The following is a 60,948-nucleotide window of genomic DNA, read 5'->3' on the forward strand; positions in this document are numbered from 1 at the left end:
GTGGTGACCAACCAAGGTCCCTGGGCTCCAGCAAGAAGCCAGGACTCCAAAGCCGGTGGGCTCTTCCCACCACTGCACCCGGCCCTGAGCAGGGACGCTATGGGGAGGGGCTGCCTTCCTCCTCCGGCAGGGCAGCCGCCGCTGGGCTCTTTCTAGGACTCTAGTCTCCTCACCTTCGGGCAACATGGGCCATGCCTTCCCCATGTGGCCAGCGACCCTTGCCTGTCCCAGCAGTCACACTCATCTCCCTCCTAGAGGCCCCGCCTGCCTCCTCCAAGGTGCCTTCCCTGATACGCGCCCCCAAGACAGAGGCAGGTGCAGGCCCGTGTCCACCTGGGGCAGAGCGGGTCTGAGCCCCACCCAGGCGCCCCAGTGGAGTCGGGGCCTGGCTCACAGTCGGCGCTCAGGAAAGGCGGAGGCAACGAACAGTTCATGGAAACCATTAACCAGAGCTCAGTGAAGAACTCTGGTGTCCTCACAGCCCCGTCGCATCTCCGTAGTGCCCCGGTCACGCAGAGCTGTGCGCCCCCCGCCACGGAGCAGGAACATGGTCTCCCGGGCACCGACGTGTGCCTCCCCACCCGTGAAAACAAGCGTGTAGGGCCCTCCTTGCCTGGGCACCGCTGAGCTCGCTGCCCGCCGTCAGTGCACGGTGAGCAGGGCCTGGGGGTGGTCTTCCCAGAGGCTCGCTAAGAAAGGGCCGCCGCTTCCTGACTACTTGAACGCTACCCAGGGGAGGCTGCTTCCTGACCTGGGAAACCACGTGAGACACAATGTGTCTGTGTCCAGCAGTGTTCTGGCCCCGGCCCCACCTGTCCGCCATGGGCCGTGAGGCATGGGCTACAGCAGCAGAGCCGACTGGTTGTGGCAGTGACCCGGTGGCCTGGGAGACCCCAGCCACTGGCCAGCTTGGTCCCCAGGCCCACAACAGGCACTCCCCCTCCACACATCCTGGATCATCATGGAGAAGCGAGGCGTGACCCGACACAGGGCCGACCAAGCTCCCCCCAGGCCCCCCCCAGCTCTCCAGTGCCGGGAATCAGGGCCCCAGCCCCACACGGCCACCAGCCACATCACAGCAGAGCTCAACCCTCTGCCTGGGCAAGCGGCGGGCTGCGCGGACGGGTGCCCACACCCCGGGGCAGCCGACCCTGCCGACCCGGGCCACACCTGGGCCCACACCTGCCCCACACGACGCTCCGCCTGCCGCCACACCGCAGAGAAGCCGAGAGCCGGGCGGCAACTCTCAAAAGCTATGTTTAATCGTAAGATTCAAACAGAAGCGAGGCAAAGACTGCATACAGAAACTTCCGGAACAAACATCCGCCTTCAAATCCCCTGACGTTTGTCAAACACAGAAAACAGAGATTCTGGGTCCTACACAGACGAGTGACACGGCCTAGAGGGACGTGCCGGCTGCGGTGGGGACCGTGTGCGCGGACCCTGCAGCCCGCTCTGGCCTTACCCACTGGGCAGCTCTCAGGGCCAGCAGGGCCAGCCGGTCTCCCTCCCGGGTCACCTGTCCTCTAAAGAGACACGGGGACAGGTGGAAAACGTCTTTTTGTTTTTTTGAATCAACATCCTTTCTCCTCGGAGCAGCAGGGCTGGCAAAGGCTGTGTGTGAGTCTGTCTGGCGCTGGTATTTTTTGGAATGGTTCACGGTTGACCCCATGCCTGCCATCTGCGGCAGAGCAGCGGACGGACAGGGGACAGAGCTGGGACCGCGTGGCTGGGGGTCTGTGCCTTCACGTCACGTCGGTGCAAACAGCTTTCGGGCTTGAGTCTGGAGGCTGTATGGACGGCGCGTGCCATGGCATGGGGGCCGCCGCCCCGCGGCCAGTCCTACGGCGGCATTTCCGTCGTGACGTTCGGAGAACCCTGTCAGTGAGGTAGAAGACAAAATGCCAATTCCAGAATATTCTCCACATTCCAGAAGCTCCCGGGTGGTTTAAATAGAAAGTGCGCTCGCCTGGCCGGTGGTGTTCCTAGAGGCCGGGCTGGGGGGGGGGGGGGGGAGGGCGTGCAGGTGCTGTGCGGAGGCTGGGGGGCCCGAGTCCAGCTAAGCCGCAGGGACAGAGCCGAGCGGACACACGCAGCCCCGTGGATGGCGCGCCTGGGGCCCGGCTGCCCCGACGGGGCCCGGCCGAGACTCAGACCCAAGAGGCAACGCCACTCGAGTTCAACACGTCGTGGCCGTTTATTCACAGGCGGAGAAGCTGGAGCGCAGGCGCCCAGGCTGATGGAGGCAGGGCAGGGTCCACCGGGCGCCCCTGCCGACCCCGAGGTATCCGACCCGGCGCCGGCACGACGGGGCTCTGCGGGCCAGAACCTGAGGAGCGGCAGCACGGGAAGCACCAGATGTGGGTGGACCGGCAGCCGCGGCCGAGCGCTTCCTGCTCTTGCCGAGGAAACCCCGGGCGGACAGGCAAGAGCGCGGAGCTGGGAATCACTCCTGTCACGGCGACGGCGACGTGACCTCGTGGGCCGGAGCAGGGGAGGGGCTCGCGGCAGCCACGGGAGCGGGGAGCAGGGCTGAAGAGGGTCCGGGGCGCAGCTGGGCTCGGCTCGAGGAGGAGGAAGAGCGGGGGCATCGGCCAGACCGGAGCACCAATTTGGGGTGGGGGGGCCGGGCAGGTCAAGTCTCGGGGTCTCTCGGCGCGGCAGGTAGCGACGAGGGCCTGAGAGTCTGTGCCACCTCCTAGGCTGAGGCGCCCACCAGGCTTGCGGGCTCGGGGGTGCAGCCCGCGGGGCTCACGGGCTCCTGTGGGTGCGCCCCGGCCCCGGTCTCCTCAGGTGTGGACACCTCTGGGGGCTGCTCTGGGGACACGGGGCACTTGGCCAGTCCTTCGCCTGGAGGCGGCTGCGAGAGGCTGGTGTCGGAGTCCTTCCCGGGCTGCGGGCCGGTGGCGGAAGACGGCGCCCAAGGAGATGGAGGTAAGTCCTTCTGCAAGAGAAGAGGCCGCGTCAGGCCTGGGTGCGGCTGGAAGAGCCCGGGGCAGCAGGGGCGGGGCGGGCAGGCTGGCTGGGGTCCCTGGAGGGTCTGGCTCCAGGCTCAGGAGCCACCTTCCCTCCAGACCACGTAGGACCAGCAGCACCGGGACCCCAGGACGGCCACCCGACAGAAACCTTGACTCTGACATCTCTGGCTTGTTCCCCACCACCTGAACCTTCCAGAACTAAGCACTCACTGGGCCTGAGACCCCTCGAGGATGGTGGGCAGTGAAGCCAGCGTGCTTCTCCGAGGGTCCAGGGAAGGGCTAAAGGCCCCAGCATCGGGCTACAGCGTCTGGGTAATTAGTCGGGGTGCCCGGCAGCCCCCCTCCCTCCGCCATGTCTAGGCCAGGACGAGACAAGTGTTCTGACTTGCAGGACACGTGACATGGTAACTCGGGGCCGCAGACCGCGCTCGGGAGACACTGAGAGCCCTTCGAAGCTCCCATCACGGAGGGGCCAGGCCCTGTTATTCACTGACAGGGCGGCAGGAGGAGGTCAGCTCCGTCCCCGGGACACAGGCACATGAAACCTCATGCTCTCACATCGAAGGTGCTCCAGTAAGAGGGGCCTCCTGCCCTGAAACCAGCAGCAGCAAGACAATCGCCATGGGCCCGCCGTGGGAGGCCGGGGCAGGGCCAGTGCCCACTCTGGAGAGGAGCCCCGGGCCCCCCAGAGCTCGGCGCTGCATTCCTGATGGTGGAAATGCCTGGAAACCAATGTCCGATCCAATGGCGTGTCACCACCCCTGGGACTGGCACTTCAGAGCAAGGGCCGTGTCCACAAGCCACACCCGGAGGGACAGAGCCACACAGACTGACGGCAAAGCAAGGGCCTCTGGGAACGGGAAGAGCTGACCAGGGACACAGGCTGTGGGGCTCGGTCGTCCAACTGGGAGGTTTTACGCAACTGGAAGTCTGGTTGGGGCTTATTGGGCTCTTACTGCTCGCAGACACTCAGAGCAAACTGGTATTCACCGCAAAGCCACTGCCCGTCCAGAACGTGCCCAGCTCCCCGCGCCAGAGTGCCAAGGCGCAGCTTGTCACCAGCGTGCAGGGCACCAGGTAGAGGAGGGCGGGCTGGCCGCGCTGCATCAGGGCCAGGGCCATGAACGTCACCAGGAGCCCGATGCCGTAGGCTGTGGGGAGAGACGGGCGACGTGTTACCTGGCGGGCGGCCCCACAGCCCAGCCCCTGCCTGTCGCGGGCACGTGGAGCAGGACAGACAGACAGATGGACAGACGGGAGCGCACGGGGCGGGCAGGAGACGGGAGGGAGCGACACCGCGGTGGCGGCGAGGCCCAGCTCTGGGCTGAGAGGCCGCCAGACAAAGGCTCGTGACGGCGCCGGAGGGTCCCGTTCCTGTGCCTCAGTCAGAGGGAAGCCTGGACACGAGCAACGCAGGCACGCGGTCAGAAGCCCCAGGGGCCAGGCGGACCGCGATGGCACAGCCGGAGACAGGCGGGGAGGCGGCACGGGTCGCGGGACCGGCTCTCCCACCGCACGGGGCACAGCGGCTCCTCATCCTGACCGCGACCTGGGGGACTTCAGGAAGGAGTGACGAGGAAACAACCCTTTACGGCCCGGTCTTGGGCCCCTCGTCCTGCCCGTGGCTCTGGCCTGACCCTCGCCTGGCGCCCCGGGGCTCTGCTCATCACTTCCCCCGCATCCTAAAGCAGCGGCCCAACAGCAGCCAACCTCAGGGGAACAGCGGCGTCTGCTGCCCATCGCGGGGCGCAGGTCCAGCGACAAGGAGCCCGACGTCCCCGACAGCCAGCGGTCTGACAACCACCGCCGGGATGCAAGGCCTGGGGGCAGGTTCAGGGACAGTGAGCAGACGAGCGGCTGCGCCCGCGGCTACATGAGCTGGGCCAGGAAGGGGCAGACGGGGACAGCCCCGAGCGCGCCCGCAAGGTCAGCCTGGGCCGTGCCGGGGCCTCCCCCACGGGGCTGTGCTCCGTCCCGTGCCCGTGGCCTCTGCGCACCAGGAGGGGCCGCAGCGCCTCCCACCTGGCGGGGGGTGGGGACGCACGCGCACTGACGAGTGCTACCGGCGAGGCCTCCGGAGGGAGGACCAGAGGCCGGCGAGCCGGCTGGTCTGGAAAACGTTAGGAGCCACCGGGGCTCCCCAGAAAAGGTCGCCTCCGCGTCAATGGCTTTGGTAACCGAAGAAACAAGCAGGGCACGAGCACAAGAGGGTACAACGAAGGAAGCGCGGCCTCGAGAGTCGCGGGCACGTGAGAGGCCGGGCGCGAGAGCACTTACCCACGGTGCAGGCCACGAAGTAGACCCGGGACGACTGCACCTGGATGTCGAACCTGTGGCAGTACGCCACGAGCAGCCCTGCGGGGACAAGGCGCGTGGGCTGGGCCGCGCCACCCCCGCCACGAGTGCAGCCACAAGCCGCATCCGTGCCACGTCCACCTGCCACGTGCAGCACGGGAGCCCGAGGGGCCGCCCGCCCCCGCCCGCTCCTCACCATCCACACCCGCCCCCGCCCGCCCATGGCCCGACACTCCCGAGGACGCCCACCACGGCGTGGCGCGCCCCAGTACCTGGCACCAGGATGTCCCCGAAGCCCAGCAGGGAGAAGGGCCGGTCACACAGGGCCAGCGGCGAGGCGTTCAGTCTGGGCACCTTCAGGACCATGGGGAGCTGGGGGGGCAAGGAAGCGGCCGTCGCCAGGACCCGCCCAGGCCCGCCTCTCCCCTCTGGGCAGCGCCGCGGGCCCGCTACGCACCTTCTCGTGGGTGGCCGAGTCCGAGGGCCCGGTGGCCACCTCCACCATGATGCTGTTCCCGCTCTAACAAAGAGGGGCCCGCGTCAGAGGGGGGAGCGCGGGGGGGGGCGCGCGGCAGCAGGGCTCGGGCGGGGGCGCACCTTGGTCAGGAAGGGCGTGACGAACACGAAGAAGACGTCGTAGACAAACAGCACCAGCAGCAGCAGCGTGCAGGCCTGGGGGCGACGTCCTGATGGGCGCGCAGCGTGGCGGCGGGCGCACGGACCCCCGGGATGCGCCCCCCCAATCCCCCCGGACACGCCCCCCCCCACTGCGAGGCTCAGAAGCGCCCCCGGGACAAAGCCACGAGAGGACCGTCTGAGCAAACCCAGGCCTGTCCCCGGCACCACGAGGTCAGGCGGACAAGGCTTCTGAGGGACGGAAAAGCCGGGAGGCGTGAGGCTCAAGGGGCTGGCCGTGTGGTTGGTCACCGAGGGGGTGGGGTGCCGAGCCTCCCTCACAGCGTGCCGCGGGCTCCCCTCGGGGATGACGGCCCGGGGCCCCGTGCAAGGCCGCCGACCACGCTTGCTTGTCGCATGTGCGCCTCCGCCGGAGCAAGCTCCCCCCGGCACAGCGGCCACCCCTGGAGGAGCCCCGGCCTGCAGCCCTGCCCGGGGCAGGGTTCCAGGGGTCCTCATGGCTCTGTGGTCACCGCCACGGCTGTCACACCGGGACGCGGGGGCTGCGGCGGGTCCCGGAGTCCTGTCACTGGGGCGGCGGCAGGAGGGCCGAGGCCCGAAGACCACGCTGCCCACGGAGGGCCAGGGACGCCCGAGCACAGGCGGGTGAGGGCAGGCCTGGGGCCGCTCGAGGTCCGCGGTGGGCACGGAGGCTCTCAGGACACCGCCGTCCCGCCGCACCCACCCAGAGGCCCCACGTCCTCGGGCTCTCACCTTAAAAGTGGGGAGGCGGATAGTTTTCAACATGTAGAGGCAGAAGGCGACGCCCAGCGCGTCCTGAAGGATCCAGGCCCACCTGGAAGGCAGAGCGGCGTCACCGCTGCGGCAGGGGCTGTGCCAGAGGCGTCACCCGCCCGTCGCTCCTTCCTCAGCTGCTGAGACGGCGAGTTTCCCGAGCTGTCCGTGCTCAGCCGGCCCGTCACGCTGCGACAACTCGGCCGCCGGCCCCAGGGGGACAGGCAGGGCCAGGGGCTGTGCTGGGCTTGGGTGGGGAGCGGCCCTCTGACACCACACACGCCCTGGGATGTGTCCTCCTCTGGGGACAGCGTCCACACTCACATCAGGGGCGGGCACAGGGATAGTGCAGCAACTCGAATCTCTCTTCAAAAGTACTTTTCCCACAACTTAGAAAAGTCGAACTCGCGCTCAGCCACGTTCCACACCAGCCTCTCGGCCTGGGAAACGGGGGCTCGGGGACCGGGAGGCGGAGGGGACACAGAGGTGCGCGTGTGGCCCCAGCACCGACAGGGAGCTGCCACCGTGGGGCCACGCCGGCCACGTGCTGGCTCGCCCCCACTGCCCTGTCTGTGCCGAGGTCGTCCTGGAGCCGGATGGCGGATGGAAGCCTCTCCCGGCTAGGGCGACCAGGGCAGCGGCGAAGAATAAAGAGAAGGTTCGCCGGTGACCAGTGGGTGCCCAGACGCGGTGGCAACAGGGCCTGTTCTGACTTTCTAAAACGAAGCAAGTCTGGCTTCGATCTAACTGAGAGCTCGTGTTCTCTTTGTGTACAAAGGACTCAAAATATTTTCACATTTTCCTTCTGCCAATTACATCTGTCACGGCTCCAAGTGGCAGCGCCGCCAAGAGCGGTTCACCGCCTCTCGGAGCTCAGAGCAGCGCCAGACGGTGTCGGAGGCAGCGGGGAGGGGGGCCCGCAGGCTCCAGGCCTCCCTACACCCGCCGGTGCCCTGGAGAACACGCGCTCGGGGCGCCCAGGGCCAGGAGGGCTGGCGGCATCTCGGACCCAGATCTCAATCGCTGCCGTGCCCGCGGCAGCAGGACAGACGCAGTGACACCGGATGCGGCCGCCACGCTGGCTGCCACACGGCCCTCGCTCGTGGCTCGGGGAGGTGAGGCCCAGGGGCGTCTGAGGACAGGCGGCAGACGGGGTGGCACTCACTGGTCCTCGTTCCGGAAGACTCCCCACACCACGCTGACGGCCAGGCAGAGCAGCGCCAGGAGCAGCAGGCTGACCGGAGGACGCTTGTGGAAGTAGGGCAGGCTGTTGTCGGGGACCCTGGGGGCGGGCAGGCCGTCAAGGGCAGCTGGGTCCACACCCCCGGCCAGCGCCCGGGGGCCCCGCGCGCCCCGCCTCACCCCTCGCCCGGCGCCCGGGGGCCCCGCGCGCCCCGCCTCACCCCTCGCCCGGCGCCCGGGAGCCCCGCGCGCCCTGCCGCACCCCTCGCCCGGCGCCCGGGGGCTCCGCGCACCCCCGCCTCACCCCTCGGCCAGTGCCCGGGGGCTCCGCGCGCCCCGCCGCACCCCCCGGCCACCGCGTGTTCCCTACGAACATCCCTCTTCACGCCTTGTGGCAGCTCCAGGAGGGAGGTCCCCAAGGGTAGAGCAGGACGCAGCAGGGTAGGGGACAGACCTCGGCCCGCGCCCTGCCACCCAGGAGCCCACGGCCCCACCGCTGCAGGCCCCTGGCCTCTGACCTTGGGACAGCAGCCCGGAAAGGCCTCACCCCACAAGCTGAGCTTTCTGAGCACCTTTTGGCAATGGCCGCCGGGCCCATCAGAACCAGACCGGACCCCCTTCCAGGTCTGGAACAGCAGCGCTTGTGCCCCTACGGTCCAACATGCATCCACGCTGTCCCCACGGGGTCTGAGCTGCAACGGGGTGGCAGGGAGGGGGCAGGCCGGAGAACCCCCCCCTTCCACTCTGCCCTGCTCTGAGGCCAGGAGCCCCAGCCGGCACGGGGTGGGCGCGGGAGGCCTGCCCACGGCCGCGGGGGAGGGAGGGGGTCCTCCGCATGGTCCAAGTAGGGCTTGGAGCTTCAGGGGCCAGGAGGCGGGCCAACGGGGCTAGGCCCAGGCACCGGGGCGGGGGCGCAGGGCCCTGCGGGGGGTGCCCCCTGGGCTTACCTGCACCTGCCGAAGGGCAGCCTCTGGACGAGCGGTGACAGACAGCTGTAGAGACCAGTGGACGAGGACAGGCAGAAGATGCCGATGATCACATAGACTGTGGGCGGGGCCGCCAGTGAGGGACGGGGTGGGGTGGGGTGGGTGTGGCGGGGGGCGGGCACACCCACCGCTGGAAGGGCCCGGCGGGGTCCTGAATTCACAGGGTGAATGGGAGGCACAGCTCCTGCCCCAAGGCCCCCTCCTCCGGGCTCCATCCACCCCACAACCAAGCAGCGGGGCTCCTCCCGGTGGGCTGGGGGCCTGGGCCTCGGTCTCGGGCAGCAGGGGCGGGGGCGCACCGAGCTGGTCGTAGAAGTGATACAGCAGCACCAGCATGGAGCAGCACATGACCACGAAGACACAAATCATCACAGGGGTCACGTCCACGGCCTCGTCCTCCTGCTTCTCAGGCCCGTCGTCCCGCTTGTGTTTCATGTACCTTCTGGGGGAGGCACAGACGCGTCCAGGGGACGCCCCCCGGCTGGCACAGCACCCAGATGCCGAGGGGCTCCCTCTCCACACCCACTGTGTGTCCCTGCCGTGCCCTCCATGGGGGCGCCACACCGGCGCCAGGGACCTCGGGAGCCATGCTGTGACAGCCACTTTGATGGCGAGTGACAGGATCCCCTCCTACGGCGCTGGGACCACCCACAGACCCGCCCAGCGCGCCCCATCACTGGCCTCCCCGGGCACTCACTTCTTCACATCCCGGCTCCCAGCCCAGTAGCCCCCGAGGGCCACAGTGCCCACAGCCATGACGAAGATGATGACCATGTTGTAGTCCAGCATGGGCTCATTGGGGGCGTACAGCGCTGCCCTCACCGCTCGGCCGAAGCTCTGCCTCGGAGAACGCACCAGCTCAAGGCTGCAGCCGCTGTCCCTGTCCCTCACCCACCCCAGGGGGCCTGTCCCGGAGGGCCCCGAGCCCCATGCCTTCACCCGCCACTCCCACCCCAAGAAAATCAGCTTCCCACAAGGTCAGGGGAAGGGACCCGTGTGCGTGTGGGGACACGAGCCCTGAACGGGGACGCGCATGTGCACAGGAGGGGCACGTTGCATGGGGAGCGTCTAGCAGGCTTGGGGGGACGTGCAGATGCTTCCGCAAAGACAGAATGTTCCTGTTCTTGTGCCTGGAAGCTCGCCGGTTCTTGAAGGCACCCCGCAAACTGCGGGAGAACACGGGCCCCTGGTCAGACGGGGCCGGGCGGGGGCAGGGCGGCCTGGGGACCCGGGCACTCTGACCTCGGGGCGGTTCTCCACTCCTGCCCTCTCCGGGGGAGCTGGTGATGTGTGCGGCGCGAACCACCCACCCAGCAGGCACGCACGCGCCCGGCCAGCGCGGACGGAAGGAGACAGGAGGCCCCACCTTGAAGATGTCCAGCATGTCTTTGTGGCTGAGCAGGGCCACGGGAATGCCGATCTCGTCATACTGCGTCTTGTTGCCTCCTGGGGGGACCTGGGGGCCAAGGCGGGGAATGCGGCAGGGACAGGCCAGCTTACCAAGGCCCACCCGGGACGAGGCGCTGCCCCCAACCGTGGGGTGCGCCGAGCCCGCCCTCTTGGAGGGTGCAGGGGCGGACTGTGTGTGTGACTGTCCCTCCCTGCAGGGGGAGAAGAAGCTCGGGCTTCACTTTCCGGGCCTCAAGGTCAAGTCGCTTAGGGGCCGCCCTGCCCTGGGATGCCACCCGCCCTCCGAGGGCGCCCCCACGCTCTGCCCTGAGGCCTTGCAGGACAGCCCTACAGGACCCCAGGGCCGCTCTGGGCCGCGGCCCTCCGAGACGTCCCATCCGGCACGGCCCGGGGCCCTACCAGCGCCTCCTTGCTGACGATGAGCAGCCCGCGCGCCCCGCCGCCCTGCGCCAGCCGCACTTTCTCGTAGAAGGTGCAGTTGCCGCGCGCCACCAGCGGGATCTGATTGCTGAAGCCCCTGGCGGGGACGTCGGACGGGGAGCAGAGCACGGAGGCCGTCCAGTCCCGCAGCTGCAGGAGAGACTGGGGAGCGGGGCGCGTTTACACCGGCCGCCCCAGGAATGGGGGGGCAGACACCCACGTTCACACGGACCTGTGTGTTCACACACACACACGCCCACACGCGCGCACACGCACACACACCCAAGCGCGAGGCACTCGGAGGAACAGGTGAGTGCTCAGGGGACACTGCGGCAAACCCTCCGTGCCTGCCCGGCAGGCGGGAGCAGCGGCCTCGGGCTGAGAATCACGCACCCACAGCAGGGCTGCCGGTCCCGCCCTCACTGCTCTGGGGACCCCTCTGCCAGCCGGCCCCCCGCCAGCGTGTGGGGACGTGGCCAGTGCCCCTAGTGGGAGCACCTGGACATCTTTTGTTTCTGACCAAGGGCACTGAGGCCCAGAAAGGTTATGGGGCTGCTCCGGGGCCACCTGAGATCCCAGCAGCCCCGGGAGTGTGCCCAGACCCCCCGCAGGGGTTTCACAGCTGAGGCCCTTCCTCTGTCCTCCTACAGGACAGACCCGACCCCAAGTCTGGAGGGGGCGTCCCACAGCACCTCCGGGCCTGCCAGGCCCACCAGGAAAGACCCCAGTGGGAAGACCATCCTGAGGAAGGGCCTCAGTGGGCACTCACCGCTTTGCCAAGGTCATGTGGCAGGTGGGCCCACTGTGGGTTGTAGAGTATGCAGTAGTCTTTGCCTTTGGGACCCCCTGTCTCGGAGACCACGTGCACCATGCCGTACTCACAGGCCGCCTGGAGCGACAAGGCAGGGGTCAGAGCGCTTGGCAGACGCGGCAGGGTCTGAGCCAAACAAGGAAAGCCCCGCACCCAGGGCTCGGGCTGGTTTCCTCCTCCTACAGGACAGACGGGACACCGCCGGGCGTCTGATGCTGGAGAAAACCAGGCAGGGCAGCAAGGGTGGGGACGGGTGTCCCCAGGGAGACGCGGGTGCTGACTGTGGCCCTGTCAGGTCCTCTCCCTGTGGCTCCTGCGGAAGGCACAGCACCACCCCACCGGGCCTCGCGCAGGATCCGTGGGACAGGAAGAAGACAAAGCCGTGCCTCTGTCACGAGAGGGACACAGCGGGGGGACACAGACCCATCCCCAGGCCCTGGGTGGCGGCTCGAGGCCGGGAGACAGGGCAAGGCCGGGAGGAGCTTCCAGCACACCCGGCGGTGGCGGCGGGGCACCCCTCACCCGCAGGCTCCTGGAAGAACTACCTGCTGGCCACAGACTGGGAAGGCCAGCCGGCTCCGGACCCTCGTCCCACACCTTACTTTCCGGGGGGACCTCGCAGCCTCGGTCACATGACTGGCCCCTGCCAGGAACAGGCCAGCGGAAGCCCGGTCGGGCCTGGCCGCCCAGCTCGGAGGCACGGCAGGAAGCAGGCGGTCTGCAGGCCGGCCGCCCTGGGGCTGGGAGCCGGGGGACTCTGCGGCCCAGGAGTCATGCGGACGCCACGGGGCACGCCGGCTCTCCGCGCAGGCCCGGAGCCAGCAGAGCGGGTCTCCCCACCCTGCCGCAGCTTCCCAGGAGGAGGGGTAGGGGGAGGGGCCGCCGGCGCCACGGTCCTCCTTCCAAGTCCACGGGACAGCTGGCTGCTCGGGGAGGGCCGCGCCAAAGGGTCCTGATGACCCAACAAGCGAGGCGTGGGGCACACCCGGAGTCCTCGGACACCGGACGCCCCTCAAGGACAGCGGCGAGGCGGGGGGCCTGGGCCAGAGGGGCTGACTCTCTTTTTTTCGGTCGAACACCAGCTTACTCTCCAGGAAAACCTGCCATTTCATACAAAGGGGTCCCCACGTGCCGCCCACCCACATCTCCTGCCTGGACACCGCAGCCCTCCCCGGACTGCGGCCGGCTGGCTGGCAGGCCTTTCCCACCTCCTCCCTGGGCTCTGGCCGGGACACAGAGCCCCCCGCAAGCACAGGCTCCATCTCTTGGGAGCACTTCGTCAGCAGAGACTCCCACAGCACTCGGGGCCCAGGTCTCGGCGGCTCTGCCCCAGGCAGGCTCACCCCGAGTGCGAGCAGGTCCCAGGGGCGTGCTGAGGGAGGAGGGGTCTTAGGAGAGAAGCCGGTGCTAGAAGCCGAGGGGGTCAGTCCGGCCACTGCACCTCGGGGGGCCCCGCCCGCCTGGCCCAGAAGCCTGCTCTGGGCACCTTGGGCTCGCAGGGCCCACACTTCTGGAGCTTGTGCTCCCTGTAGGCTGCGATCACCCAAGACTGAGATGGAAAACTCCCTCCTTGGACCCCCAAGAATGTGCCAAGGAGCCAAACACCTAGAGCCGCTCGTCTGGACGCGGACACTTGATAGGGTCTGGCCGACACCGCCAGCCACACGCCCCGCCGTCGGGGCAGAGTGCGCAGTGGACTGGGCCGCAGTCCCACGGGATCACAGCTCCCGAGACCAAGCCTGGGCCACTGACGGGATTCCGTGCAGCCAGACCCATGGTGGAAGCCCAGCGAGGCCCCGGCCACTCCAGGGGCTTCTCACCCTGGCCCTGGTTACGCTGAGCTGATGGCAGCGTGGAGACCCCGCAGCTGGCAGGGTCCGCTCCAGGGACCCCGACTACTGGCTCTTCCAGCCGGCACCTCTGACCTGACCCCGCTGCCTGCTGCCTCGTGCACTGCCGGGGGTGTGCGGAGAGGCCATGCTGGCGGGGCGCTGAGCTCCCCGAACCCAGGCTCGTGAGGGGAGGAGCTGGGGGCTGCCTGAGGCCAACCAGGGGTCTCAGAGCACCTGCAGGCCGCACCCTTCCCTCCTCTGCCCTGGCAACCTCCGCACACCTCTCGTGGCCCCTCATTCCCTCCACTGGACGCAGAGCCAGAAGCCTCCCCTCCACGCTGCCCACCAGACCACACCCGCCAAGGGCACCTGTCCGCCCGGCCGTAAGTGCTCTACCTGTCCGTACTCGGCTTCCAGAGGGTCACCCCAGGCTCAGAACTGCGGGCTCAGAACAGAGGACCCCGGCGCCCCTCCTTCTGCACTTCTAAGTGGGGTCGTATTGGAGCACACCTGCCCCATTCCCGCACGCAAGGCCTCTGGCTGCTCTCCGTGACCCCCGCAGAGCTGCGAGGTTGCGCCCGAGACCACGTGGCTCACGAAGCCAGAAACAGTCGCTGTCTGGCCCTTTTCAGGACACGTCTGTTGACCCCCGTTCTGTGGGATCCAGACTGTGGGGAAAAGTGTTGTTTGTGTAAAACGGGGACGCGCAGAAGCCGCTTCTCTTTACAAAGGCCACCTGCGCGCACAGAGGCGCACCTCACGGACCTCGCCCCCCACAGCCCGCACGGCTGGCTGCCCGTTAGGAAGTGACGCCACGTGCACATCAGATGCCAGCGTGCGGAGTGAGCGGACCCAGACGTTCTCCAGAAGGACCACCCCAATCCGGAGAGCCGGAGACCGCTGGGACCACCAGACAGACCACCTTCTGACATCACAGTCTCTAAGCGGGCTCGGGAGCCTCTAGGGAAACCACGCTCCGGGAGACCACGAAGGCACCCGCAGGCGTCTGAGAAAAGCTCGAGTCCAGGCCGGAAGCAGTCGTGCTTCTAAGACTCGGTCAGTTCCAGGACAGGGTGGGGGCGTAAGAGCCCAGGAAGCGTGGGAAGAGACGCTGAGGCAGAGGAGGAGCGGGGACAGGTGCGGGGGGGGGGGGGGAGGGTGCGGGTGGTAGAGGGGACAGGCTGAGGAGGGCCGAGGGGACAGGACGGAGAAGGGAGGGAAGGGGCGGGGAGAGCCCGACCTGACTTCAGATCTGCCGAGTACCAGACCCCACCACCATCCTTATGTGCACAGCTCGTCGCCACTGGGGGACACACGTCTATTTGGGGACTCCCTCGCCCAGGGACACACAGTGGTGGCAGATGAATTCGGGGCTGCCCCAAGCAGCGTCCCAGCCGGTGGAAAGCTGGCCTCATCCTCAGGCTCCAGGACCCAAACTTGCACAAAGAACCACACCCACCCACCACAGTGCCATCGGTCCTGTCCCGGGGCAGACAGACGGACAGACCCGGGCTCTGCCCGGAACAACCAGCACAAGTGCTCATCACACGCGGCGACACCGGCCTCTGCTCGCACACAGGACAAAGTCCAAAACCCTCAGCCTGCCCAGGAGCGCCAGGAGCCTTCGCCACCTGCCGGGCACCTGCCCTTTACCTTCGGCCTGGGAGCCACTCCTGCTGCCCCTCCCCCACGCCCTTCAGCTGCCGGGGCAACCCCAGCTCCCCTCAAGGGCACCCGAGGGCCTCCTCGGGGGTGTCACCTTTCTCGGGGTGTGAGCACGTTACCAACCAGGGTGGACTCCTCACCTGCTCGAAATGAGTCGTCAGCTCTCACACCTTCACCCCTGTTCCAGCCGCTCAGCCCCCGCGGCCCCTCCTTCTGCCTTCGAGACCTGGCAAACTCCTGTTCATCCTTCAGAACACACCCCCGGGGTCCCCGCTTCCACAAAGCCTCCCCAAGCAAACCGGGTCACTCCCTCCATGGGGCCGCCATGGCCCTGTGTCCACTTCTCCTCCGGCTCCCATTCAAAATGTCCCTGCCCCCGACGGACTTAGACTGCTGAGGGACGTGAGGGCGTTGGGGCAGGGCCGGGGGGGCTCAGCCCAGAGCTGGGGAGGGGGCAGCCCAGAAAGCTCCTCGGGGGTGGGGAGAGGGAAGAACAACTCAGCTGAGACCAGAAGCACAACCAGGGCCATTCCAGGGACTCGGGGAAGACCAGAGAGCAGAGTGCCCTCCGCGAACTAGGAAAGGACGGGAAGTGGCCCAGGCAGCCAAGGCACACACGCTGGCCGCCTCGGAAGGCGCTCTTTGGGACGCAGGACCTGACACACTTTCAAAGACCTCGCTCCTGCTGGGTCTAGTCTGGGAGGGGACTGGGGATGCGGGAGCGCACCGGCCACCTGAGGCCGCCGTGGACGGGCAGTGGGCTGGGGTGCACCGGTCAAGGGGAATGGCTGCGTTCCCAGGGCAGTTAGGGAGACCGCGCCCTGAGCTGCATGACCCAGGGGAGAGCGGGTGAGGACTTGGGCTCCCGATGAAGTCCATTAGCCCGCGGGCGGCAAGACCCCGGCAGCCCGAGACCCTTAACGAGCCGGGGAAGGAGCACATACAGCACCCCGCGGGCACCACCGGGCGCGTCCTCACTGCACTCCTCCTCCGGCCGCAGGTGAGCCGCTGACGCCCAAAGCGGGTTCCTCCCTTGCCCAAGGTCAGCGGGCAGAGTCCGGGGCGGCGACGCGACCCCACTTCCAGGGAGGGTCTCCCGGCCGCTCCGCGACACGGCCAGGCACCGCGCCCCGTGCTTACCGCAACACACCGCGCGACAGGGGAAACTGAGGCTCGGAGACCGGCAGCCGCCCGGCCAAGGCCACGCAGCCAGGCAGGGGCGTCCCCGGCGGCGGCTGGACACCTCGAACCGGAGCGGGGCCCGGCGAGGTAGGGGACTCCCCAACTCCAGACCCAGACGCGCTGAGCGACGCTACAGCGGGGGAGGGCTCCGAGGCGGAGACAGGGCCGGGGACAGGCCCGCAAGGTCACGGCCCGGCTCCCGGCTCCCGGGCCGCTCGCGAGGGGGGCGCGCGAACGCGAGGCCGACCCCCAGGCCGGGTCGGGCGGGGCCCGCGCGCGGTCCGGGGCCCGGGGCCCGGGCGTCACAGCCGGCGGGGCCGGCGGGGCCGGCGCAGTCTCACCTGGGCCACGAGGAGGAGGAGGAAGGCCACCGCGAGCCGCGCCAGCGCCGCCGCCGCCGCCGCCGCCATGTCGGCCGGTTCCAGCCGCAGGCGTCGCCAGATGTTTCCCAGCAACGCCCCGGCGCGCCCGGCGCGCTTGCGCCGTCTGTGCTCCGCGCCTGCGCGCGGGGGCAGGGTCAAAGGGCGCGCGGCGGCGCCTGCGCAGAGGGGCGCCGTGCGGCAAGATGGCGGTGAGCGCGCGGCGGGGCCGGCGGGGCGGGACGGGACCCGGCCGCGCTCCCCGCCTCACGCGCTCTGCTTTCCCCGCAGGACAAAGAGAAGAAGAAGAAAGAGAGCATCTTGGACTTGTCTAAGTACATCGACAAGACGATTCGGGTGAAGTTCCAGGGCGGCCGCGAAGGTGAGGCCCCGCCGCCCGCACCCCGTGAGCCGCCTGGGGCGCGCGCCGGCGGAGGGGGCGGAGGGGGCGGAGGAGGGCCGAGGGGGGCGGAGGGGGGCGGAGGGGGCGGGGGGGGGCGGAGGGGGCGGAGGGGGCGGAGGGGGCGGAGGGGGGCGGGAGGGGGCGGAGGGCGGCCCCGCCTCGAGCGCCGGCCCCGGAGAAGTCGGCGGGACTCCGAACCCCGCCGGCGTCGGCGCTGCGCCTTGCGTTCCGCGCGCGGGGAAGCCGAGGCCCGGGCGGCGGCCGGACAGCCCGAGCCGCGGACGTGCCGCCGGGACGGGCATCCCCGGCCTGCGCGCTGCGCGCCCGCCTCTCGCTGTGAGTCCCTCCCGGGAGCTGCCCCAGCCGGGCCGTGATGCCCCTGCACCCCGCGCTGCCCGGGCTCCGGGCTCGTGTCGTTCTCGCTGGCGGGGCCTGCCCGGGGCCCTCGGGCACGTTGAGCGGCAAGCCTGGGTGCCTCTGGGGCCGTGTGACAGCCCAGCCGGGCGTCTCCCCGCGGAGACCACCTGCCCCTGCGGTCAGCCTGCAGCGCGGGCCCCGCTCGGGCGCCGTCCGCCGCCGCGGTCCCGGGGAGAGGGCAGCCTCGCGGCTCCCAGGAGCCCTGCGCTACCACGGGGCTGCCAAGGGCGCGCAGCGCAGTGGGCCGCCAGCTCGGGCTGTTGCGGGTGGAGATGGAAACCTGTGAGCTTCGTGGCTCTTGCCGGCTTCCTGCCGCAGCACGCGGTGTGGACCCGAGGGAGCCCCGCCGCGGGCGGAAGGGGAGGTCTTCGGGCGCAGGAGGCTGCGGGAGCGGACGGAGCGGCCCTGCTCGCCCTCCTTCCAGGGCTGGTGGGATCGCTCAGGACGACCAGCTCCCCGGAGCCGCCCGGGAGTCCCAGAGTGACTGGGGGAGGCTGCAGTGAGGTTAGGGGCGTGGGCTGGGCGCAGGTCGCTCCTTTTGGGGGTCTCTCATTTCTTTTTTAACCCCGGGGTAACGCCAGAGTCATTTTCCTGCTCTCAGCGCGAGGTTCTTGCTGTGGGAAGCATCCCTGACCACTCGGGGCTACGCCCCTTTGGTGTAAGCGCCGGGTACCACCTGTCCAGGTTCCCCGACACACTGCCCTGTGTATCTTCCCCTGAAACGCAGTGCGGCGAGGGCAGGAAGGCGGCCTGGTGCTGCGCGTGCATGTGGGCAGCGCGGCCTGGGTATACCCGCAGCCCGGCCTCTGGGGTCGCAGCCCTAGCGCTTCGGCACACCACCCGGGGGACCTGGGACAGCTCACCTTCCCTGAGGCGCCGCTCCTTTCTCCCCTCCGCCGACCTGACGGGCCTCGGTGAGGACTGCAGGGCTGGAGGCAGGCGTAGCTCAGTTCCTGACACCAGCAAGCACTGGAGCGACGTCCTGTCGCTCCAGCTGCCTCTGACCTCCGGGGTGTGCCCTGAGGCGTGGGTGCCTGGGTGGCGCCGTCGTGGTTCACGGCGCGGTGCCTTCAGGTGGGGGCAGCTGGCAGCGGTGAGACAGCTCTCGCTTCCCAGGGTGCTCGCGTGGGCTTTCCACCCTGCGTAGCACATCGCCAGCCCTCGAGCAGCTCAGACAGCACGGACTTCCTGTCCCGCAGCGTCTGTTAGGAAGGAGTCGGGGTGCTGGGGCTCTTGGTCTCACGGGTTGCAGTAAAGGAGTATCGAGGGGCCTGTTCTCTCCGGCCCGGGCTCTTCCCCCTGCCCTGCGGGTTGTTGGCGGAATTCAGGTCCCTGTGGCTGTAGGACGGGGTCTCCATGTCCTGCTCAGCTGTCTGGGGACATGTGGCTCCCCGAGGTGGCCTGCCAGCCCTTGCCACAGGACGCTGTCCTCAGCATGGCAGTTTGTTCCCTCGGGCCCCGCAGGAAAATCCTTCCCGTGCTTCCCGGTTCTTCTTTTACGAAACCCTGTTCCCTTCACAGCGCATCTGATCGGGTCAGGCGGAGCAGAGTCTCCAGGAGCTGAAAGTGCACTGGTTTGGGGACCTCAGTCACTTCTGCAGACTCGTTGGTCTTCCTAGTCCTATAACACCCTTACAGGAATGACATCCCATCGTATTCGTGGGTGCCCTCCCCCACTTGACGGGAGGGGTGACGCAGGGTCGTCACCGGGGTGGGAGACATGGGCTCGCGCCCCACTGAGGCAGACCCACAGGAGTGGGCGCAGTGCCCGCTGCTCATAGTCCCGTCGGGCAGGTGTCCTCGTGACCTTTGTTTTGCAGGGTGGGGATTGGGGGCCAGCAGGGAGAGGAAGCCACAGAGCCAGGGGATCCAACCCAGGAAGTCGGAGGCTGGCAGACATGTTCCATAAAGGGCCCGAGTGTCTCTGTCACAGCGGTCACTCCTGCCCCTGGAGCAGGAAAGCAGCCACGGACCGTTCGTCAGCAAGTGGGCGCGGCTGTGAGCCAGCCTGGCTACTTTGGGAAGCACAGTGGCCGGCTTTGGCCCGCGGGCTGTACTTTGCAGACCCGGCCCTACTCCTGTGTGGCTGCAGGTCACACCAGCCGTGCTCATGGCACAGACTCCACAGCTCTGCCCCCGTACTGACATGGGGGCACGCCCGCTTCTCCCACTGTGCCTGGGAAGGGGAGGCCTGTGCGGCGGGGTGGGGGGGCTTTCAGACCAGACAGCTGGTCCCCTCGTCTCCTACGCCTCACATGGCGGCGCCGGTCGTCACTCCACGGGGGCCGTGGTTGGTGAGGTGGGAACAGTCTTTAACAACCCCGAGCATTTGAAGACAATGAGACGGTTGTCACACGTTTCTGTATCCGTAAGGGGAGTCTCCGCGTGGCGCAGCCACTCCCGAGCGTCTGCGTGTCCCGGGGCTACTTCGCCCCGGAAGGCCAAGCGGGCGGTTGCTTTGGAGACCGCAGGCCCAAACCACGGGCCCGCACTGCTGAAACTGCCCCCGCAGGCCCTTGCGAAGACGTTTGCCGCCCCGTTCCGTGGGGGGGGTTGGGCTCGACCTCCTGGCTCCCGGCCTGGAGCCTGCCCTCACCCTCACCCCCGAGCCGGTGTCCCGTCTCTCCCGTCCCTGGAGAGGCTGCCCCCCACATCGGCACGTGGGGTAGCCCGACTGCACCGGTCCCAGAACAGCCACTTCCCTGACGCCTCTCTGTTTCTCTTCTCGGTGGTTCCTACAAGCCAGTGGCATCCTGAAGGGGTTCGACCCGCTGCTCAACCTCGTGCTGGACGGCACCGTGGAGTACATGAGAGGTGGGCATGGCCGCGGGGCGCGGGGGCTCCTTGCCGGGCTCGTCCTGCCCCAGACCCCCCCAGCGGACCCCCCACCGCAGACACGGAGCTTGTGAACCACATGGCCGGTGTCCCCCGTCTCCTGCCGCCCCTGGTGGACGCTCCACTGCTGGCAGAGGGTCCTGCTCCCTGTCCCCGCAAGTCTCCAGATCCCATGCAGCAGCATAGGGCGTTGGCCGGCGTCTGCCCACCTCCCAACACGAAGTGCAGGTCAGCCTGCCTGAGGTCCAGGAGGGCGGCGGTCCTGCCCCTCGGGGACGGCCTGTCTTTCTCTGGTGACAGAGTCACAGGGCCTCCTCTTTGTGGGGAAAGCGCAGTTGTGGCTGCACAGCCGGTGCCCCAGGCCTCTTGCTTAGCCCTCAGTTTCTCCGCTCCCCTCTGGGGCCACCCCCGTGGGGATCCTGGCCCGGCCTCCGTGGTTAGACGGTGTCTTTCTCTGTGAGAGCTGCACCGCGTGGGCCTGGCAGGAAAACAGGCCGGTGCTGGGGTGCACGCCAGGCCGTGAGGCCCTGGGAGCCTGCTCCTCCGGGGCGGCCTCCCCGTGGTGGGGCCGGTGCTGTCTTGACTCAGCCCCAGAGCAGCCCCCGACGTGGGTTCCTGGAGGGATCAGGCCTAGCACAGAGGTTACTCCTGCACGATCTGGTCAGGGAGAGCTGTGCCCCAGAGACCTGGTCTCCGGCACGTGGGACCGCCTGGCCCTCCCCCAGCATCCTGCAGAGGAGACCACGGTTTTCAGCTGCTGTCACTCCCATGAGGCCTTTCATCCCAGCCCTACCTGCCTGTGAACCTCGGGCGAGCGGTACCCGCACGGGCCTTCCAGGATTTTCCAGGAGCCGGGAGCCCCAGCCTGGTTGTTTTCCCAGCAGCTCCTATCATGGTACCTGCTGGCTTAGCCGCCAGGGTCCCCACTTAGCGGCCTGCCCCGGAATTCCCCCCCCCCCCGTGCCGTGTTTGCAGAAAGAGGGCCGGCGTGGACCGCTGTCGCCAGCGCTGTCACCCTCGTGGTCCAGGCCATCTCCAGACGAGGGCAGCGTGCCTGGGCTTTGGGGTGGGGGGGGAGGCACTCGGCCTGTCGCTCAACCCAGCCTCTTCCCTTGATTTGGCTCCTTCGGGCCACACCCCCCACCCTGTCTGTCCCGCAGTTCTCCCCCATGCCCGTCCCTCGGGTCTAGAAGCCACGCGGGGGCCGTCTCACTGCCACTGTCCCTCTCTCTCCACAGACCCCGACGACCAGTACAAGCTCACAGAGGACACCCGCCAGCTGGGCCTGGTGGTGTGCAGGGGCACCTCCGTGGTGCTCATCTGCCCGCAGGACGGCATGGAGGCCATCCCCAATCCCTTCATCCAGCAGCAGGACGCCTAGCGGGCGCCATCAGCCGCCCGAGGACTCGGAGCTGCCCTCCCCTGCCGCGTATGCCCCCGCAGGACGGAGCTCTTCTTTTTATATAGGTTATGTTTCTGTTTTCGTAATAAAACTGCAGACCCCAAGTGTCCCGGAGCCCCAGAACCTTGCTCTCAGCCTGGGCTTTCTGGCAGGCCCTTCCTCCGGGGGTTGGGTACAGCCCACGGGTTTGCTGGGTGCTGGGTCCAGGCCGCGCGCGCCGGGGGAGGGGCCGTGTGAGGCTGGAGGCCCCGAGCCCCGTGGCAGGTGTGGACCCCCAGGGCCAGCCTGTGGGTTGGGCCGCACGCGTCCATGGGAAGGCCCCGGTGGCCCATCCCTGCTGTGTGCTTTCAGTGCGCCCCGATGCCGGCCAGCAGGGTCCCCGGAAACCAGGGCCTCCTAGGTCCACACAAGAGCAAAGCAGGGAGATGTTCGTCTCGGCTGGGCCCTGCGGCTTCTGTCTTCCCTTGGGTCCCGCCCCAGCAGCCCCCTGAGGGCCTCTCTAGACCACCACCCTCCCCGGACGGCTCCAGACCACCCTCGGGAGTGCCCGTCTGTGTCCTGTCCTCCAAGTGGTGCGTTTCCCTGAGCCTTGTTTTCTCAACTCCGTGTGCGTGTTAGGACTCCCCAGGGCACCGCCCCTGCTCGAGCTTCCTTTGCCCGATTTGTCACCCAGGAGGGCTGGGAGGATCTGTGGCCCCATAACCCCTTCACGGCCAGCGAGGCACGCTCCAGAGGCCGGCGGCAGTTGGGACCGGGGGCCGGAGGGGCTCCGAACGGGGGGTCAGACGGGCTCAGAACGGGGCTGGCTGGACGCACGAGCTACCGTGGCGCGTCACCAGCAAAGAAACCGAAGCCGGCCGGCTCCCAGCTTATCGCGGGGACCTGGGTTCCGTGGCTGTGGGCAGCGTCCGCTGCTGCTGCTGAGAATTCGTTGTCCGCCACGAGGCCGAGCCCCGTGCTCGCTCCTCATCCCTCCCGCCGGCTTCCCTGCCGCCTCCACCAGCTCCCTTATCAGCGGCCTCATCCCAGAGCCAGACCCTCAGCAGCTGGGCGGGTGGGGGGGTGACGGGGACAGATGCCGGGCTCCCGCGGGCGGCAGGCTGTGACCTAGAATCGGCGTCCGGCCTGCCCACCCTCGGCACCGGGGAGCCACTCCCCGGTGCCTGTTTGACAGGGTCGGTGAGGCCATGTGGGGGAGGGGCCGAGCCCCCAGGCACGGGGGCGTCCGCTGTCCGCTTACTCACACACCGAGCCCGCCCAGCGGGCCGAGTCCTTGGGGTCACTACTGAGTCGGCCCAGAAGCCTTGACCCCAAGGTGGGGGGGTGCACAGCAAGGTCGTGGAGGTCAGCGAGACATTAGAGCCCCGGGGGCAGCCTGGCTTCCTGTCCCACCGCTGTACGCCCCGTGCCCCGGACCGCGCCCCACCCTCCGTCCCCGCGGCAGAAGCCGCCCTCTGTGGCCGCAGAGCGCGGGGCTCCAGTCCCCTCCCTCCGTGGCTGTGTGGTTTAGAGGCTGGGTCCCACCTCTCTGAGGCCCCACTCCTCAAGTTCAAGGAAAGGCATCACGCCGTGACTGAGGCCAGGTGCCGGGCCACGGCTGTGTGGGGAGGGGGAAGAGCGCCAGGCTTTGTGTCAAGCCTGAGAACGAGAACACGATGCTCTGGGGCCCTGGAAAGAGGGAGACTTCACCCCCGGGGCTCGGGCAGAATTCCCCAGCAGGGGGTAAAGTGGGCCTGTCCCGCGGGACCGCATGTGCCCGAGAGCGTCCGCCTGACCTGGTTTGTGGAAGACCCGAAATAGCCTCGCTGCCCGTCACCGGGGGTCTGCGGCGTAGACTCTGCTTCCTCCGACCAACTGGGAAGTGACTGTGCAAAGAGGAAGCTCTCAGCACGCGGGGGCCGATGAGATAGAGCCTCTCGCTCTCCGCAGCTGTCCCCAGCGAAAGGGGGCGTCTGCACCCCCCAGAACCCGGGCACCTGCTTGGACCATCAGGACGTGGTGGAAAGAGCCTTGCGGCGCCCACCTTCCCCGGCGACGTGCGCCACGGTGGAACGAAGCTGGGCCCGCTGCCTGCAGCCCTGAGAGGGTCTCCCACCCCCAGCCCAGGTGCCCCCGCCGCGGGAATCGCAGCCAGCGCGCAGCGTCCCGGGGAAACCAGTCGGAGGCCGCTGAGCCCGGCGGTGTTTGTGACCCAGTGACGCGCTCCCCAGACTCAGGGACAGTGTGACACAGCGGGGCTCACCGCCGACTCCGTGGCTCTGACCCCGTTTTCCTCCGGACGAGAGTGGCTGAGAAGGCCTCGTGCTTCTGTGCTTTTGAAGGTCTAGAGCAGATCTGGAAGGGTTGTGCGGACCTGGAAGCGAGGACAGCGCCCGAGGGGGTGTGGGCCTCCTGTGGGTGTTCGGACGTCTCACGAGAGAGTGGATGTTGAATGTCACGTTGAAATCTTAATAGTTCACGAGGAGCCAGGGTAGGAGGAGACCAGAAGCGGGGAGATGCAGGGGTGGACGTGGGGGGACAGCGCAGGCGGAGCAGGGAGTGGGGAGACATGAGGGCAAGGCGGCCCGGCAGGTGAGCCCGGGTCCCGTCCGCCCGCCTTCCCTGCGGGGCTATAAACCCCCGGCCGCCCCACCAGCCGGCCAGCCTGTGGCCATGCCCCGGGGAGGCGCCCCCTCACTCCTGCCCAGATCCGGCCCTTCGAGCTCCCGGGCTGCGGCCCACACCGGCCTCGGCACACGGGGCGGATGCTGCGGCCGCCGGACCAGGGGCCGGCCCTGCTGCACGTGCACACGGTTGCCACGGCCCGCGGCTTCCCGGTGCTGGCCGAGAGGCCTCGGGTGTTGTCGGCCGAGGCCCCGCTCTGGGAGACGGTGCCAGCAGCCCCCGGCCACGCGGAGGGAGGGGCGGGCCCCAGCTGGAGGCCGGAGCAGCCGGAGAGCCCTGGGACCCCACCGCACGGCAGATTCTGGAGGCTTCCGAAGGTGGACGCGATCCTGAGGTTGCGGCCGGTCAGCCCTGCCCCTCCGCGCCCCGGACGCCCCGTGCAACGGCTCACGCGCCCCGGGCTGGCACATGCCTCCCCAGACCCTGTCGCCCCCCCGCTTCCAGATGAGGACGCTGAGGCTCCGCAGCTGGGCGGCCCCCAGCATCCTCTCCCCGACCCGCCGCCGAGGCGGACCGCCTGTCACCGCAGCCCAAAGCCGGGTGGGTGACACGCGAGTCGGGGGCGAGCGCACGGGGAAAGGAGGTAGCCCCCCGCCCGGCCCGCCCTGGCCCCAGCAGCCCTGGCCCCAGCAGCTCGCGGGGAGCCATCTCCTCCCTCTAGCGCTGCGGGTGCCTTCCCGACCCCAACGGCCAAGGAAGGACCTGCCTTTGACAGCCACAGCCCCGCGGAAGCACCCCGAGGCAGCCGAGCGGCGTGGGGCCATCCGCTGCAGAGCCCGGAAGCCCCGCGGCATCCGGGTGTCCCTGTGAGTGTCCAGGCCTCCTGCCTGTGAACCCGCACAGGGCTCAGCCGGGGGCCCAGGTATAAGGGGCTTCGGCCCACAGGACGAGTCTGGGGGGCTCTCACATCCACGGGGTTGTGGCTTGAGCTCGGGGCTGGCCCCCCCCCGGCACGGCTGCTCCCGGCGCCGAGCCCCCCCCACTCCCGGAGCCTCACCGTCTGCAAGAACAGCTGCCGCACCGCCTCCCCGTTCGACCGGGAGCTGTGGCCTGGCGCCCTGGGGAGACCCCGGCCCTGAGGCCTCCACCTGGCCCATCCCAGAGGTGTCCCTGGAGGCTCCCGGTCTGTCCCCTCCAGTCATGTTCAAGGACGAACGCAGAGTTTGAGCTGAGCAGGGGGGGTTCATGGAAGCGCGTGTGCTCCCAGACGTGAGTGGGGGTCTCCAGGGACAGTGGGGGTGTGGGTCTGTCTGTGGCCAGACCCCCAACGAGGGGGGAGCATTTGTTACTCGGGGGGACTTTGGGGGCAGGTTTTGCATCTTTCCTCTCTCAGTGGGTCAGGGCCTCTGCCTTCTTGGTCTCGGGCCTGTCTGGTTTGACCCGGCTTCCTGGGGCTTTGTGGGGGGGGCCATCGGGACCAGCCTCCGGCCCCCGCTTTGCTGGCCTCCAGACGTCCTCTTCGAACCTGCCTGGCCGCCGCCTCTGATGTTCCCCTCAAGGACTGGGCGACAGTCCCTCTTCTGTGATAACATCAGAGCGAGCAGGACGCTGACCTGCCTGGGACCCCAGAGGTCCCCGCACTGTCCGGGTTTTCGGAGCCCTGGAGGTCCAGAAGGGAGCAGCCGACATCTCGGCTCCCCGTGTTTGGGGGTCCCCTTCGGGGTTGTCATCCTCTGGCAGCTAGAGGTTTACCTGGCCCAGGCACAAGGAGATGCGTTTCGTGCGGGACTTGAGGCTCTGGGGAGCGGACATCAGGACGGGGTGCGTGGTCAGGCGGAGGCCGGGGAGAGGCGGTGGGTGCAGCGAGAGAGGCCCGGGAACCCGGCAACACGGCGCCCCCCGGGAGAGGCGGTGGGGCTGGGTTCGGCGGCCGCCCCATGGACCTGGAGGCCTCCCTCGACCTCCTCCACGGGCCGCGGCGACAATGACGGGTCCGCTACGCCTGCTGGTTCCGCTCGCAGGAGATGGCGGTCTTTGGGGGGGCGCGCAGAGGGCGCTCTTGGCCATTGAAGTCCCCTTGCCTTTCGGACGGCAGCGAGGGGCAGAGGAAAGGGGGCACCGGCTGCGAGGCTGGGGGACGTCCACTCTTCAGAGCCTCCCTGGTCCCAAGGCTCGGTCCAGGGACAGGCCTGGCATCCGGGCGGACGGGCTGGTGCGGGGCGCCCGCTGCTAGAGGCTGGCGGAGGTCCTGCTTCTGTGAGACCACAGCGGTGGGTCGGCCCCGCACCGTCCTGGTCCTCGGCCAACTACCCCTCGGCCACCGCTTGCCCTTGGGATAGGAGTGAGGCAAGGGGTTCTTCAAGGTCAGGCGTCCCCCATGGGGACTGTGGCCCCAGGCACTTCATCGTCTGCTCTTTTGTCCAAGCGGGTCGGGGTCTGGGCCTCTTAAAACCTCCTACGGGGCTTTGGCTAGTGCCCGGACCCCGGAGTCCAGACTCTAGAAAAGCCTCCCAGCCCGAGGAACCGCCGAAGTGCTGGTCTTCCCAGGCTCGGGACGTTGTCCAGGCGGGCCCTTGTTGGGGACTCTGGGCTTGTGTCGGGGCAGCTCCCCGCCCTGGTTCCGGGGGACGTCGGTTCTCCCTGGGCGGGGGGGGGACGGCGGAGTGGGTCACCCACAGGCTGTGGGGGGCTCCCTGAGTTCTCTGGTGAGAGCACGGCCTGGCGGGTGGGGCCTGTCCCTGGAGCTCTGTGGTCCTGTGGCAGGACCGTGAGGTCACTGCTGAGCCACGCTGCCACGGGGACCACCTGAGCCGCCGGCAGACGTACCGAGACTCCGGGTGTCTGGGCTGAGAGCGCCGGGGTGGAGGGGCGGCCCCGCGGGGCCCACGGGGGTGCCGAATCCCCTGGTCCTCCCCGTCGGCTTCCAGAACGGGCAGGATGGGGTCCTGAGGGAGACCGAGCGGCCCCGGAGGCCACGCTTCAGGAACGGGTCTGTTACGGGCGGGGTTCAGGCTTCACGGGTGCTGGCCTTTGCCGGGCCCGGACGTTCCAGCACCACCCGGGGTCTGGGAGCCGCAAGGTGGTTTCTCCACCAACGAGACAGAGGTTGGGCGAGGTAATTCGGTTCTGCTCCCCCCTCCCCCGAGGATGCGGCAGGCCAGGGTGGAAGTCAGGGAAGGGGCCCCGGCTTGAAGACACGCCCCTTCGTGTCCTCCCAGAGACCCCATGCCCTGTGGTCCCCGAAGGCCAGGCCTTGCTGCCCAGGCTGGCGGGCCCAACCGGGGCCCGTCTGAGGTCCTGCTGCCGTCCCCAGCGGGTGCACATGTGCAGAACGCGGTGGACGGCGCCTGCCCGGGTCTGCGCCCCCGTCCAGATGCAGAGGTCCCCGGGTTCCAACAGAGGGTGACAGCCACGACCCAGGGATCCCTGCCGGTGAGATCGAACCTGGGTCAGGGCCACGACGTCCTCCCGGAACGACCCAGGCCCTCGGGACGCTGCTCTGACACAGAAGAGGGGACGTACTCTGGTTGTTCCCGGAGGACCCCGTCGGGAGGCAGGCAAGGGGCTCCTTCTGGCTGGGCTGCAGGGACATGGACCGATGGGCTGGTCGGGACTCGCGGCTCCAGCTAGGGCTGCAGGCGAGGGGGAGTCCCCTTCAGTCTTGGGCTGTCCCCCGAGGGGGCGGGAGAGGAGTCCCTCTCTGGGAACTTGCATCTGTGGGACTGTCCGGGGGGGCATGGAGGCCAGGACGTAGGGGGTCTCCGTATGCAGTGTGGGGTTCTAAGGAAGGCCTCCCTGTTCTGGCCAGACCTCCCCGCCCTCCAGCTTCCATGGGGGCCAAGCAGGGCTACGAACGCGGATACACTTCTTCCTTTCCAAGGTGTCCCACCGGAGCTGGTTGCTTCCAGGTACGACCTGGGCTGAGTCTTGGACGGACGCAGTCCTGGGGGACGGACACAGAGCCTCCTACGGCCTTCGGGCAGTGGCTTCCAGATCAGCGAGGGTCCCTGTCACCTTCAGGAGGGCCAGCTCTGTCCCGGGAGGTGCCCCGCTGAGCCATCGCGGCGGGAGCCGGCACAGCCGGCCCTGAGGACGCGGGTCCCATCCTGGCTCCCGGGAGCGCAGGCTTCCTGCGGACCCCACAGGAGTGACGTCCAGTCCTGCCCGGGTGGACATCCTCGTGACTCCAGGATCTCTGGATATCCCGTTCCCCTCGCGCTAGGATGCCTCCACCTGTCAGTCAGGGACAAGCGGCGGCCTCCTGGGAAACGGGGTCCCCTGGACTGGTCACGTGGTTCTCATCTGACAAGCTTCTACCTGGAGCCCAGACCACGTGGAACCGACCCCACCCCCCACTTTCCCCGGAGCCCTCGCGTGTCCAGGCCGAGCGGCCTTCGGTGACGGAGGCGAACCCACAGGGCAAGCTCTTGTTGCAGGAGGGCCCTCGCTGGGGAGCTCTGCGGGGACCCCCACGGCAGGGGACCCGCACTGCCGCGAAGTGTTTCCGGATCAGGCCTCTGACTTTCCGCCTCGCGGGGCCAGCTCCGGCTCTCGGGGAGGCCGTGCAGCCGGGCCTCTGCCTGCCTGTCTCCCTCCACCAGGACCCGTCGGCACTCTGGGGCCCCATCCGCCCCTGCCAGTGCCCGCCCACTCTGCGCTGGCTGCGGGGGTCAGGCCTCACCGGGGCCAGTCGACCCAGAGGCAGAAAACACTCCTGGCATCCTGGGAAGCCCCCACCCTGTTGCTGAGAATCTGAGCCCCCAGCCCTCCCGCCAACAGCAGGGCCACACCCACTCGGGGATCCGCGTGGCCTCCCAAAGTCGCGCACCCCAAGCTGGCACTGCACCTTCTCTCTCCCCTGCTGCCACCTCCCCAGCCGTCCTGGCCCCGGGCTCTAGCCCCACAGTCCCCCCTCTTGCTCAGGCCGCACACCTCAGGGTCGCCCTTGATCCCATCAGCAAGCGTCGAGAGGTCTCCCTTCCGAACCTACCCTGAGTTCCTTAAGGAACCGGTAACACCAACCCCACCGCTCAGGACACAGAGGCATAGGGAACACTGCCCGTGTCCCCTCGGCCCCGCTCCCTCCACTGCGCTGGGGTCACCGCAGCCTCCATGCTGACTCTCCAGTGCGTTGCTCTCGCTCCTGCCTCAGGACCTTTGTGTGTGCTGTTTGAGCTCCTGAGCATGCTTCCTCCCACACGCTCACAAACCTCACCCCCCACTTCCTTCAGGCTGCGGCTCCACGGGAGATGCTGCCCGTCCTCCCAAAACGGCCCCCTTGATGCTCAGCCACCTTGGGCGCCTACAGAGCGGGTCCCACTGACCCGGAGGCTCTGCGAGGCAGGGACTGCATCTGTCTCTGAACGCTGCGACGCGGGGGTAAGACGCCAGGTTCTCTGGGGGCCGCGGTGAGAGCGGGGTGAATGGGCCACAGACTCCGGGGGGACCGGTTTCCTCAACAACGAGGCCGCCCCCGGGGAGCCGGAAACAGGGAAGGTCAGACGCGGAGAGACCCTGTCCCTTAATAGAGATGCATCGACCGACGGCACCGAACCGACCGACTTTGGACCCAACTTGGACAAAGTAAAAGCGTCTCACAAGTCAGGGGATCTGGGCGCCGGCCGGACGTTGGAGAACATTCAACAATGACTGTGAATTTTTTAAAGGATGATAATGGAGTTGTCGGATTTGGTTTCGTGTTTTTAAGTCCTTATATTTCAGATACGGACGGAATCACACACGTCCGGGACTCCCGCCACGTCTGCCTGGGAGAACTGAGGGTCTCCACGAAGCCCGAGGGCCGCGGCCCGTGACGGGGGCACAGGGGCTCGCTGCAGGACGCCCTCAGCCTTCGCTCGTGTTCGAAAATTTCCAGGGCCTCTGGCCGGCTCAGTCCGTGGAGCCTGCGGCTTGATCGCCAGGTCACAAGCAGGAGCCCCACACGGGGGGCGGAGCCTGCTTATAAAAGAAAAACATAAAATTTCGGTAACAAACTGTTACCTGCTCTGTGTATCAGAGCAGATGTGTTTTTAGTGGTGGAGGCTGAGTTTGATTCTCGCTCGGTGGAAGGTGTTGCCTGCTCAGGGGACACTTGTCAAAGCTTGCGGCTTCTGTGCTTAGACGCCTCCCATGTGGCCACACAAAGCCAATCCTTATGTTCCCTGCCTAGAACCTTCTACGGCTCCCAGCGTCCCCTCAGAAAAAATCTGGATGCCTCTTTTTTTTTTTTTTAGGATTTTATTTCTTTAAGGAATCACCACATCCAACGTGGGGATTGAACTCAGCCCCGAGATCCAGAGCCGCACGTTCTACCGACTGAGCCAGCTGGGCGCCCCTAGGCCCTCTTCATACTCATCTTTTGTTGCAATCGATCTGTCCCCTCCTTGTGACTTTGTTAAATCTACGGTTCTTAAACAGAGCCCCGGGGTCCTGGCTGGCGAGCCTGCCTGACCAGGGCCCCAGAGGCTCGAGACCGAGGAGTTTCTTGCTCACAGGATCCGTGGGAGGGAGGCCCGGGCAGGCCTGGAGGCCCCCAGGGAGCAGGACCGGGCCCCGGCCTTTAGTAGGGTCCCTGCGTGGAGTGTTTTGGGGGTCCCTGGACCCAAGCAGGGTTGGTCAGCTCCTTGGGGGCACAGCTAAGGGGAGGCCCCCGAGGCAGGGAGACCGCTGACCGCAGGGCTGTCATGGGCGTCACAGCACCCGCCTACACTGGCTGCGCCCAGCTGCTGCTGTCCAGGGCGCACTCCTCTGACCGACCAGTGCGGGTTCAAGGGCCCCGCAGGACACATGGGGACACAAAGCGGATGCCGGCGAGAGGTTCGGTCCCACGGCAGGGACCCCAGGGATGGTCTCCGTTGCTGTGCGTCTGCCCCTCGGAGCCGATGACTCCCCTCCCTGTCACACGGGGAGGCCGCTGTGCGGGGCCACACCCGCGGTTCCCCGGCCACCTGCCCCCGAGGCCTCCCTCCGCCGGCACGCAGCAGAGAGAGGCCAGAGGAGAAGGGCTTTTAATTTTAGAGATAATTGCTGCTCCCTAAGGGCTCCTGCTGCCTTTCTCGGGGGCAAGAGCACAAGACGGCAGAGCCCGAGACCCAGGCACAGCCCCTCATGGGGCGCACCAGGGCTCTGAACCCCCCGGGCAGGCGGCCACCTCCCTGCCCCCCACCGCCTTCCTCGGCCTCTGCATCCGGAGCTGGGCTCTCCTCCTGGGTGCTGCATCTCTGTGACAACATCCCCAGCACAGGTGGTCGTAACCTTGGCAACCAGGTACTACGCCCCCTCCCCGGCTCCACCCAACTCAGCCACACCCCCTTTCCAGGTCCCCTCATCCCCCCCCCCCCCCCCCCCCCGTCGCCCGCCCCCGCGGCATCCTGCTGGGGATGCTGGCCGGCCTCCCTCACCCTGCTGGACGCAAGGGAGCAGCACTGGCCAAGGGGCTCGCGCTAGCTGTTTGCTGAGCACCCACTGTGTGCTCCAGGGGCTCCCTGGGGACAGGGAGTGGGAAGATGCTGGCCAAGGACAGAAAGGAGAAGACAAGCCGTGGTTTTGGGGTGGGGTAGATGCGCAGAGGAACATCAGGGTACCACTTCCCGGCTCAGAAACCGCACCTCTGGGAGCAAACACTCTCTAGGGGACGCCTCCTGTGTGTGTCCTCCTGTGAGCCACAGCAGTAAAGAAGGAACACAGGCCAAAGAGACTAAGTCAGTAAATCACACAGTGTCCCAACGGGGGAGACACCCGGAGCGGGGGTGGGGGGCGGGAGTCAGGAGGGACCGAGGAGGGGGCGTCCAGGGAAGGGCACCGTCCACGGAGGGAACAGCCCTGCGCGGGTCCCGAGCTGCGCTGGTAGGAGGCCTCCCCCTGCCCTTCCGCCGGCTTCGGAGCCTCGACCACAAGCTGGGCAGAGCGGCCATTCCCCCGGTGTCCCCTCTGTCATCGGCAGCGGAGTCTGCAGGCCGAGCAGAGGGGTCGCGTCTGACCCCTGCATCGCGGATGTGCTCACGGAAGCTGCAGGGGAGCAGCCCGCAGACCCAGCACCAGGGAGCGGCGGCTGCATCTGGATCGGAACCCGGGCCACAGCTCCGGGCTGCCTCTCGGCCTGTAGGACTCACCCCCAGGGCCCCTCCTCAGGGAAGCCTCCCCGGGTTGGGCCCTGCCCGTCTCTGCTGAGCTTTCTGCCCGCTTCATGATTATTTCATGTGCCTGCTGCCCCCGCCCGCCGCAAGGAGCCCCTCCTTTCCCCGAGTCTCCTCCATCCGGCACCTGGCCTGGTACACAGCAGGCGCTCACTGACGCTTTCCTCCAAGGGCCCCGAGGAGCAGGTATCGGCAGGAGCCGGTATCAAAGGAGAGACACAGAAGCTCAGAGAGGGGAAGTGACCACCCTGAGGTCATACAGCAGGTCCCTTGGGACAACGTCTCTGCACAGCGTTCCGGGCTGCGCCCAGGGCCGGGAGCCACGAGGGAGGGCCGCCCGCATCCCCCCTCTGGACCTCTCTGCGGCCAGGGAGGGGCCACCCCCCACCCCTGGCCTGTGGGGGGCCTGGCCTGCAGCTTCCTGAGATGCAGTTTCTGGGCCTCCAGCCAACGCGACAGTCTGGGAACAGAGCCTGCTTGAGTCACAGGTGGCTGAGCGGAGCGGACGCCGAGCCGCCGGGAAGATGCGGCAGGCCTGGAAGTCGGGGGTGGGAGAGTACAAGGTTACACTCGGCGCCGAGGCAGCTCTGCCGGCCCCTCCCTGGGGGCAAGGGCATCTCGCAGCCTCGGTGTGCTCCTCTGAGGAATGGCAAGGGGATCACGAGCACAGCAAGCCGCCAAGGGCCCGAGTTTCAAGCGAGCTGAGCACTGGTGGTGTTAGCACAATGGGGGAGGGGGTGCCCCACCCCATCCTCGTCCCCGGGCCCCCAGCTGTAGTAACATCCCCCTGCCCTGCCGGACTCCACAGTGTGCGTCCCCTCCGTGGGTCCGGGCTCACCCCTGGCCGGTGCGGGGCAGGCCCGTCTTGCAGGTTAGGGGACCCACTCCTAGTCCCACTGCTGCCCGGTCCTGCTTCCGTGCAGGAGCCGGGGCATCCCAGCCTGGGGCTCGGAAGTCAGTCGGTCGGGAGCCTGCACGCTGCACGGGGACATTCTGGGATTCTCAGCAGATGGGGTGGGCCCCGTCCGAACGTGAGCTTCCCAAGCAGAGGGGCACCCACGGGCCCCCAAACTAGTCACCGTGGATAAAAGGAGACCCAACATTCACTGGGCGCGGCGGGCCCTGACCCTCACACACACGAGTGATGACCAACGGCCCAGGAAGGATGAAGGTAGAGACGCTCCAGGCAGAGGCAACAGCAGGTGCAGAGCCCTGGGGCGGGCCAGCCGGGCTGGCGAAGAGCAGGGCCCTCCCTGGGGACAGTGCGGGGGCGGCTGGGAGGAAGGGGATGCGGCAGAGCCAGAAACACGCGGACTTCAGACAAGACCCTGAGGGCAATGAGGAGCGGTGGAGGTTCGGAGCCCCGCGGGGAGCTGGCTGGGGCGGAAGGTGCTGGGGCAGGCGTCCGAGAGCCAGGTGCGGAGGCCGGGCCTGAGGACGAGGCAGGGGCAGGGGCAGGGAGCAGGCCCCGGAGCGCGCAGCCAGGGCGCCCAGGCCTTTCCCGCACCGCGGCGTCCGCAGCCCCGCCGAGCCCCGGCCCCGCGGGTCCTCAGACCGGCGCCCACGCGGGCGGGTGCGCACAGACGGCTCGCGCTCCCCGGCCTGCTCCCGGCCCTGCCCGCCGTCCCGGCGCGCGGCCCCGCACCTGCGCGCACGTGGCCCCGCGCGCCCCGCACACCTGCGGCCCCGGCGCCGCGCACCCCGCGAGCGGGCGGCGCGCACGGCCCGGCGCAGCCCCGCGCGCCCCCGCCCCGAGAGCCGGGGAGGGCGGCCGGGCGCGCGCGGCGGGGGCGCGCACGGCGGCCCGGGAGGAGGCGGCGGCGGTAGCTCGTGTCGGCTCCGGGCGGCCCCCGCGCCGCAGCCCGCGCCGTGTCCGCGGCGGAGCCGCCCAGGTGAGTGGCCGCGAGGGCCGGCGACCCCGCTCCGCCCGCGCCCCGCAGCCCCCACCCGCGCCCCTCTCCTCGCCCCCCCCCCCGGGGCGCTCGCCCCGCGCACCCCTCCTGGGGGCATGGCTCTCCGCCAGGCCCCCAGCGCTCCCCCTGGAAACTTTGGGGGCCACTCCCCACGCTGGGGTCCCCCTCCCGTCCCCTGGGGCACTGGGGAGCGGGGAGCGGGTTGGGCGGCTCTGTGGGGCAGTGAGGACGCGGGAAGGATGCGCCCCTTCCATGGGGGAAGAAGGGAGCCCTGACTGGGTCTGAGGGAGGGGGTTGGGGGACCATGAGGATAAAGACTTCATTCCTGCCTCTGGGTCTGATCCAGCCCAGAGGTGCTGAAATGCCCGGAAGGAGAAGGGGGCCTTTGGGGTCCGCACCAGGACAGGCTCCATCCTGGGGGCTGGGGACTGCTCAGCCTGGTGGGGAGGTATTTGGGGACATGGGGCTGAGCCCTCTGCACTGTGGGCCTGTGTCCAAGCGACGCCAAAGACGTGGTAGGAAGCTTCTCTCCAACCCCTCAGGCTGGGCCTGGGTGCCCCCTGGACCTCTGGAGCAGGTCAGTGAGACCACTGGGCCCCATTCAACAAGTTGTGGGGGGAGCAGACAGCGGCTTGTGCCTTGGTCTGGGCCCAAGAAAAGAGCCGGTCCTGACTTTGGAGAGCGCCTTAATAAGTGGTTTCTTTAACATGTGCTCTGGGCACGAAAGACACAGGTACCCCAGCCCCCCACTTCTTAGGTTTGGGCCCCAGACCTTGCATTATTAACAAGCAGACCCTGGTGATTCGGTGTGTGTCCTGAGGTGGTTGAGAGCCTCTTGCAGCCGGCAGAGGGTGGGAGGGAGGGTGTCTTGTGTGATGTGGCAGCAGGCCGAGGGACCATTTGGGACTTGATGGGGGACCTCTGGGCCCCAGAGCAGTGGGACCTGGAGCAATCCGGGAGGGCTCCCTGGAGGAAGTGTGGAGGCTGGGAAGGGTGTGGCAGGCGAGTGACAGAAGGTGGAGGACACGCGGTCTCAGTGTGGACGAGGTGGTGAGCGAGGAAGGGTCGTCTTTGTCAGGAGTCTCAACCCAGGCGGGCTCTGGGCCCCTCTCAGCCAAAGCAGCCAGCTGAGGCAGCATCCAGACGGGAAGAGCCCACGGGCAGACCCCTTAGGCTTCCCCCACAGACCCTGCTCCTGCACTCTACCCGGATGACACAGGGTGACAGCAAGGGGCTGCCCAGCTCCGGGACGGGGGTTCGGAAGGGCTAAACCCGGTGATCTCACCCTGGCTTTCCTTCCATTCTGCGTACCAGCTGGTGACGGGGGGTGTTGGAGAGACGCTGGCAGGCCTCCGGGGCCGAGGCCGATGTGACGGTGCGCGGATGCACGCCGGGCCCTGGTCTGGTGCTCGGTGCCCCTGCTGCCCTGGCGGCAGCCCTGCCCTGTGCCCGCTCGGCCTCAGTGTGCTCTTCTACAGAATGGGGGCGGCTGCTCGTCGCCGCCCCAGCAGAGGCCCGGGATCTGCAGGTGCCTCGCTGAGTGGGCCCAGAAAGCGACGTGAGGCAGCCGCTTGATTGCTCTCCCCCGTGCTGTCATTCCTGGGCTCCCCTGAGTCACCACCTAGTCACCAGGTAGACAGCCTCCCCGGGGGCTCTCCAAGGAAAGCTTGTGCCGGGTGGGCCCCAGTGAGCCGCCCACCACCACGTGTCAATCCTGGACCGCAGGAGGGCACCCTCTGCCCTCCAGTAGTGCCCTGGAATTTAATGAAAGGAGCTGGCATCAGACCCACGTTCAAATGTTGACCCTTAAGCTTCGTGATGCTAGGTGAGCTGGACCACTCGGACCCTCAGTCTCTTCTTCTCCAAATGGGCTTCATTATTCCCACCCTCAGAGCTGGGCCAGCAGGTGAGCAGCCTCAGTGTATGGTGGGCATTTGAGGAGCAGTTCTAGATCAAGAAACCTCTCCCAGAGAGGGCAGTTGGCAGTGCCCGTGTGTAGGCTGGCAAGGAAACTGGGTCGGGAGGCCCCCAGCCCCCCTAAGAGTTAAGGGACTAACAGCAGACGGAGGCTAATTAGGGCTTAATGAATTGTCATGGATGAAAGCCCCAGGAGGGCCTGGATCTAGGACAAAGGATGCACCAAATGGGGGGGGGGTCGGCAGTGTGTTCCCAAACGCAGGCCTCGGAGGGCCGGTGCCGCTGCAGCTGGGCCCCCCAAGTCTGGGAAGGGGAAATGGGGGATAGTTCTAGTTCCTGCGAAATCCAGTTCCCCTTGCTCCCTCCTGTCCCTGTTGTAACAGGGAGACGGGTTGTGGTGGGGGGCGATGGGGTCCCGCTGTCAAGCTTCCACCCCCCCACCCCAGCCCCATGGGTTCAGCTGCTGCCTCCAGGGGGGCCTGGCCGGGCCTTGCCCAAGGCAATCTTCAGTACCCCCTGGCCTGGGACAAAGCTCTCCAGAACAGCAGGTGGATGGGAGATGCAGGGGGCCCTGGCCAGGCTGCGTCTGCCCGAGGGGACGGGCCCGAGGGCCCCGGCCACACTCTGCCTCCTCCTTGGGTGGAGAGTTTATGGCAGATTAGCCCTGGACAGTTTCGGGTGGAGGGGCGTAGGGGGGCCCTTTCCCCAGGGGCCTCCGTGATGGACAGATTCCGGGGCCTGTCCCCAGGTGGGTCCCTACACTTAAGCTGGTGCTGATGGCCTCCTCCATGGGGAGCCCAGCCCCCCGCTCTTCCCGGCCGCTGGAAGCAGGCTCACAGCTCTGCAGCGGCCCCAGCCCACCTCCTCCAGGCTGCATGAGTCTCCTGGGGTCGCCGTCACAAACCAGCGTCGGCTTAAAACCACTCACTCCGATTCTCCGACACGTTGGGCTCACACGTCCTAAAACCCCGGCGCGGGCAGGGCTGCTCCCCCCAGGGTCCAGGGAGACCCGGCTCCTGCCCTGCCCCACAGGCCCCCTCCGTCCTCCCCGCCCTCAGCCCGGGGTCTGCCTGTCTCAGGGACCCCCGCCCTCTGCCGCCCTCTCGAGAGGACGTCGGGCGCCCCGGGATCCCAGGGCGGTCTCCCCGTCGGAGGTCCGCTCACCGTCACCCTTGGTTTCGTTGGCAAACTGCCTCCTCTTGGCCACAGAGCGCGACAGGCGCATGTTCCCCGCGTCTTTGGGGCGTCTGCCGACCTGCTGCCTGCACACCCCGCCCCCCGTTGATCTTCACGGCACGGTCTGCCTGGGGCCGCTCTGTTACCTCTTTCTTCTCTTTATCACCCGTAGACGGAAAGGCGGGGATTTTGTCTCTTTTGTTCAAAGCCGTGGCCCTCGAGAGCGAGAATAGCACCTCGTAGCCCGCAGGTGCCCATGAAGCGCTCCTGGAGTGAGTGACAGAGTGCGGGCAGGCCCCGCCGCGCGAGGACTCGAGGCTCCTACCCCAGCCAGCACCCAGGGCAGACTCTTCTGGAAGGATCCTTCTCTACAAAGCATCTGCCCCTCCCCGTGCGGTCAGCCTGGGGAGGCGGGTGCGGGGAGGGACGCGGGCCAGCCTGCGGGCGCGGACGGGATGGGGCGTTGTCCCGCCCCAGAGGCTGGCGGGTCCTTCGCTGTGTCTGCGGGGTAGGCCGGGCCCCAGAGCAACCCAGCTCCGAGCGCGCCGCGGGGGCAGAGCGGGACAGGGTACAGCTCGCTGTCACAGGACGAGCTGTGGGGTAGGCAGGACGGTAGGCAGGACGGTCCGGACTCGGCGCCTGCAGGGCTGCGGGGCGACGGGGTCAGGCCACACGGAGCGGACGCACCTTCAGACGAACACAGACGCCCCCTGGTCCTGCCCCGAGCCCCTCCTGACGGCCGCCGCGCTCAGCCTGGGCTTCCAGCCCCTCGGCAGGGTCCACGCCCCGTGGGCTTCCACCCCGGCCGACCCCGGCTCCCAGCCCCCAGACGCAGACACACGCCAGCCCCTCGGGGCTGCGCCTCAGGCACCAGGCTTGTCACCACACCAGCGACTGGGCTCCTACGGTCCCTCCACTCAGAACACCATTTCCCGGACTGTCGCCTGGCTGACCCCCGCCTCCCGTGCAGATCTGGGCTCAGAGAGCCCCCCAGGCCATGCTGGGCAAAGCGTCAGACCGCCACAGACCCCCACTTTTCCCAAGCCCTCGATGTGTGTTCACTTGCATGACCCTTGTCCGCTCTCACCCAACACGACGCTCGGGGAGGGAACCAGACACAGGAGGCCCCACGGGCTGTGAGTCCACGCGTGTGACACGTCCAGACCAGACTCCTCCACGCCCGGGAAGACGGCTCATGGGGGCCGGGGAGTGACGGCCGATGGGGACGAGGTTTCCTTTGGACTGATGGAATGTTCTGGAATCAGATAGAGGTGATGGTTGCCCAACCCTGGGAATGCACTAAAAGGCACCGCACCAAATAAAAACTTGAAATGGGAAAAATGTGCCCGTGGGGGCCGGGCACCCGTCGGGGCGTGGCACGCGGTAGGTCTCAGGAGGAAAACGGGACACCCGGAGTGTGAGTGGGTGGCAGGGAGCCTCCACGCCCCGGCCCGGGTCCCCGGTGACCACCGCCGCCCCGCCCACCGCGGACAGCCTGTCACAGCAGCGGGGCGCCATCCGGGAAACAGGTCATCCGCCCACCTGGACGCTGAGGCCGGGCCGCCCCCATGGGATTTGGCTTACGGGAGGCAGACGAGGCTGTGCACCCAGTCCCCGGTGCTGGCTTGTCCATCCGGGGCACGCGGGGGCCGGGGGAGGAGGCCTGGTTCTGTGAGGGGGTCTGGGTGGCCCCAGGCTGAGCGTCCGGCACCCAGCACAGTGCCCTCGGGGACCTTCATCGGGGGCAGCGTGCATGCCCGGCTCCCGGCGCTGCCGACCCCGAGCCTTCCTGGGGGGTGGAGGAGGGCGCGGCGGTGCTGGGGGCCTCGCGGCCCTGCCCGGCTGACACACGGGTCTGCGGAGCACGCAGACGTCACGGTTCCGCGGGGAATGGGGTCCCCTGGCCCTGGGAGAGCCGTGGAGACGAGGACACGGCGTCTTGGGCTTGAGCTTTATCTGCTCATCACCCGCTGTGTGGCCCTGGGCAGGTCCCTTTCCCTCTCTGGGCTTCTGCGTCCCCGTGTGTACCACAGACCGATGGTGAGCTGATTCCGGGGAGGGGGGGCTCCACCGTGTGCCTGTCGTGTGTCGTGCGACCTCCAGACAGGGCTCTCACCCTGGGGTGCCCCACTTCCCCGTCCGGGGATGCCTGTGGTGGTCGTGGCGGGTGGCGCTCCTGGCCTCACGTGGGTGGGGGCCGGAGATGAGGCTTGGCCCCCCGCCCTGGCTGGAACGGCCCCCCGGAGAACGACCCCACCCCCACGTCTGTGGGGCAGGTCTCCTCTGCCCGCCCCCAGGACCGTTCTGCAGGGGGGACACTGAGGCCACCAGAAGGAAGGAGGTGGGTGCTCCGTGGGAGCGGTCTGCCCTGCGCGGTGGCCTGGCGGTGCCAGGAGAGGCCGGGATCTGGAGGTGCAGCTGAGGGCATCTGCCAGTGCACTGGCCGGGGGGGTCGCCATGATTCCAGCGTGTGCGGGACGGGGGCATGGAGTGGAGACGGCTCCCCGTTGCCGGGGCTGGAGCGGGGTGGGGGGCACTGCAGCAACCCCCCCCCGGAGAGGTCGGGGATGCGGCCGGGTCCCCAGGACTGGAGCTCGGGGGAGATGTGCCGCCCAAGACAGAAAACCGAGAGTCGTCAGCTGACAGGGACAGGAGGAGAGGCCCTCGGGGGCGCCCGGCCCCAGGTCAGGGAGGGAGGGTCTGGAGCGCGTGTCCCCCAAGACCCCAGCCCTGGGAAGAAGGCAAGGGGCAGAGAAAGGGTAAGAACGGGGCCCTCCTCTCCCTGTCGGCCACAGCCCACCACAGGGCCTTTGTCCACGCTGTGCCCCTGCCCTTCCCGCCCGCCTCTGCCCTGCAGAGCAGTGGGCGCAGGGCCCTGAGAACCCCCAGAAGCAGGACGGGCGCCCAGACCTCCAGCTGGATGGGAACCCCACTGCGGGGCCCAGGGTCAGGACACAGGCCCGTGAGGGTCCCTCCCGGGCTCGCCACACCCCGGGCTCGCCTCACCCCTAGCCCCGTGGGGTGGCCATGCCTGAGGGACGGTCAGGGACACGCTGGGTCACAGCTGGAGGGCCCCGCGGCCGAGGGCCAGCGGTGCTCCCATCCGGGGCGTCGCCGTGGCTTGGCCGCCCAGTAACAGGTGAGGGACGCGGGTGAGGTGCCCCCAGGGTCCTGCCGGCCCCCGCCGGGCCCCCCTCCGGCCGCCGAGTCCTTACTTCCCGGTTTCGTCCTCCCCCGTGTTCGGGGCCAGCTCTTGGGTAAGAATTCTTTCCGACGTAGAAACAGCTTAAGAAACGGGCAACGTCCGTGTTCGCGTCTTGCCCGAACCGCAGGGCCTCACCCCAGGGTGTCTGCGGGCGCCCCCACCCCCCGCCCTTCCTGCCACCCCGGCTCAGCCCCGCCCCCTCCGCGGGTCTCGGGCAGAGCAGCCCCCCGCTCTGGGTAAACGGGAGCCTGCGAACCCCTCCGCGGCCCCACCGTCCCTCCCCTGGCGTCTTTCTCTGACCGGAGCCAGGGGTGTTCGTGAAGCTCCCCCTGGCCCCGGCGCCCGGACGAGGCTCTTTGTCTCCTGGGCTCCGCGTCTCACCAGCTCTGGCTCAGCCCCGGGGAGCTGTCCGTTGACTGACTAGTGGACAGAAGCGGGGACCGCGGGGAGCTGCATGGCCGTGTCTCTGAGGTGACAGGAGTAGGCCCCGCGTTATGCACAATAAAAACGGTTTCAAGATTCCCCGGAAACCACGCACGGCTGCTGTCAGCCGCCCTCGAGCAAATCGTCCTTTTTAAAAAGCCCGGCAGCAACAGCTGTGCTCCGGACTGCGACCGGACGCGCTGCCCGCTGCCCCCCGAGACGGTCTCCCGCCACCCCGAGGTGCTGTGCTACTCAGTGTCCCCGACTGGGAACGGAGGGGGACAGCGAGGTGCCCCCCTGGGCTGGGGTCCCGGCGGAGACCCTGCTGCGCCAGGGCCGGCCCAGAGCCGAGGCTCCTCGGCGTTTGCCGTGTTGAAGGCGGCGGCGGCGGCGTTCACAGTCGGGCGGACGGGAGACCAGCGACAAGCGAGGGTCTCAGTGGCGCGAGAGTCTTGATCTTGGGGTCGTGGGCTCGAGACCCACGCAGGGTGCAGAGCTTACTTTATCGAGAGAGGCTAGGACGAGGACTGTAGTACAAAGTCACCAGGAAGTGACACGAGACCAGACCCAAATAAAGTCAGGGAGGAGCCATGCAGGGAAAGTGTTTCAGGCAGAGGGGACACCACGTGCAAAGGCCCTGGGGCAGGACCAGGCCTCGTGTGTGGGAGGAACGGCCAGGAGGCCCCGGTGGCTGGAACAGAGAGGGCACGGGGGAAAGGGGGAGGAGGGGCGGGCGGGGCAGGTTGTGCGGAGCCTTGGGGCCTCGTTATATGCCAGACGGGGGTGCGGTTCTGTGCTGCAGAAAGAACAGACCAGACAGCTCTGTCCCCACAAGGACTCTGTATTTGGCGCTGAATCATACCACCCATTCCCTCCTTGGGGCAAAGCCAGAGGGGCCCCAGGTCCCCCTGAATCAGGCCGTTGAGGCCCTGCCCCTAGCTCCCAGGGCGAGGACAGTTACCCCTCGACCACAGGGAGCAGCACAGGCTGGGGCAGGGACCTGGAGGAAGCTCAGAGTCAGGGGCAAGTTTAAGGTAGGAAGTTGCCAGACATGGGAGACGGACAGCTGAGCGGGGGACGCTCCTGTACTCAGCCGGGACCCAGCCTCCCCACGTGCTGGGCAACCACACGGGCAGAATGACCTAGAAAAACAGCCTCAGCAGGAAGCTTGCCTTAGGGAGAGACTGTGTCCCTGCAACGTCCAGGTCAGAATTAAGGACAGCCGCGGCGGGAGGGCACAGCCGGCGGCTCCCGCTGCCTCCCACGGCCTCCCTCCTGGTCCCCTGCTGGAGGCCACGAGCGGAGAGCCGCCGGTCCCTGGTCTCCTCGCGCTGTGAACAGCTCCGTCCCCACCACTCCCCGGGCTGTTCTGCGGCGTACGTGAAATCCCAGGCATGGGTTGGGGGGCACCTAGAATTCAGTTTGGTGTTTCTTTTCATTTTATTTGTGCATTCTGTCGCTGACAACCCAGATTTTTTTAACTCCCCGACTCAGTGCCTCTCAGCTGTCTTCCCCGGCGGGTGTGTTCACGTCTCCCCGGTCCCACGGTAGCCGCGGACTGCCGCCTGTTTGATCCCCTGTCGATGAATACTGGTTAGTTCCAGGTTTCCTCCGTTTAACTAGATCTCAGCTGTCTTCCTCTGCTGGTGCGCGGGAGTCTCCTCGACGCCACAGCAGACACAGACCAATAATTTGACCAATCCCCTAGGGATGGACACGGACGTTAGGTCCAGTTTCTTTTTTTCCGCTATCTCCAATGACCCTGCAGCAAACTCAAGGGGTCTGTCCGCAGTGCTGGGCTCCCTCGCAAGTCTCTAGGGGTGGCGGGGATCCTTCCTGGCATCTTCCAGCTCTCAGGGGTTCCGGGTGGTCCTCGGTGTCCCATGGCTCCAAGCCACACCCTCCGACCCACTGTCTGGAAGCCTCTGCTCTGTGCATCTGTGTCCATGTCTCCCCTTTGTATCGGAAGACCAGTCATGGGGTGAGGGCCAGCTGAGCCCAGGGTGACCTCGTCTTACCTGGATTGTGCCTGCAAAGTGCAGACCCTCCCCGCCCAACCCCTCGTGCTCGGCGTGAAGCCGGCAGGGACCAGGGCTCTGGGCGTGTTCATTCCCCCAGGAGTCTGGGCAGGCGGGAGCCGGCCTCCCAGATGTCCAGCAGATGGAGGACCTGGAGCCTGAGTCCTTGCCCGGCCGGTCCTGTGGGAACAGTGTGGAAACAGGCAGCCCCTCATGGGGGATGCTTGGGGAGATGCAGCTGCTCTCAGTCCTCATCCAGCGGCCATCTGGCTGGACCCTCCCCGCCAAGCCCCACCTCGACCCCCAGGGTCTGGCTGCAGCCCAGCAGGGTAGAGGGAGGAGCACAGGGCCAGGGCGGTGGGGCCGGCAGGCTCCCCGCCACATGTCAGCGAGCTCCCTCCCCCACGGCAGTTCCCCCAGCCTGGCACTCCCTTCCCCAGGTCTCTCTGAGCTGCCTGTGGCCATCAGGACAAGAATGCCACATGCGGAGGGACTTAAAACAACAGAGACCTACCCTCTCCCGGTTCTGGAGGCCGAAGTCGGACATCGGGGTGTTACACCACCCAGCCCCCTCCGAAGGCTCCGGGGAGGACCCCCTCTTCCTCTTCCAGCTTTCTGTGGCTCTGCACAATGCTTAGCTTTCCTGGCTTAGACACACCAGATCAGTCCCTGCCTCTTCTTCATGGGGCCTCTGGCATCGATGTGAGTGTCCCTGTCCCTCTGGTTACAAGGACACCCGTCCCTGGCTGTAGGGCTGCCCGATCCCAATAGAACCACATCATAACTGATCACATCTGCAGGACCCTGTTTCCAAACGAGGTCCCCTTCACAGGTATCAGGGGCTAAGACTCAAACACGGCTCTCGGAGGGACGCCAGCCAGCCCTCTGCCGGGTCTCAGCTCAGATGTCGCCTCTGCTGGTCTGCGGCGGCAGCATCATTCATCCTCACCGCCCACCCTTCCTTCCAGAGCGTCCGGGTGTGTCCCCGGACTTGCTGTCGGTGTGGATCGAGCACTGGGGTTCCCCCAGCAGGTGCCGGGTCTCACCACACTCCTGGGCTCTCGGGAAATCCAAGTGATGAAGACAAAGGCCTTGGAGAGGTTACAGTCCCCTGGGAGGTCGCAGCCATGACCGGGGTTTTAAACTACGTCCTAATTTCGTGCGGTGGTTGGACCAGTGTCGACACAAACACAGGGAAGAGGGAGCACCGCATGGGCGGGGCCCCGGGAAGGCCTCTGGGGGTAGCCAGGGAGAGGACTGAGACCACCTGCACTGGCTGGGAGGATGTCCACAAACCCCAGGAGGGCGGGACCTCCAGCTGCCTGGCCCTTCAGCGGACTCCGAGCCTGTATACAGAAGGCACTCAATAAGTTGTGGGGGGGTGCCCCCAAATTGTACACTATGTTGTGAAGTTCTTCTCCAGTTCAGTAAGTGCTTTCTCTTGTAATGTTTTTATTGAGATAAAATGGACATAACAAAACATTTGCCCTTTTAAAGGGTACCTTTTGGTGACTTTCAGTGTATTCACAAAGTTGCGTAACCATCAGCACTAGCTAGTTCCAGAACATTCCAAGCAGCCGCGTCCCCATCAGCCATCCCCTCCCCCAGCCCCCGGCCCCCAGGAGCCCCCTTCCCGCCTGGGGAGGAGCCCGGTCTGGCCGCGTCACACGGGTGGACTCACACATCCCGTGTGGCCTCCTGTGTCTGGTTCCCTCCCTGCGCACCGCGGGCTCGGGGCCGACCTGGGGCCGCGCGTGGGGGCCTCGCTCCGGCTGGTGGCCGAGGGACGCTCCGCGCGTGGGGGACCCGCTGTGTGTGTCCGCGCCTCTGCCCATGCGTGTTTGGGCAGTTTCCGGTTTCTGGCCATTAGGGGCGCGGCCGCTGCGATCGCGGGTGGACCGGCTTTCGCGTGGCCGCGCGTCCAGCTCTCCGCCGTGCGGGGCCCTCCGCGGAGGGACGCGTCTTGCGTGCGGCGGGGTCGGGGCGCTGGGCCCCGCGTGCTGATGCCTGCCCCGCCCTCAGGTGCCCACGAGGATGCTGGCGCGGCCCTAGGCCCACGCTCCGCACCATGACCTGCTGGCTGTGCGTCCTGGGCCTGCAGCTCCTGCTCCTGCCCGCGGCGCCCCCGCCGGCCGCCGGCTGCCCGGCCCGCTGCGAGTGCTCGGCGCAGACGCGCGCGGTGGCCTGTCCCCGGCGCCGGCTCACCGCCGTGCCCGACGGCATCCCGGCCGAGACGCGCCTGCTGGAGCTCAGCCGCAACCGCATCCGCTGCCTGAACCCGGGCGACCTGGCCGCGCTGCCGCTGCTGGAGGAGCTGGACCTGAGCGAGAACGTGATCGCGCACGTGGAGCCGGGCGCCTTCGCCAACCTGCCGCGCCTGCGCGTCCTGCGCCTGCGCGGGAACCTGCTCAAGCTCATCCCGCCCGGGGTCTTCACGCGCCTGGACAACCTCACGCTGCTGGACCTGAGCGAGAACAAGCTGGTCATCCTCCTGGACTACACCTTCCAGGACCTGCGCAGCCTCCGCCGGCTGGAGGTGGGCGACAACCACCTGGTGTTCATCTCGCGCCGCGCCTTCGCGGGGCTGCTGGCGCTCGAGGAGCTGACCCTGGAGCGCTGCAACCTCACGGCGCTGTCCGGAGAGTCGCTGGGCCACCTGCGGGGGCTGGGCGCCCTGCGGCTGCGGCACCTGGCCATCGCCGCCCTGGAGGACCAGAACTTCCGGAGGCTCCCGGGCCTGCTGCACCTGGAGATCGACAACTGGCCGCTGCTGGAGGAGGTGGGCGCCGGCAGCCTGCAGGGGCTCAACCTGACCTCGCTGTCCGTCACGCACACCAACATCACCGCCGTGCCGGCCGCCGCGCTCCGCCACCAGGCCCACCTCACCTGCCTCAACCTGTCGCACAACCCCATCAGCACGGTGCCGCGCGGCTCCTTCCGCGACCTGGTCCGCCTGCGCGAGCTGCACCTGGCCGGCGCCCTGCTGGCCGTCGTGGAGCCGCAGGCCTTCCTGGGGCTGCGGCAGATCCGCCTGCTCAACCTCTCCAACAACCTGCTGTCCACGCTGGAGGAGAACACCTTCCACTCGGTCAACACGCTGGAGACGCTGCGCGTGGACGGGAACCCGCTGGCCTGCGACTGTCGCCTGCTCTGGATCGTGCAGCGCCGGAAGACCCTCAACTTCGACGGGCGGCTGCCGGCCTGCGCCACCCCGGCCGAGGTCCGCGGCGACGCGCTGCGCAGCCTGCCCGACTCGGCGCTCTTCGAGTACTTCGTGTGCCGCAAGCCCAAGATCCGCGAGCGGCGGCTGCAGCGCGTCACGGCGGCGGCGGGCGACGACGTGCGCTTCCAGTGCCGCGCCGAGGGCGAGCCGGCGCCCACCGTGGCCTGGGTGACGCCGCGCCACCGCGCCGTGACGGCCGACAGCGCGGGCCGCGCGCGCCTGCTGCCCGGGGGCACGCTGGAGATCCGGGGCGCGCGCCCGCAGGACAGCGGCACCTACACGTGCGTGGCCAGCAACGCGGGCGGCAACGACACGTACTTCGCCACGCTGAGCGTGCAGCCCGCGCCGGCCGCCAACCGGACCCCGGGCGAGGGCCGCAACGAGACGCAGGCGGCCGCGCGCTTCCCGCTGGACCTCACCACCATCCTCGTGTCCACCGCCATGGGCTGCATCACCTTCCTGGGCGTCGTGCTCTTCTGCTTCCTGCTGCTCTTCGTGTGGAGCCGCGGCCGCGGGCAGCACAAGAACCACTTCTCCGTGGAGTACTCCTTCCGCAAGGTGGATGGACCGGCGGCCGCGGCGGGCCAGGGCGGCTCCCGCAAGTTCACCATGAAGATGATCTGACGCCCCGCGCGCGCGACGGCCCGTCCCACGAGCACCTGTGCATCTCCCGGAGGCCGCCCGCCGCCGGCGCCCCGCGCGACTGACCCCCTTTTTTGTAGGGACCGGACCACAGGACTGTCTTTTCATCAGGACTCATCTTTTGCATAGTTTCTCGAGCATTTTCTAAAGGTTTCCCCCCGGTCTTCCTGTCCCTCCTGAGCTGGGTGGGAGCTCGGAGACCCCTACAGCCCTCTCTGCAGATGGTTCACACCCCCCTACCCCTGGCTGGGGGCCCCCTGACACGGCTGGCACCCGAGGGAGGATGGCCTACATCCGGGACGTGGGGGGCCGCCCTGCTCCTGGGGGAAGCGTGCCCGGATGCTCCACTCCGCACACGGAGCACACAGGTGTTCACACCCAGGACCCGCTCTTGGACACGCAGCTCCGAAACAGAACCCAGCCGACCCTCAACAGGCGCCCCAGGCTGCCGAGCTCACCTTGAGCACACAGGGCTCTTGTGAGAGCACAACTCACACCCGGGACATACCCTGTTCACACTCAGGACACACCCAGCTCACACTTGGGACACACGCGTACCACACCTGAGACACCCAGCTCACGCACGGGACAACCCCAGCTTACACTGGGAATGCACTCGGCTCACACCCGGGACATGGCTCACAGCCAGGCCACGCTCGGCTCACACGCGACATCCAGTTCACACTCAAGACACACCCAGCTTAGACCCAGCTGACGCTGAACGCACACCCCAGGGCTCTCCCGAGAGCACGACTCACGCCGGGACAAGCCGCTCACACCTGGGATGTGCACAGATCATAGCTGAGACACACTCAGCTCACACTCAGCTCCCGCTCGACTGGCTGTCTCTGGGGGAGTGTCAGGGCTACACTGAGGTCTTCCAGAACAGGCAGTGCTCCCGCTGGGGGCCCAGCACGAAACAGGCTAGTCTGGGCCCCTGCCCCCAGACTCTCCCCCAGTCCGGGACCCACCAGCCCAGCAGGGTGGGCTGCCCACTAGGAGAAGCCATCTCCCCCGCTTCCTCTGCCACCCACAACAGCGGCCACCTGCCTCCTCTGCCCATGCCACACAGGAGGGGCGGCCGTCCTGGCCCCTGGCTGGGGAGCATGGCTTCTGGGGTGTCCCCCTCCAGCAGGCCAGCTGGAGTGACCTTCAGTCCTGAGTCTACACTACCCCCTCAGCCAGCCTCAGAGGGGCCCCAGTGCAGCCCTACCAGGCCTGGCCCAGCGCTGTGACCCGCTGCACCTGCAGGGAATGAGGCCAGAGAGTGTGTGAGGTTCTGAGGGTCCCCGTTAAGTGCAGTCTCTGCCACTTTGGAGCAGAGCTAGGGGTAAAGGGTAAGGGAGCCACAGGCAGACGGAAGCTCGGGTTAAGGAAGAACTCCCCTAAGCTTACTGCCCTGTTACTCTTCAGATAGTGAGTTCCCCATCACTGGGGGTAAGCAACAGGAGCTGATGTTTTACAAAAATCTTCAGGAACCCCAGGAATGGGGTCCATCCATGATCCTGCCTCTGCCAGGTGGATTACTGCCCCCACCCTCCACCTGGGCCAGATGACAAGGCATCGTTTGAGGAAGGGGCACAGGAAACACTGTGGGACCCCTTGACTAATAAGGAGCTTGGCCTCCCCCCCAAGGTTAGGACAATGTTCTTCAGGACCTCGTAGGAAGGCTCGAAACCAGGTCTGTTCCCTTCCAGGAGTGCAGTTATAGCTGATGGCTGAGAACCCCTGGACCCTGTACGTCTGTAACGTAGGTCTGAGGTCAAATCCACGGCTGCACATATCCGAGGCCACGTGCATGGACTGGCTTGATGGTTGTCCTGGATCCCGGATCCTTGAAGATCTTTCTGAGATGAGCCAGAGAGAAAGCTGGGCCAAGACTGGGGGTTTTGAGCACAGGATTCAGACAGAACCTGGAGGGGATACCGGCCCTCCTCCCGGGCTGCGTGGCTGGACACGGTAGGCCTTGGTCCTGCTCCCTCCTGCCTCAACCCCACTCGTGGCGGGACGTAGCGACGGCCGAAGGGGGTGTCCCGTGCCCCCGAACTCCACCTGAGTTGGGCAGGACCGACTGGTTTTCTCCCTTCACAGCCTCCTGACCTTGGTTGCCATAACAACCCCAAGGGCCCCCCAAAGTGACATCCAAGTGCCTTTAGCATCATCAGCGATGGGAGGGTGTGTTCTCAGCAGCGTCAGGACACGCACACCGGCGGCGCCTGGGATCCCCCACCTCCCACCCCAACATGAACCCGGAACCCCCAGGCCCCCAGCCCCCTCTTGCTGTGTTTGGTTGGAACCCAATAAAAATGAAGCTGATTTAATAACAGACTTCAGGGCTTTTTTTTTTTTTTCTTTCAACGCTCACGGGAGGAGTGGGGGCAGGAAGGAGTGGCTGCCGGGGTCCCCGGGGGGAACCGTCGGGTTCCAGCTCCAAAGCCGGGCCTGCGGCGCGGCGCGCTTGCGGAGACTGAACGGCTCACCGTGATGGCTTCGGGTCTTGCTTCGGGAGCGCCCATGCTGCTCCGGGGGCCGCTCCCAGAGCCCATGTTGACTCCTTCCGACCGGTCAGAGCCCTGAGGGCTGCATGCTCTTAGGATCCCACTTTCCCGTGGGCAAAGGCAGGGTCAGGGATGGAGAGCATTTGCCCAGAGTCCCCGGCTGAGGGAAGGTGGGGCGCCCCCTGCTGCGCTTCCTCCCTCCAGGCTTGGGGGGTCCTAGCAGTCTCCCTGCTTCGGGCGGCTGGGAGAAAAAGCAGGCAGCTTAAAAAAAAAGATTTGTCTGTTCATTTGTTTATTATTTAACTCCGCTCTCCCCCTAACGTGGGGCTCGAACGCACACCCAGAGATCAAGAGTCACGTGCTCTTCTGACTGAGCCCACAGCTTTTAGGGGCGCCTGGACGGGTCAGATGTCTGCTCTTGGTTTCGGCTCAGGCCGTGATCCCGGGGTCCTGGAATCACACCCCTCGTCAGGCTCCCTGCTCAGCGCAAGCCGGCTTGGGACGCTCTCTCTGCCGGAGCCTCCTGCCCCCTCACGCAGGGACATGCACTCTCTCTCTCAAATAAAAATAGGGGGTTTTTTTGTGTGTGTTTTTTTATAGAGCAGGCTTTTTTTTTTTTTTTTAAGATTTTATTTATTTGACAGACACAGATCACAAGTAGGCAGAGAGGCAGGCAGAGAGAGAGGGGGAAGCAGGCTCCCCACTGAGCAGAGAGCCCGATGCGGGGCTCGATCCCAGGACCCTAAGATCATGACCTGAGCTGAAGACAGAGGCTCAACCCACTGAGCCACCCAGGCGCCCCCAGAGCAGGCTTTTAAACCAAGCACTTTATCCACCCTCTCTGGAAGGAGGTACGCCGGGTCAGACCAGTCAGCAGACTCTGACCCTGGTGAGATGCCCGCGGGCAGCCTCTCACGAGCCGCTCGGGGCCTCTCTCCAGGCCTCCGGGTTCCCATCTGACACTGGGAAGAAGTGTCCTTTCTCACGCTGCAGGACGGGGACGCATCAGGCTGTGGGCGACCCTCCACGCCTGACTTCCAGGAAGCTGCTAGGCGAGGGCGCCGGCCCTGGAGCTCCCGGAGCCCCCCTTCCCCGCTCCTCCCACAGCAGCGGCAGGACAAACCACCCCTCTGCAGCGATGCCCAGCTCCCTGGTTCAAACCAGGTCCAAGACCCAGGAGGTCCTGAGTCCGTCTCGTTCTTGGGGTGGGGCAGAGGGGTCCTCCTTCCAAGGCCCAGCGGAAAGGAACCCAAACAGAGGACGGGCCACTCACAGGGTCTCTGTGGGTCCCCCCAAAATACAGGACAGGGATGGGCGCCTGGGTGGCTCAGTGGGTTAAAGCCTCTGCCTTCAGCTCAGGTCACGATCTCAGGGTCCTGGGATCGAGTCCCGCATTGGGCTCTCTGCTCAGCGGGGAGCCTGCTTCCTCCTCTCTCTCTGTCTGTCTCTCTGCCTGCTTGTGATCTCTCTCTGTCAAATAAATAAATAAAAAATCTTAAAAAAAAAATACAGGACAGGGGTCCAGTCAGCATGCCTGGGCCCGGGAGGGGGGCACTGACCATCTCTGCCTCGGTTTCCCCTCCCAGATGGAGCTGGAATGATAAGCCAGTTTCTCCGGCCGCGCCGTGCATCTCTAAGGCCATTTCCCGGCGCAGACCCACTTTCTGTGTGGCTCCCCTCTCTTCCAGGCCCCTCCAGCCTCTGCCCGCCCCAGGGAGTCCCCGAGCCGAGCACAGGGACGCCCCGTAAGGGAACTGAGAGGCTTACAACAGCTGGGATCTCTTAGTCGACCGTCCGGAACTCAGAGGTGTGGAACGGGTCAGCAGGGCTGGTCCCCCAGGCGGGGCAGCCCCGGGTTAGGGCCAAGGCCAAAGGTCCCCAGTCCTGAGCCTCAGGGGAGGCTCACCCAGCAGGGCACGGCGGGGTGCTGAGCACTCTGCCCTCCCCGCCTGAGAAGGTCCCCCGGGAGCCCTCAGAGGACAGGCCCGCCCGAGGCAGGCAGCCGGCCCCCAGGCAAGCCCACCACCCTGCCCCGTCCTGGGATCAGAAGTCCCCGGAGAGATCACCCCGGTCCCAGCCCGCTGCCCACTCACGGCCCCCACCCCAGCCCCGGCTTGGCCACGCCGCCACACAGGGCGGGGACCAGGCTGGAGGTAGCGAGGCCCTGCCCTCGGGCACAAAACGGAAGGGCAAGCCGGGCACTCGGTCTTCCAGATCAGCGTTCTGCCAAGAAAATGAACTCCTGGCCTCGCTCCACCACGAGCAAGAATCCATCTCAAATAAAACAGCCCCCGCCCCACAGGACCCCGCCAGGCCGCGTTCTAGGGACAGACAGGTCACTTACCTGCGGCACTGGAGGCCCCGGGCCGGACAGCCCACTGCGTCTCTTCAGTCTCACGTGGGATGCTCTGTATCTTTTTTTTTTTTTTAAAGATTTTATTTATTTATTTGACAGAGAGAAATCACAAGTAGAGGGAGAGGCAGGTAGAGAGAGAGGAGAAAGCAGGCTCCCTGCCAAGCAGAGAGCCCGATGCGGGACTCGATCCCAGGACCCTGAGATCATGACCTGAGCCGAAGGCTGTGGCTTAACCCACTGAGCCACCCAGGCGCCCAGGATGCTCTGTATCTTGACGGCCTCACCGTACATTCCGTGCTCGGGTGGGTGCCCGGCACGCGCTCCCCCGGGGGCAGGTCACAGCCAGCTGCCGGCTGGGGCGCCCACGGGTGTCCTGTTGGGAAAGGACCTCAGAAGGATGTGGGCAGCACAGGCACCTCTGGTCCCACCCTGACCGCCCCGGAGTTGCGAAATCCGTCCCTCGGAGCCCACACCCTCCCCCCTCCTCCTGTCGCGAGGTTCCCAAGGGGCGCCCACCGGTGACAGATGGAGACCGTCCATCTGTCGGCTCAGGAAGCTGAGTGTGGGGAGAAGGGAGAACACGGGATCAAGTCAGGGAACCTCACGCTGGAAAGGCCTTGAGCTCAGTCTGTCGCTGTTGCCCAGAACGGGGCCGGGGCCCTGTGTGGAACCTGGTCACCTGTGGCTGCACCTGCTTCCCCCGCAGACAGGGCCCTGGGCACCCAGCACTGCCCCGAGGACCCATCACTGTGCCCGGCCCGGCCATGGAGCCCCCCGAGGACCCATCACTGTGCCCGGCCCGGCCATGGAGCCCCCCGAGAATTCCCTACCCTCCACCCTCTCTGCGCTCACGGCCCCTGAGCCAAACCACAGGGGCGGGGACAGAAGCCCAGCACGACTGTGCCATCGCAACTCTGCCCGCAGGGGATGGCTCGCTTTCCCTTCACGGAGGGGGTGGGGAGGCCGCGGGGAGCTGGGCGCCCTTCACGCCGCGGCCCCGCGGCAAACCTCCAGCCCAAACACGGCTGAGTTCCAGCATCTGGACCCCCGGGTTTCCACCGACCGTGCTTTTCTCTGTGTGGCCATCATAGACGAACCGTCCAGAGCTCAGACGGACGCTTGCTCCCGCCAGCCCTGCCCCGGGTCCCAGGCTGGGCGGGCAGAGGGCGGGGGCGGGGGGCAGCTCCAGGGACGATGACCCGCAGAAGGGGAAGTGAAAACCAGGGAGGAAAGAGCCGGCCTGGGGGCGCTTCTCGCTGCCCCCGCGTTGCCCGGGATCCCCAGCGTGACTGGCTCCCCACTGCCGTCCGTCGTCTGAGCCTCAGCGCAGGGACCGTCCCCGTGTCGCCCCCTCCCCGGCCCCCCACGCGTGGCCCAGGCCACGTCCTCTGCCTAGAGGATCCTTCCCACCTCGGAGGGAGGCGTCCCCTGCGGGCAGGCAGGCAGCACGGCCTGGGGAAGTGATGCAGCGGGCGCCCCGCCCTGCGGTCTTCGGTTGCACGGGGCTTCCGGGCGGCTGCGGGCCACCGGGCAGCCTGGACGGGGCCGAGCGCCTGCCCCGGAGTTTGACCCCAAGACTGCCCCCGCCCCCCCCCGTCACTCAGGTCCTGCAGGTAGGGGCTCCTGGAGGGGTCCTGGGGTGGGGGGTGGGCAGAAGCAGCACCTCGTGGAGGTCGGGGTGACAGGGGTCTGGGTGGGGCGTGGCCCGGCTGCCCAGCTCTGGGAAGGAGACCTGGTGTTGTCGTAGGCCCCCAGCTGACCCCCCATCCCTGGCCCGGCCCCCACAGCTGGACCTTCTATTCAGTCCGTGTCGCAAAAGCACAGGGTCCTTCTCCCTGCCCTGGACGGTTGAGAGGGGGTGTTCCTGCCCCACCCAGAGGAAAGGAGCCCAGGGAGGGCGACACACCGCCCCAGGGCCACCAGCAGGCCAGTCCGGACAAGACGACCGAGGCTGCCCCCCGCGCCTAGCTCCCTGCTCCCCCACGCACACCATCAGCACCCCGCACCGGCCCACCCCCGCGGGTCCCCAACTTTGACCCCCCCCCCTGCAGCATGAGCGGCCCTGAGCCACCCACCGAGACCCCTGGGCCTGACGCCCCGACCTGGCCGACTCCGCCCACTTACAGCAACCTTGGTGAGCCCCCGGGGGGCCTGGCTGGAGGACTGGGGCGGCAGGGCGGGCGGCTGAGCCCGAGGGCTTAGGGAGGCCCCTGCCGGAGGGCGGCTTAGCTCACCCGCAGTGTCACGGTCCCCACAAAACTCTGCTGAGGGAGGGAGCAGCTGGGAGCCCCAGCTCATCTACGCGAGGAAGCTGGGGCTCCCAGAGGTGGGGTCACCTGGCCGGAGCACCACAGGGACACAGGGTCGCCTGGTGTGGGGTGGACGTGTCTTGGCCACCGACACGTCGCTCCTCTGTGAACTGCGGGGCACCCGTACCCCACGGGGCCACCCTTCCCATCCTGCAGACAGGGCAGTGGGGGCTGAGGGGCCCGAGCCCATGTGTCCTCACCCCTTCCCTGCTCCCCACCATCAGGCGAGGTCCGTGCCCAGCTGCTGCCATCCAAGGCCTGCCGCTCCCGGACATCCAGGCCCCCCTTGACTGACCCGCAGCCCCTGCCCCCACCTCTGCCCAAGAAGACCCTGGCCAGGACCCAGTCCCTGCCCACCCACAGGGCCCCCAGCTCCGGCCCCACTCCCGCAGGGCAGCCTCGGAGGCCCTATCTGGGGTCCCACAGTGTGGACGAGAGCCAGGCCGGCGACGACCGAGCGTGGGCCCCTGGTCCCCCTGCGCAGCCACACATTCGCTCGCTCGACAGCCTGCTGGGCCTCGGCTGGCCCGACCTGCATCGCCCCGAGGCTGTGCGCGCCTTCCTGGAGGCCCAGCAGCTGGAAGGCCTCCGTACCGTGCACGCCCAGCTCCGGGCCCGGCTGCTGGGGGGCCGCCCGGGTCCCTGTCACCCCGGCCACGGCTTCCGCCTCCTGGACAGCTCACCCTGTGTGGACAGCGGGGACGCCCTCTACTACCGCCTGGTGCGGGTGGGCGACGAGGCGTGGCACATGCTGGCTGCCAAGGTGAGCCCCGCCCGTGCCCCTGCTCCGCGGAGCCGCCCCCGGTCTCCCACGTTGGGTGTCGTCTGGGACGCACGCCACTTGGGCTTCCCATCTTAATCCGCGACAGACGCGCGGACACAGCCCTGGGAACCGCATGTCCGAGGTGTGTGGCGGTGGATACGCGCGTCGTCAGGGAGTCCTAACCCCCGCCTCCCAGGCGCCCTGCAATCCGCGTCTGCACCCAGTCCACCGTGCTCCGTGGCCACCGTATAATAAGTCCTAGTCTCTGCCACCATCAGCATGTCGAGCCCCTCTGCGTGCCCTGAGCCGTCCTACGGAGCCCAAAGCGCCCTTACCCACCGAATCCCCACACACGCTTTGCTACGCGACTGGCACCGCCCTTGTCATAAGATCTTCCGTTTTTGCGCGCCACTGGGGGAGAAAAAAACAGATCCCCGTGAAGCCACTCGTGTCAGACGCAGACTTTTCAGATGATGCTCAGCAGTGAGGCTGCGCTGGCGGCCCGTCCCCCTCACACCCCGAGCGCAAGGGAGGGCAGTGCGGCTGGCCGCGTGGGTCAGGGACGGCCGCTGGGCCCTGACTCCCGCGTGGAAGCCCCCACCCCGCCCGGCGAGTCTAATGTAATTCCCAGAGCTGGTGCTCCTCTGACCTTCTAGAAAGAGTCTTGCTGTCCTGCACTAGGGCTTCTGGCCGCTGGAGCTTCAGAAGGCCTTGAGCCAGGGCCGCCCCCCCCCAACCCCGAGATGGATCTCAGGATGGGACAGAGCCGCCGAGCGAGACACCTGCTCTGCCGTAGCCTGGACGCTCATGGCGGCTGCTTGCTAACCTTCTGGACATCTTGGCTCCGACTAAACCGAGTATGGGGGTTGTTGTGTCCACCGTAGTTAGCAGGTGTAGAATATGGCTACTGGAACGTCCAATGACACCGCGGCCTGGGTCGTGTTTCTCTGGGACGGCCTGCCCTCGGCCCCCACACTGCCCGCCTCCTCACACCTCTGAGGGGCTGCAGTCCGACCCCCGACCCCATCGTCCTTAGCGGAGCTTTCCCTGAAACCATGCTGGCGACAGACAGCGAATTAACACGTTGCAACTCCTGCTTCTGGAGGCCGAGCACACGCAGCAGGGGCGGCGGGAAGGCCTCTGCGGGCAGAGCGCCGGCGGGGGTCTCCGCGCTCAGGCCTCTGATGGCCCCCCCCTTTGCCCCTCAGGTGCCCAAGCCGGGAGCCGAGGAGCCCCACCCGTGGGGCCTGGAGCTGCAGGCCTCGCTGGGCCCACACTTCAACCTGCAGGGGCTGTGCGGCCTGGTACCCGAGGACGCACTGCCCGGAGCGCCCTGGAGCGGCTCCGTGGCACTGGCGGCCGAGGTGCCAGAGCGCACACTGACCCAGTGGCTGTCCGAGGTGGGCAGGCGGCCGCGTCCCGCGGAGTTCCCCTGGGTCGCGGCCCTGCTGCTGCTGCAGCTCACGTCGGCGCTGGAGCACCTGGAGGCTCGGGGCGCGGCCCTGGCAGAGCTGCGGCCCGAGAACCTGCTGCTGGCGGCGCCCCGGGGCTGTGCCACGGCCGGGCCCCCTCGCCTGCTGCTGGCCGACTTTGGCCGCGTCCGCCCCCAGCCCCCGGGCCCCCCGGGCCCCCATGCGCAGCAGCTGAGCCACCTGCTAGGTGCCCTCCTGGGCCCCGCGGCGCCCTCAGCCACGCCCTTGGCAGCCGGCCTGGAGACTCTGGCGGCCCGGCTGGCCCACTCGCGGCCCTCGGCGGCCCAGGCGCGGGCTGCGCTGCAGGTGCTGCTCTGGGGCCCCGGGCCTGCGCTGCGCGGCCAAGGAGCCCCGCTCGGGCCCTGGCTGCGGGTGCGCCGTGCGCTGCTGGTCCTGCACCTGGCCGAGCGGGCCGCGGCAGGGGAGGCGCCCGGCCTGGAGGACTGGCTGTGCTGCACATACCTGGCTGAGGCCACGGAGGCCTCCCTGGGCCACGCCCTGGCGCTGCTGTGGGACTGATGCCTCCCAAGGGCCTCCCCGAGAGGTAGGCACCCTTCCCAGGCCTGGCGCCAGAAGGCCAGTGGGGACCGCCTCCACGATAGAGGGGACGCCCTCTTCCAGAAACAGCCAGAAGGGTGCAGGACCGTGGACACACGGCCCCCTTTCTACGCCGGGGACTTGGGCCCAAGTCCTCCCCTGGAAGCCGGAGGCTGGGGCTAATGACCAGTGCCTCCAGAGGCTTTCTGATGCCAGGACAACCCCCACCTCTACTGGCTGTGGCCACTCCCTGTCCACCAAGGTCTGTGTGAGTATGGGACCCCTCCCCCCAGCTTCAAGCAGAGGTGAGGCTGTCCCTCTAGTGCTGGAGTCTGAGGGTCACCGAGACGGTGAGGAGATGATGCTGTCCTCCATCTCCTGCCCCGGAGCACCCCTTGTGCCGAGGATGGCCCCCTTGTGCCGAGGATGGCCAGTGACTGTGACTCTAGACCTGGTTGGCGTCTCCAGGGGGAGGGGAAGCTCCTAGAACCCGAGACGCCCAGGCCCCCAGCACAGCCCGCCTCAGAGGAGTCTGAACTCACCTGCCCAAGCGTCCCCACGGGGTCCCATGCCTTCGGCCTCCCCCACTCCCTCCACCCACCGTGGCCTCCGCACTCTTCCTCCGTGAAATTAAATTGTCCAGCTGCCAAGCTTCTGCATGGGCTGTTCCCCCCGCCCGACTCCGAATCTCACCTCCTCTAAGCAAATCACGTCGCTCCTTCCCGTGCCTGCCCCCAGAGCAGCGACCACCACCTGGAAGTATTTATCTCACGGCCTGCCCCCTGACCGCGTCACCCCCCAGGCTCTGAGCTCCCCCAGGAGCTCCCCCAGGGCCAGGCTTAACCCGCAGCAGCCATTTAAACGCCCAGGACGCCGGAACACCGCAAGGAAGTCTCGACTGGGACCCTGAGGGGAGGGAGGGAACGGGTCTCAGTCTATGCCTCTGGAAAAGGCCCCGAGGGGTCCCACCGCCCTTGCCTCTGGGGCCTCCAGTCGTGCCCCCTCGCTTCCCCTCCCCTTCACGGCTAACTCCCAGGGACGACCAGGGCTGCTCGGTGCCCTCAGAACACAGTGGGCTCCTTCCCACGTTCCCTCCGGCCAGTCCCTCCGGCCTCACTGCCTGTCCGCTGACCTCCAGGACTTGCCCACCTGGTTTCTGCCCCTGAATCACTCTGCCCGTCTCCACTCATCTGCTTCAGACTCCTCTGTACCCTGCAACACCCCAACTCCAAAGCCCTTTGCACTGCCCCCAGACTGGTGTGCTGCCCGGCTCTGTCCCTTCGGACCTTTGAGGGCCGGCCCCACCTTCAGTCGCTGAACATCCCCAGACACACTCCCATCCCCGCGGGTACCTGTCCCGCTCTGTGAAAGATGCCCCCTCTTCCCGCTGCGGCCCAGGCTCCAGCGTCCACCTCGGCCGCGCTCAGATGCGGCCAGCAGGTGGCACAGCAGGCCTGCCCCGCGTAGGCCTTCAGGAACCCCCCTGAGCCCCGCTGACCCTCTGCGGGTCCCAGACCCCACATCCCCGCTCTGACCACCCCTGCCCCCCCCACCGGAGCGGCCCTGCAAGGCCCTCCCCAGGGGCTGCTGGTGTCCCGGGAGCCCACACAGGCGAGGACGGGGCCGCGCAAGTCCAGGCGCAGGCCAGCACCTCACCCCACCCGGACCCACAGAACCAGAGGGGAGGCTGCGCGGGCCCGCAGGAACTGTGCCAGCGCGGAGCAGTGGCCGCCCCAGATAAGGCCGGGGAGCAGCAGAGCAGCTGGGGTGGGGCGGTCGGCCACCCAGGGCCTCCTGGGGCAGCCAGGACTGAAAACCTGGGGGGGGGCCGCTGGTCACGGCCGGCCACGCACCAGACCGCACAGGACCGGGCTGCCCCAGAGGGGTGCGGCGGTTCCCCCGCACGGGAGGGGTCACGCAGTTCGGAACCGGCACACCCGCGCCCCCACCCGACCCAAGCGGTCCCGGGGCACCGGGTCGGGGTCAGCGCCGGGGGAACAGCACGGAGCCGACACAGGTGCGGGGCGACACCACTTTTATTCCGGTCTTGGGGGCGCCGGAGCGACCGGGCTGCTCCAGATCGGGACCCCGGACCCCCGCGCCGACAACCGGAATCACCCCGAGCAGCCGCGGAGAGTAAAATATAAACTTTTATTTAGAATTAAAGCAGACGCCTCGGCGCCGCGGGTCGGGCCGCGAGAGCGCACCGCCGATCCGGAGGAGCGTGTCCGCAGCAGCACGACACGCGCGCCGCGACGCGCAGGGGGACCGCGAGGCGGGGGCGGCGCCGCTACTCGTCGTCGCCCGCGGACTCCGGCTCGAACGTGTAGGCCATGAAGCAGGCGTCGGGTCTCTTGGGGACGAGGGGGTGCCCCGGTCTCACGATCTCAAAGCCCAGAAAGCTGAAGGTCCGGAGCAAGGCGGCTGCGGGGGAGCCGGGTCAGCGCCGCGCCCCGCCCCGCCCGCCCGGCCCCCGCCCCGCCCGCGCCCCGCCCGGCCCCACACACCTCGGTCGTCGCGGTTCCTGGCGAAGCAGACGAAGACGTGGGCGGCGCGCAGCTGCTCCTCCGCGAACTCCAGGAGAACTGCGAGGCTGAAAGGCCGACGTCAGGGCCGCCCCGCCCGCGGCCCGGGGTCCCCGCCCGCCCGCCCGCCCCGCCTCGCGGCCCACCTGTCCTTGCTGCCCTCGGGCAGGGCGCCGCCCGGGATCTCCACGTAGAGGCAGCGGCCGCGCAGCACCGCCCGCCAGTCCACGCGCCGGGAGCCCGAGAGCCGCGTCTGCGCGCGCAGAATCCTCGTCGGGCCGTGGGGCGCGGGCTCCTCGGTCACGCGCAGCCGCTCGTCCTGCGGGAGGGAGCGCCGGTCCGCACGGCCGCCGCGGGCACTGCGCAGCCCCCGCCCTCCCCCGGCCCGGCCCGCGCGGTACTCACGGCGTGCAGGACGGCGGCCGCAGGGCTGTGATCCCTCTGCCTATCCCCTCGCCCACCTGGGATCTTCAGGGGTGGGTGAGGGACATCAGGAGCACCACCGAGGCCCCGGACCCAGGGGACTGCAGCCGGCGGCGGGGGCCCTGCCACGGCAGCACGCGGCGCTCAGCCCCGCACAGGAGCCCCGCCGGCCGCGCCCCCGCCGCCCCTCCCGCCCGCGCCCGCGGCCCCCGGGGAGGTTTTCGCCACCGCGCGCCCCGCGCCGGAGCAGCCACTGGCCGCGCGGGGCCCACAGGCCCCAACGCCGCCTCCATTTTCCCGGCTCGGAGCCCGGCCCCGTCCGCCTCGGCGCTCCGCGCGGCGCCCCCGACTCCGCGGCCCGCCGGGGGGACGCGCACCTGCCGCGGGCGCGCCGCCGAGGGGAGGGCGCGGCCCAGGGGCGCCCCGCGCGTCCCCCACCCCCCCCCGCGGGCCGCGACGTCAGGCCGCGCCGCCCCCCCCCCGCCCCGCCGGGCCCCGAGCCCCCGGAGCGCCCGCCCCCGCTGCGGGGAGGCCTCGACACCGGGACGGACCCCGCGCTCCGGGCCCCCCGCGGGCCTGCGCGGCGGCGCTTCTGGAAGCTTCGGGCGGGGGCGGGGCGCTCACCGCTCGCGGCTGCGGCCTCCGCGGCTGTGCAGGCTGAGGAGCGGCATGGCGCGGGCGGCGTGGGCGGCGGAGCTGGCTTTGTCCCCCTCCTTCTCTCTGGCGAAGCAGTGGCTGTTGAGGATCCGCTGCAGGGAGGATTTCACCATCCGGCCGCTGGGGTCCGAAACCAGAAACCTCCGCTGCGCGTCTCCGCGCCGCCGCCGCTGCTCGCCGTTCGCAAAATGGCGCCGCCGCCGCCGCCCGCCTTTATAGGCGCCGCGCCCGGGCCACGCCCCCACGCCGCCCGGAACGCGGACGCGCGAGGGGGCGGGGCCGCGGGGCCCCCGGCAGCTCCGGACGTGCCCGCCCCCCTCAGCGTCTGACTGGCGGACGGCCGGGGTGGGGGCGGGACCGCCGCGGGGACCGCCCCCTCCACCAATGGCGGCTCTCTGCGGGCGCGGGAGGCGGGGCGCCGTGGCGTCCGCAGCGCCGCGTACGCGCCCCGCCCCCATCAGCGGGGCCTGGGGTCGGGGGTCGCCGCGCCTTACGGGTCTTCGGGTGCTGGCAGTGGCGGCGTCTCCGCCGTGGCCCTTGTCGCCCTCGCTAGTGTCCCTGCCCC

At 68.0% G+C, this 60,948-nt stretch overlaps 5 protein-coding genes across 11 annotated transcripts; 3 read left to right on the plus strand and 2 right to left on the minus strand.

The window, feature by feature from the left end:
- Positions 1–1,241: 1,241 nt before the first annotated feature.
- SPPL2B (signal peptide peptidase like 2B) lies at positions 1,242–23,381 on the minus strand. Of its 6 annotated transcripts, XR_006608711.1 has the most exons (16): positions 16,513–16,663; positions 11,451–11,570; positions 10,661–10,843; positions 10,218–10,307; positions 9,549–9,688; positions 9,151–9,293; positions 8,813–8,909; positions 7,849–7,965; positions 6,663–6,744; positions 5,871–5,945; positions 5,731–5,793; positions 5,546–5,645; positions 5,256–5,333; positions 3,969–4,129; positions 3,189–3,570; positions 2,806–2,944 (listed from the first exon to the last, which is right to left on the minus strand). XR_006608711.1 is itself a non-coding variant. In XM_045087189.1 (15 exons), exons 2-15 carry the CDS (start codon positions 11,550–11,552, stop codon positions 2,699–2,701), a joined length of 1,677 nt encoding a protein of 558 aa, XP_044943124.1. In that variant the 5' UTR covers positions 11,553–11,570; positions 23,363–23,381; the 3' UTR covers positions 1,242–2,698. The 6 variants fall into 6 exon arrangements, 4 of the variants coding, with proteins under 4 accessions (XP_044943124.1, XP_044943115.1, XP_044943118.1 ...); XM_045087189.1 differs by lacking the exons at positions 3,189–3,570; positions 16,513–16,663 and adding an exon at positions 23,363–23,381 and having other exon boundaries at positions 1,242–2,944; XM_045087180.1 differs by lacking the exon at positions 3,189–3,570 and having other exon boundaries at positions 1,242–2,944; positions 16,513–16,662.
- On the plus strand, positions 16,624–21,691 carry LSM7 (LSM7 homolog, U6 small nuclear RNA and mRNA degradation associated). The gene is made up of 4 exons (XM_045087201.1): positions 16,624–16,742; positions 16,822–16,912; positions 20,093–20,164; positions 21,424–21,691. Exons 1-4 carry the CDS (start codon positions 16,737–16,739, stop codon positions 21,564–21,566), a joined length of 312 nt encoding a protein of 103 aa, XP_044943136.1. The 5' UTR covers positions 16,624–16,736; the 3' UTR covers positions 21,567–21,691.
- A 21,532-nt stretch (positions 23,382–44,913) lies between the features above and the next one.
- Positions 44,914–49,165, plus strand: LINGO3 (leucine rich repeat and Ig domain containing 3). Its single transcript, XM_045087205.1, has one exon. It carries the CDS (start codon positions 45,047–45,049, stop codon positions 46,823–46,825), a length of 1,779 nt encoding a protein of 592 aa, XP_044943140.1. The 5' UTR covers positions 44,914–45,046; the 3' UTR covers positions 46,826–49,165.
- Positions 49,166–52,916: 3,751 nt separating this feature from the next.
- PEAK3 (PEAK family member 3) lies at positions 52,917–57,428 on the plus strand. Of its 2 annotated transcripts, XM_045087214.1 has the most exons (4): positions 52,917–53,310; positions 53,749–53,831; positions 54,231–54,769; positions 55,978–57,428. In XM_045087214.1, the coding sequence occupies exons 2-4, from the start codon at positions 53,750–53,752 to the stop codon at positions 56,758–56,760; spliced, it is 1,404 nt and encodes a 467-aa protein (XP_044943149.1). In that variant the 5' UTR covers positions 52,917–53,310; position 53,749; the 3' UTR covers positions 56,761–57,428. The 2 variants fall into 2 exon arrangements, with proteins under 2 accessions (XP_044943149.1, XP_044943160.1); XM_045087225.1 differs by lacking the exon at positions 52,917–53,310 and having other exon boundaries at positions 53,336–53,831.
- A 1,482-nt stretch (positions 57,429–58,910) lies between these two features.
- Positions 58,911–60,593, minus strand: OAZ1 (ornithine decarboxylase antizyme 1). Its single transcript, XM_045087233.1, is given in 6 exon segments — positions 58,911–59,202; positions 59,286–59,371; positions 59,450–59,622; positions 59,709–59,795; positions 59,797–59,848; positions 60,351–60,593. Coding segments are annotated over 6 exon segments (678 nt in total). The 5' UTR covers positions 60,497–60,593; the 3' UTR covers positions 58,911–59,068.
- Between the last annotated feature and the right edge of the window lie 355 nt (positions 60,594–60,948).

This window comes from Mustela putorius, unplaced genomic scaffold (genome assembly GCF_011764305.1).
Source record: "Mustela putorius furo isolate JIRA1106 unplaced genomic scaffold, ASM1176430v1.1 tig00000095_pilon_pilon_pilon, whole genome shotgun sequence".
Lineage (NCBI taxonomy): Eukaryota > Metazoa > Chordata > Mammalia > Carnivora > Mustelidae > Mustela > Mustela putorius.

Coding starts and splice junctions, on each gene's coding strand:
- SPPL2B (XM_045087180.1), bottom strand. CDS start 16,581: ATGGCGGCGGCGGCGGCGGCGGCGCTGGCGCGGCTCGCGGTGGCCTTC. Junction 11,571..16,512: donor TCCTCCTCCTCGTGGCCCAG/GTGAGACTGCGC, acceptor TTGTCGCTCCAG/GCGGCCTGTGAGTACGGCAT. Junction 7,966..8,812: donor CTGCCCTTCGGCAGGTGCAG/GTAAGCCCAGGG, acceptor GCCCGCCCCCAG/GGTCCCCGACAACAGCCTGC.
- LSM7 (XM_045087201.1), top strand. Junction 16,913..20,092: donor GTTCCAGGGCGGCCGCGAAG/GTGAGGCCCCGC, acceptor GGTTCCTACAAG/CCAGTGGCATCCTGAAGGGG. Junction 20,165..21,423: donor CACCGTGGAGTACATGAGAG/GTGGGCATGGCC, acceptor CTCTCTCCACAG/ACCCCGACGACCAGTACAAG.
- LINGO3 (XM_045087205.1), top strand. CDS start 45,047: ATGACCTGCTGGCTGTGCGTCCTGGGCCTGCAGCTCCTGCTCCTGCCC.
- PEAK3 (XM_045087214.1), top strand. CDS start 53,750: ATGAGCGGCCCTGAGCCACCCACCGAGACCCCTGGGCCTGACGCCCCG. Junction 53,832..54,230: donor GCCCACTTACAGCAACCTTG/GTGAGCCCCCGG, acceptor CCCCACCATCAG/GCGAGGTCCGTGCCCAGCTG. Junction 54,770..55,977: donor GGCACATGCTGGCTGCCAAG/GTGAGCCCCGCC, acceptor TTTGCCCCTCAG/GTGCCCAAGCCGGGAGCCGA.